Source organism: Globicephala melas, chromosome 2 (genome assembly GCF_963455315.2).
Source record: "Globicephala melas chromosome 2, mGloMel1.2, whole genome shotgun sequence".
NCBI classification, from domain to species: Eukaryota; Metazoa; Chordata; class Mammalia; order Artiodactyla; family Delphinidae; genus Globicephala; species Globicephala melas.
Genome location: NC_083315.2, coordinates 71,550,528 through 71,622,616, shown reverse-complemented (window position 1 = coordinate 71,622,616; position 72,089 = coordinate 71,550,528). Strand labels below are relative to the sequence as shown.

The 72,089-nt window shown below is 43.2% G+C and overlaps 2 non-coding genes across 2 annotated transcripts; both read right to left on the bottom strand.

Annotated features, from left to right (window-relative positions):
* Positions 1-14,013: 14,013 nt before the first annotated feature.
* Positions 14,014-14,120, bottom strand: LOC132596900 (U6 spliceosomal RNA). Its single transcript, XR_009563221.1, has one exon. It is a non-coding gene; the product is annotated as a U6 spliceosomal RNA (small nuclear RNA).
* A 33,326-nt stretch (positions 14,121-47,446) lies between these two features.
* On the bottom strand, positions 47,447-47,553 carry LOC115864877 (U6 spliceosomal RNA). Its single transcript, XR_004044173.1, has one exon. It is a non-coding gene; the product is annotated as a U6 spliceosomal RNA (small nuclear RNA).
* Between the last annotated feature and the right edge of the window lie 24,536 nt (positions 47,554-72,089).

The window sequence follows — 72,089 nt, the reverse complement described above, 5'->3', positions numbered from 1 at the left end:
CCATGTGGATGAAAGGCTCTTGGTGCTGCAGCCAGGAGTCAGTGCTGTGCCTCTGAGGTGGGAGAGCCAACTTCAGGACACTGGTCCACAAGAGGCCTCCCAGCTCCACATAATATCAAACGGCGAAAATCTCCCAGAGATCTCCATCTCAACGCCAGCACCCAGCTTCCCTCAACGACCAGCAAGCTACAGTGCTGGACATCCTATGCCAAACAACTAGCAAGACAGGAACACAACCCCACCCATTAGCAGAGAGGCTGCCCCAAATCATAATAAGTCTACAGACACCCCAAAACACACCACCAGACGTGGACCTGCCCACCAGAAAGACAAGATCCAGCCTCATCCACCAGAACACAGGCACTAGTCCCCTCCACCAGGAAGCCTACACAACCCACTGAACCAACCTTAGCCACTGGGGACAGACACAAAAAACAACAGGAACTACGAACCTTCAGCCTGCAAAAAGGAGACCCCAAACACAGTAAGATAAGCAAAATGAAAAGACAGAAAAACACACAGCAGATGAAGGAGCAAGATAAAAACCCACCAGACCTAACAAATGAAGAGGAAATAGGCAGTCTACCTGAAAAGGAATTCAGAATAATGATAGTAAAGATGATCCAAAATCTTGGAAATAGAATAGACAAAATGCAAGAATCAGTTAATAAGGACCTAGAAGAACTAAAGATGAAACAAACAATGATGAACAACACAATAAATGAAATGAAAAATACTCTAGATGGATCAATAGCAGAATAACTGAGGCAGAAGAACGGATAAGTGACCTGGAAGATAAAATAGTGGAAATAACTACTGCAGAGCAGAATAAAGAAAAAAGAATGAAAAGAACTGAGGACAGTCTCAGAGACCTCTGGGACAACATCAAACGCACCAACATTCGAATTATAGGGGTTCCAGAAGAAGAAGAGAAAAAGAAAGGGACTGAGAAAATATTTGAAGAGATTATAGTTGAAAACTTCCCTAATATGGGAAAGGAAATAGTTAATCAAGTCCAGGAAGCACAGAGAGTCCCATACAGGATAAATCCAAGGAGAAATACGCCAAGACACATATTAATCAAACTGTCAAAAATTAAATACAAAGAAAACATATTAAAAGCAGCAAGGGAAAAACAACAAATAACACACAAGGGAATCCCCATAAGGTTAACAGCTGATCTTTCAGCAGAAACTCTGCAAGCCAGAAGGGACTGGCAGGACATATTGAAACTGTTGAAGGAGAAAAACCTGCAACCAAGATTACTCTACCCAGCAAGGATCTCATTCAGATTTGATGGAGAAATTAAAACCTTTACAGACAAGGAAAAGCTGAGAGAGTTCAGCACCACCAAACCAGCTCTACAACAACTGCTAAAGGAACTTCTCTAGGCAAGAAACACAAAAGAAGGAAAAGACCTACAATAACGATCCCAAAACAATTAAGAAAACGGGAATGGGAACACACATCGATAATTACCTTAAATGTAAGTGGACTAAATGCTCCCACCAAAAGACACAGATTGGCGGAATGGATACAAAAACAAGACCCATATATTTGCTGTCTACAAGAGACCCACTTCAGACCTAGAGACACATACAGACTGAAAGTAAGGGGATGGAAAAAGGTATTTCATGCAAATGGAAACCAAAAGAAAGCTGGAGTAGCAATTCTCATATCAGAAAAAATAGACTTTAAAATAAAGACTATTAGAAGAGACAAAGAAGGACACTACATAATGATCAAGGGATCGATCCAAGAAGAAGATATAACAATTGTAAATATTTATGCACCCAACATAGGAGCACCTCAATACATAAGGCAAATACTAACAGCCGTAAAAGGGGAAATTGACAGTAACACATTCATAGTAGGGGACTTTAACACCCCACTTTCACCAATGGACAGATCATCCAAAATGAAAATAAATAAGGAAACACAAGCTTTAAATGATACATTAAATGAGATGGACTTAATTGATATTTATAGGACATTCCATCCAAAAAAAACAGCATACACATTTTTCTCAAGTGCTCATGGAACATTCTCCAGGATAGATCATATCTTGGGTCACAAATCAAGCCTTGGTAAATTTAAGAAAATTGAAATTGTATCAAGTATCTTTTCCGACCACAATGCTATGAGACTAGATATAAATTACACGAAAAGATCTGTAAAAAATACAAACACATGGAGGCTAAACAATACACTACTTAATAACTAAGTGATCACTGAAGAAATCAAAGAGGAAATCAAAAAATACCTACAAACAAATGACAATGGAGACACGACGACTCAAAATCTATGGGATGCAGCAAAAGCAGTTCTAAGAGGGAAGTTTATAGCAATACAATCCTACCTTAAGGAACAGGAAACATCTCGAATAAACAACCTAAAGCAATTAGAGAAAGAACAAAAAAACCCCAAAGTTAGCAGAAGGAAAGAAATCATAAAAATCAGATCAGAAATAAATGAAAAAGAAATGAAGGAAACGATAGCAAAGATCAATAAAACTAAAAGCTGGTTCTTTGAAAGGATAAACAAAATTGATAAACCATTAGCCAGACTCATCAAGAAAAAAAGGGAGAAGACTCAAATCAATAGAATTAGAAATGAAAAAGGAGAAGTAACAACTGACACTGCAGAAATACAAAAGATCATGAGAGATTACTACAAGCAACTCTATGCCAATAAAATGGACAACCTGGAAGAAATGGACAAATTCTTAGAAAGGCACAATCTGCCAAGACTGAATCAGGAAGAAATAGAAAATGTGAACAGACCAATCACAAGCACTGAAATTGAAACTGTGATTAAAAATTTTCCAACAAGCAAAAGCCCAGGACCAGATGGCTTCACAGGCAAATTCTATCAAACATTTAGAGAAGAGCTATCACCTATCCTTCTCAAACTCTTCCAAAATATAGCAGAGGGAGGAACACTCCCCAACTCATTCTATGAGGCCACCATCACCCTGATACCAAAACCAGACAAGGATGTCACAAAGAAAGAAAACTACAGGCCAATATCACTGATGAACATAGATGCAAAAATCTTCAACAAAATACTAGCAAACAGAATCCAACAGCACATTAAACGGATCATACACCATGATCAAGTGGGGTTTATTCCAGGAATGCAAGGATTCTTCAATATACACAAATCAATCAACGTGATACACCATATTAACAAATTGAAGGAGAAAAACCATATGATCATCTCAATAGATGCAGAGAAAGCTTTTGACAAAATTCAACACCCATTTATGATAAAAACCCTGCAGAAAGTAGGCATAGAGGGAACTTTCCTCAACATAATAAAGGCCATATATGACAAACCCACAGCCAACATCGTCCTCAATGGTGAAAAACTGAAAGCATTTCCACTAAGATCAGGAACAAGACAAGCTTGCCCACTCTCACCACTCTTATTCAACATAGTTTTGGAAGTTTTAGCCACAGCAATCAGAGAAGAAAAGGAAATAAAAGGAATCCAAATCGGAAAAGAAGAAGTAAAGCTGTCACTCTTTGCAGATGACATGATACTATACATAGAGAATCCTAAAGATGCTACCAGAAAACTACTAGAGCTAATCAATGAATTTGGTAAAGTAGCAGGATACAAAATTAATGCACAGAAACCTCTGGCATTCCTATACACTAAGGATGAAAAATCTGAAAGTGAAATCAAGAAAACACTCCCATTTACCATTGCAACAAAAAGAATAAAATATCTAGGAATAAACCTACCTAAGGAGACAAAAGACCTGTATGCAGAAAATTATAAGACACTGATGAAAGAAATTAAAGATGATACAAATAGATGGAGAGATATACCATGTTCTTGGATTGGAAGAATCAACACTGTGAAAATGACTCTACTACCCAAAGCAATCTACAGATTCAATGCAATCTCTATCAAACTACCACTGGCATTTTTCACAGAACTAGAACAAAAAATTTCACAATTTGTATGGAAACACAAAAGACCCCGAATAGCCAAAGCAATCTTGAGAACGAAAAATGGAGCTGGAGGAATCAGGCTTCCTGACTTCAGATTATACTACAAAGCTACAGTAATCAAGACAGTGTGGTACTGGCACAGAAACAGAAATATAGATCAATGGAACAGGATAGAAAGCCCAGAGATAAACCCATGCACATATGGTCACCTTATCTTTGACAAAGGAGGCAGGAATGTACAGTGGAGAAAGGACAGCCTCTTCAATAAGTGGTGCTGGGAAAACTGGACAGGTACATGTAAAAGTATGAGATTAGATCACTCCCTAACACCATACACAAAAATAAGCTCAAAATGGACCAAAGACCTAAATGTAAGGCCAGAAACTATCAAACTCTTAGAGGAAAACATAGGCAGAACACTCTATGACATAAATCACAGCAAGATCCTTTTTGACCCACCTCCTAGAGAAAAGGAAATAAAAACAAAAGTAAACAAATGGGACCTAATGAAACTTAAAAGCTTTTGCGCAGCAAAGGAAACCATAAACAAGACCAAAAGACAACCCTCAGAATGGGAGAAAATATTTGCAAATGAAGCAACTGACAAAGGATTAATCTCCAAAATTTATAAGCAGCTCATGCAGCTTAATAACAAAAAAACAAACAACCCAATCCAAAAATGGGCAGAAGACCTAAATAGACATTTCTCCAAAGAAGATATACAGGGTGCCAACAAACACATGAAAGAATGCTCAACATCACTAATCATTAGAGAAATGCAAATCAAAACTACAATGAGATATCATCTCACACCAGTCAGAATGGCCATCATCAAAAAATCTAGAAACAATAAATGCTGGAGAGGGTGTGGAGAAAAGGGAACCCTCTTACACTGTTGGTGGGAATGTAAATTGATACAGCCACTGTAGAGAACAGTATGGAGGTTCCTTAAAAAACTACAAATAGAACTACCATATGACCCAGCAATCCCACTACTGGGCATATACCCTGAGAAAACCATAATTCAAAAAGAGTTATGTACCAAAATGTTCATTGCAGCTCTATTTACAATAGCCCAGAGATGGAAACAACCTAAGTGTCCATCATCGGATGAATGGTTAAAGAAGATGTGGCACATATATACAATGGAATATTACTCAGCCATAAAAAGAAACGAAATTGAGCTATTTGTAATGAGGTGGATAGACCTAGAGTCTGTCATACAGAGTGAAGTAAGTCAGAAAGAGAGAGACAAATACCGTATGCTAACACATATATATGGAATTTAAGAAAAAAAATGTCATAAAAACCTAGGGGTGAAACAGGAATAAAGACACAGACTTACTAGAGAATGGACTTGAGGCTATGGGGAGGGGGAAGGGTAAACGGTGACAAAGCGAGAGAGAGGCATGGACATATATACACTAGCAAACGTAAGGTAGATAGCTAGTGGGAAGCAGCCGCATAGCACAGGGAGATCAGCTCGGTGCTTTGTGACCGCCTGGAGGGGTGGGATAGGGAGGGCGGGAGGGAGGGAGACGCAAGCGGGAAGAGATATGGGAACATATGTACATATATAACTGATTCATTTTGTTGTGAAGCTGAAACTAACATACCATTGTAAAGCAATTATACTCCAATAAAGATGTTAAAATAAAAAAAAAAGAAATATATCTCTTACACCTTTTGTCGAATTTGTATTGCTTGATTCAATACATTTTTCTTGAAGTTATACTATGTTGTTTTCACCAATTTAAATGACATCATTTGGAGTCTGGAATGCGAACAAGTCAGTTCTGTTCTAACCCTTGAACTCTTATGACTTTCTGAGTGGTCCTTTGACTTTATTAGTGCACTTTAATCATGAGAACAGTATTGACATGCTTCTAAAGGAAAATATGATTGTTGTATTTATGTCAAAGAACTAATTAAAGCCATAGTTTTTTTTCTTAGTTTCTGAGAAGGTCACATCCTATGTGCATTGTCAGCTGAAAAATAAAAGCAGCTCACCAGGAAATCACTAGAAAAAAAAATGTTCAGTCATCACTCTAAAAAGTGATATATCTTTCAACTGGCCGCAAGATAAAATCGAGTCTCTTTCAAGGCAAGAGGTTACACTTTCCAGCAAGATTCTAATTCCAAAGCAGTCATGTTTACGTAGGAGAAAAATCATGTAAGCCCCAATTTTTCAAGTGTCTAAGGTGCGTGCATCTTTCTCCAAAGCCTCATATCGCACATGATTACTATGATATTGGTAGGAGACCAGTTGAATCCCTATTGGAAAACCATATGCAATAAAGTTAAGTAAATTATCTACAACAAGTTGCTAATCCAAAAGCAGCAGACAGGGAAATATACAGCACACTTTCTTTTCACAAACTTAAACTATGAGTGTCTCAAGGGGACATGTCCTAATCCCTTTTATATTTCCCTCCTTACACATAGTAGGTGATTAATAGTTGTTTGCTGATTTATTTATTTATTTATCTGGCTGCACCAGGTCTTCATTGCAGCACTCAGGATCTACTTCCCCGACCAGGGATCAAACCTGGGCCCCCTGCATTGGGAGCGTGTAGTCTTAACCACTGGACCACCAGGGAAGTCCTGGCGTTTGCTGATTTAATTCAGAGTCAGAATGATTACAATCAGCAGTGACCAGGAGGTAGCTATGGCCTGAATCATCCAGACCAAAAAGTCCAGGACTGCCTCTAGGTTTGAGCCTATTGTGTACTGGGGGTGGGGGAGGGGAACATTCACATTGTAGACAGTACAGATCTGTGGATTTATTATGACAAAAGCAGCATGTTACGGCATTTTCCTACAGAAGTGTCTAGCAGGTGCCTATTAGTAATTTACAGGAAGGCACCATCATCTCCATCGTATGGGTTAGCAAGGCCCTGGACAGAGGAATTGATGGATGGGCATTCAACCTTGAAGAGATCTTGAATCTTTAAATCACTGCAAGTGGGAGGAACAGCAAGAGGAATCCTGCTGAATAAGCAGTTGTTACACTTGCTGTGATAAGTTTAGGAGTCAATCAATATGCATCCTCTCGTGGGGTACATAATAGAAACCTGTGCTCCTCCCTCTCCCTGGCTCACATCCCAGTCAGTGGACTCTGCCACTTGCCTCTAGAAGGAGGGGGTAGGTGAGAGAGTGGGATGTTAATGACGCTCAGAACCACAGCAGCTGGGTCACGGCCCAGGAAAGCCACATCAGCCGGGCAGGCGCTGGTTAACAGCCTTCAGCTCAGGCCCTGAGGTCGCACCCGCATCAGAGTGGGGAGGGAAGAAGGGCTCTTGACAGAACAGCTGGGGAACAGTCAGATTAGATCATTTCATGGCTTAAAGCAGTGGTTCTTAATGGGGTGATATATCTCAGGGGGCATTCTGGTAATTTGAAGAAGGGCTTTTGGTCAGCACGATGATTATAGGAACACTGTCCACATGTGGTGGATAAACTGGGGATACTAAATGACCTGCAATTTGACAGTCCCAGACAACGAAGAATTTTCCCAAGTCTGGCATGACGTTTGAATGTTCCACTAGGTATTCACATACTGGAAAAACCTCTTTATCATTATCCAAGCCTAGAACCTACCTCTGTTTTTACATATAACATGAAGTAGGTTTTTTGTTTGTTTGTTTTTTATCCTTTTTCTTTTCCCATTTAGGTTTTTACATAATACTGAGCAGAGTTCCCTGTGCTACACACAGTAGTTCCTTGTTGGTTATCCATTTTAAATACAGCAGTGTGTACATGTCAATCCCCAATTCCCTAACTAACCCTCCCTCCACCCTTCCCTCTGGTAGCCATAAGTTCCTCCTCTAAGCCTGTGAGTCTGTTTCTGTTTTGTAAATAAGTTCATTTGTATCATTTCTTTTTAGATTCCGCATATAAGTGATATCAGACAGTATTTCTCTTTCTCTGTCTGACTTACTTCACTCAGTATGACAAACTCTAGGTCCATCCAACATGAAGTAGGTTTTGCTTTGTTTTAATAGAAACACTGATTTTTCCAAGAGTACAACTACCATGCAAATCAGTACTTTGTTTTGCTTGGAAATATATCAAAAGTTGTTCATCACTGTGGAGAATCACTCCACTTGCTGGCTTTGTACTGCACACACCTGTGTTAGTTTGTACTTAAAACTGTCTCATGTAAAAATGTAACAGAAGACATTTGAGACTCCCTTTTGCAGAATTTAGTAGATTCTTAAGCAGATTTAGATCCAAATATTATTGAAATATGGATATATATTAAATGCATAAACATCATGGAATTTCCTTAATAAAAGTTTTTCTTAATATTTACAATTTTACTATCAATTATTTATAATTTTTTAGAACAATGATAAGAAACCTAGTATTGCAATTATACATTTAGGGTTGCCTGGATTCTTTTCCATCTTACTCTACAAGGACCTTCAATGTCTGCCCTTGAATGACTGTTCTTCTTCCAGTCTATCTTTTACCCTCCAACACTATTGAAGTATATCGTCCCCAAAGTTGTTCTCACGTACCAGAGATGGAATTTATAAAAAAAAAAAAAAAAAACTCACCATGTGGCAGGATTTCAAAATAGGAAGGTTTCCATAAAACTCTGTCCCTCCTCAGTTCATCTCATAACAAAAGCAACAATTGATGCTACGTTTATGAATAAGTCCCAGCGTATTAGGGAGATGGTGTCACACTTCCTCATTTTCTCCACTATATTAGTATGTAGTTTATCTTGGCATGTTATCCCTACTTCAGTTAAGGTTACCTCCTGCTTTCTCTTATCACAGACAAATGACTCTGGTCTGCTACTGTGTATCCTCACACTAGTTCCTCCTTCAGCGTCCTGCCCAGCTACTATTGCTCTTTCATTCTCCCTTATATCTTGTATATTGGGTGTTATCTTATCTGTTTCCTTCTCTTAAAGCCTGACTCATTTATCAAGCATAGGTGCAACCATCTGACCAATTCACTATGTCTTTTAGTGAAATTGTTCCTTACCATTTCAATGTTGAAATAAATTTTATATTATTACATTTATTTCTCCATTATAGTTGTGGTAGTATATTACTTTTTTAAAGTTATAACTATAGGTAGGTCTTATTATTTATGAATTTTATTTCGGGACCTATTTAAAAGAATTTTTAATTTTTTTTAATTTTTGGCGGTGTTGGGTCTTCGTTGCTGCGCGTGGGCTTTCTCTAGTTGCAGTGAGCGGGGGCTACTCTTCGTTGCGGTGCGCGGGCTTCTCATTGCGGTGGCTTCTCTTGTTGTGGAGCGTGGGCTCTAGGCGCGCGGGCTCAGTAGTTGTGGCTCGTGGGCTCTAGAGCGCAGGCTCATTAGTTGTGCCACAGGGGCTTAGTTGCTCCGCGGCATGTGGGATCCTCCCAGACCAGGGATCGAACCTGTGTCAAGGTATCTCTTTGCATGTGTTGATAAGCATTGGAAGAAGAAGATCTGGTAGGGAGAGGAAGAGAGGTTAGAACTAGAGATGACAGTTTATCAACCCTCTAAATTTAAGGATGTCTGAGCCAGGGACCAGGGATACTACTAGGATTTTCCATGACTTAGTACTACTTTCTCAGTAAACAGAGCTGTGACTCGGCCCTGGATGATTACATGTGACAGAAATTCCTCCAAGCTGACAATACAGAGGACACTTTCTGTGGTTTCAGAGTTGATACAGAGTGTCTTCTATTTTTATCTTCCTTAGATCATCTGAGTCAGTTTCTAGGAAGGTAGGCAGCTGGACACGCATTCTTTTTTTTTTTTTTTTCTGCAGTATGCAGGCCTCTCACTGTTGTGGCCTCTCCCGTTGCGGAGCACAGGCTCCGGACACGCAGGCTTAGCGGCCATGGCTCACGGCCCCAGCCACTCTGTGGCATGTGGGATCTTCCCGGACCGGGGCACAAACCCGTGTCCCCTGCATCAGCAGGTGGACTCTCAACCACTGCGCCAGTAGGGAAGCCCCTGGACATCCATTCTTTTGCCTCTCTCTTTCCCAGTATTCTCCCAACAGATCCAGATTTTGTGTGTGCAGGGCAAATTCCCAAACAACTGCATCCAAAGAGTTTCAGATCTCTTCCAAACCCAAATTAACAGATTTTTAGAGCACTTTAACTATTCTTCTATTATTTTTTCATTAAAATGCTATGCATAAGCAAAAGGAGGTGAGTCCTAAAGTGAGATATTTGCAAGTGGTGTGATGGTGGGCACACCAATGAATAGCTTTAAACCTTAGATTCCTCAGTGCTAAAATAGGAATATTAAAGCTTACCTTGCAAATAAGTTATGGGAAGCAACTTCTACAATGTCAGGGATGTAGTGGGTATCCAACAAATAGTAGATGTCATTACCAAAATGTTCTGTGACAGTACTTAATTTTCACTGAAAGATTTGTGGCACTAGATGAAAACAAATATTTGGTAAAACCATCTTAAAAACAGAAGAGTCCTGGGACTTCCCTGGCGGTCCAGTGGTTAAGCCGCCACACTTCCACTGCAGCTGAGACGGGTTCAATCCCTGGTCGGGGACCTAAGATCCCACATTGTCAAACCCAGTGGCTTTCAATTTTTTTTTTCTTATCATGACTCACAATAAATAATACACTTATATCATAATATATTTCATGCATGAAAACTAAAATAAATACTACATGGAACATTCCTACTCTTACTACATGTGAAGGATGCTGATGTTTTCTATTCTATGCATTCTTTTTAAAAAAATGTGTTTAGAAGGAAGTCTGCCTAATTCATTGACGTCAGAGGAAGTCAAGCAGCCACGGACAACTCAAAAGGAAGTTATTGCTCGCCAGAGGCTTAACATGAATGTAAACCCCAACCTTAGCTACATTCACTGGGTTTTACTACCAGAATAAAAGTTCTAAATCATACTTTACAACTGCTTGTCATATAACATTTGAGCAAGCTTGGAGGAGTCCCATTGACAGGGACTTGTCTCTGGCTGAGTCATTAAACATGGCATATGCCCCAACATCTCTATTTGCATCCACCAGGAGAGTGTTAGTGATTTTTCTGTTTTAAGCAGTGAAGGATTTGCCTTTGCATTCAAGGTGATTTCTGAGCCCTCTAATTGCCAATAGGTTTGGTGCGATAAGTACGCACTTAGTGAAGTCACATTATAAAATGAGTTGCTCAAATATTTAATCAGCTGTGCATAAAGCCCAGCCACATGGTTCCTTCTGTATAGCATTCTATCCACTATGGCGAGGAGTTGCTATGGGTTACAGCTCTCCTGTCAAACATGAAAAAGCTGGATTTGGGAGGTGAGTTCCAGCAATGGCTTCCTCTTATCTGAAGAAAGATTCGCAGGTAAGACTCTTAGGCCAAGAGTACAAAAGTCATGGATTCTTGTCACACATATCCTTAATAGTTTTCTGGGAATCATCAGTTTCTTCCTCAGCTTCATTCATTCAGAGGGAAGAGCATATATTCTGCACCAAGCATGTGCTGAGAGCTTGCATAAAGGTTAAAATAATTTCTCCAAGGATATCTAGTTAGCCAGTGAAAGAACTGAGATTCTAAGTCTGTCTTGCTTATTTTGAGTCCCCATTATGTGGCCAGGCATTGTTGGGGAACATGCAATATAAAAAGAACTTTTGAAGGACCTTGAAAGTCTAGTGGAGGAGGAGGTAGGTCCATAAACACACTGACATAGACTAAAAAAAGAGCTCTCATGAATGGAATGAGCAAAGTAGTGTGGGAGATCAAAAGGCTGAATGACTAATTCTGTCGTGAGTTTTTGTGCTCTCTCTCTTTCTCTTTCTCTCTTTCTCTCTCTATTTATATATAGGGATTCTGGGTGTCGTGGGAGGTTTGAGAAGCAAGATTAATAAAAATTACCAGCCAGGGCTTCCCTGGTGGTGCAGTGGTTAAGAGTCCGCCTGCCGATGCAGGGGACACGGGTTCGTGCCCCGGTCTGGGAAGATCCCACGTGCCGCGGAGCGGCTTGGGCCCATGAGCCATGGCCGCTGAGCCTGCGCGTCTGGAGCCTGTGCTCCTCAACGGGAGAGGCCCGCGTACCGCAAAAAAAAAAAAAAAAAAAGTGAAAAATTACAAGCCAGACTCCTATTGAATATGAACTTTATTTTTTAGTAATGAAATCCTAGTATTTCCGAGCCTTGCCTCATAAGAAGGGCCCTCCCAACTCAAACATTCTACGTATTAAATGTGACTCGAATAGATGGGTCACTGGGTTAAGGTTTATGAAACTTTTTTGCTATAAAGAGACTGGCTTGTCTTGCCCTTGGCTGGGCTCATTCTTTACCCTTAAAGGTTAAGAAGCTGGATGTCTTCCCCTTTTTAAGAGAATCAAATTCAGTTTTTTATTCACCCAGTGTTGCAATCCCTTGGACACTTTTAATACTTCATCAGACCTCACACCTACATCTCTTTCCCAAAAGTTTCAACAAAAGACTAATTGAATATCATGAATTCTGACTGAGTCTCATGCCCATCCCAGAGCCAAAGGTGGTGGCCAGGAGGTCTTGGATATGGGACAGGTGCTCCAACCCTGAATTTTGGAGGTAGGTCCCATTCCACTATACAGACTAATAAAGGGAGAAGAGAGGAAAGACCAAAAATACTGTCACTAGACATAGGGTGAATAGATGTTGGGCTACCCTAAAATAACTGCCATGAGTATAGAAGAACCTACCCAGGAATTGTAGAAATCTTGGGGAGGGCATTATATTTTTTAACAAAGCCTGGAATAGGAATTTGAGCTAAGTCTTACAGAGATCTTAAGAGGCAGGGGAGTATCATCTAATACGTAGTTTGCATCGGGGAAAAGAATGAGATAAGAGTAGATCTACCGTGAAGCTAATGAAGCTTAAACTTTCATATTTGACAGCAATCCTAAAAATGTTATATGACACTACCATTAATGAACCATGACGCTGAAACAAACTTTTCTAAGCCATCAGTAATAAAATATTTAAATCACCCATACTAAAGGAAAGATTATCTTTCTTTCCTCACTATAAAAAAATTACACTATTAAATTATTGTAATATAAAGAGGTGATCAAATAGTATGTAGGCTAAAACATGGGGAAAGTACTTTCAAGTGTGTCAGATGTTGATTAAATAAAATGTGCTGTTTACCTGGATTTTGTGATGTTTGTGGTATTTGTCAGGTCTTTCCAGTTTGTAATTTGTGATGACTTCTTTTCTCATTCTAATTAAATGTTCACATTAGTACTTATGTATTTGTAATTATTGTTCATTTTCCTAAAGAGAGCACCAAAATCGTGTAAGCTACAGATCCCACAGGACCTGAATCTATTCCTGGATTCTTCCTTCGGCAGGGCCCAGAGGGTGGCTCAGAGCTGCAAGCTCACTTCCAGGTGTCTCAGCAATTTCTGGCCAGACATCCTCACACCACAAACCCAAGGAGGAGAAAGTGTCTGTGGCCCTGCATTCCCAGCTTAATTCCCAAGGTCACTCTTCTTGGACAAGTGTAATTGCCCTCCCTCCCCTTGAACCAACCATCATATGGGGAAGGGATACGTTGACTGGTTTAAGCCAATCACAGCCCATTCCTGGGTTGGGGGTGAAGTCAATCCCACCCAAACCACACAAATAAGAATAGAGACAGAGGGGTAATTTTCCAAAGGAACTAGGTGTCCTGGTACCAGGGAGGAAGGGACTAAATGCTGGACAGAAAGCAATAAGTATCCCAGAGCTGGGACTTTCCGTGGGAGTGAAATTTAAGAGGGCACCAAAAATTCAGCAAGTTAAATAATATTTTAATGCACTATTTTTTTTTTTTTTTGCGGTAGGCGGGCCTCTCACTGTTGTGGCCTCTCCCGTTGCGGAGCACAGGCTCCGGACGTGCAGGCTCAGCGGCCATGGCTCACGGGCCCAGCCGCTCCGCAGCATGAGGGATCTTCCTGGACTGGGGCACGAACCCGTGTCCCTTACATTGGCAGGCGGACTCTCAACCACTGCACCACCAGGGAAGCCCTAATGCACTGTTTTTAAAAACTGAACTAGCAAACTGCAGCCTGAAAGCTGGTTGCCTTTTTCTAAAAAAATATGGAAGTCTTCACAAATTTGTGTGTCATCCTTGCACAGGGGCCAGGCTAACCTTCTCTGTATTGTTTCAATCTGAGTATACGTGCTGCCAAAGTGAGCACCTGGCTGCCTGTTTTTATTACAGTGGCTGGGCTACCTCCTTTGGGAGTTAGGCTCTGCCTCACGACTGCCTGCAAAATCGTTGATGTTCAAGAAGAAACTATCTGGTCCCTGAGGCTTCTTGGAACCCAGGAATTGTGAGATGCTCTTTTCCTATGACAACTCTAAATTGGCCTCCTGATTCAGAGAGGTGTGGGAAAGCAGAGGATGCCCTATTTCCCTAACAATTAAGATCAAACTCCATATTAACAGCACAAGCCATTCACTAGATTTTGAAGAAAGAATGCTGGGGGGCCTTGGATTCAAGCTAAGCCTCTGCCTAATATCTCTAGCCCCTCACTCAGGCTCCTCCACCCCAAGCTGACGAGGGCAGGCTCAGCCAGCTTGCTGGCAATACGACATGAAATCTGCTGGGAACAAATGGAGGAAGAGGCAGACCCTATCCACTTTGCTGCCAGACCAAGGCAGGCCTTCCTATTCTGTGTGGGCATGTTATGGCTTCAGTTACTGAGCCAGGCTTTATCCTCTGTGACAACTCATAAAAAATCAACACAGTCTTCAATGCTGTCAGAAGCCTGTGCCTAGAAACAGCTAGTGTTGATGAAAGGGAGAAAGGCATCTTTCCTTCTAATCGCATGTGTGACTAGAAAGCCAGTATTTCATTAACAGGACCACAGGTAACCAGTAGAAGTGACTAGTAACCACAGGGAAGCCAAACATGTCACTTTAAATAACAATCTCTATTTACTTCTAAGAAACATTCCTGGAAACGTCAATAAGAGCCATTTGTCAGCTCTGTGACCCTGGTGAGTCAACTGGACACTTAACATTTGGGTGCTCGGTCTCTCCAGGTGTGAGGTGAGGGACAGGACTTGAGTGATCATCTCTGAGGTCCTTTCCAGCTCTGGCATGCTACAGTCCTACCAGATGGGGGGTCATTTCCCTTCCCTCCCTTCCCAAGCAGTGGTAGGCAGCCCCATAACAGCTGTGGCGCCAGAGGACTAGGGCAGGAAACATGGTCAGGGCATAAAACCTGTATATACTGGCAAGTAGGACTGATGTGCAAAATAAATTTGCACTGTCACCTACTATTAGAACTTAGTTTAAAATAATCTCAGGGGGACTTCTCTGGTGGCGCAGTGGATAATACTCCACGTTCCCAATGCAGGGGGCCCAGGTTCGATCCCTGGTCAGGGAACTAGATTCCACATGCATATGCCGCAACTAAGAATTCACATGCCACAACTAAGGAACCCATGTGCTGCAACTAAGGAGCTGGTGAGTTGCAACTAAGACCCGGTGCAACCAAATAAATAAATAATAAAAAGTATAAAATAAAATAATCTCAGGAATGTATTACATTCCCAAATAATTTTTTCTCTACACACTTGTGATAGTTTGGGTCCTCTGAGAAGCAGATGCCAAGAGGGGAGGGAAACACCTGTGAGGGAAAAGGAGCAGGGGGAACTGGGGGAGGTGGAGAGAACCTCCAGGACCCAATGCAGGTCTGTCAGCTGGGAAGGGAGAGGGGGACACAGAAAGGCTGGGGAGGAAGGGTCTCAAACCTACAGCACCATTCTAAGAATGTTTCAGATAGACTGAAATCATTTTCTTAGGGCTGCCAGAACAAAACACCGTGGACTGGGTGGCTTAAAGAATGGAAATTTTCCCACAGTTCTGGAGGCTACAAGTCTGAGATCGAGGTGTTGGCAGGATTGGTTTTATTCCGAGGGCTTTCTTCTTGGCTTGTAGATGGCTGTCCTCTCCCTGTGTCTGCACTTCATCTTCCGTCTGTATAGTCCTGTACCCTAATCTCCTCTTCTGATAAGAACACCAGTCATATTGGGTTAGGGCCCACCATCATGATCTCATTTTAATTTAATTACCTCTTAACAAGTCACATTCTGAGGTACTGGGGTTAGGACTTCAACACATGAATTTGGGGGGACACAATTCACTCTGCAACAGACAGGTAGGGTGTCCTCAAGCCAAAGTTGCCCATTAGAGGAGCCATGCGTCTCACAGCCACGGGACTCCATGAATATCCCCGCCATGTTCTGTCCTTGGCTGGAAGCAGCCCACAGGAAGCTTGGCCTTGTGCAAACACCATGGTGGATTCAAAGAGGCTGCAGCTGGGGCCATCAGTTAAATATCTCCCTGCTGGCAGGAGATCTGTGGCGCATTTCCATGGTCACCACGACCTTCAATCTTCATTTACTAAATGGCTCAAGAAAAATAAATTGACCACCTATTAGGTACTAGGTGAGTGAGTCTCAACCCTGATTACATGCCAACAAAATTAGCAGTGGAGATTTTGTTTTCCAGTACATTTTTCTGGGCCCCATCTCTGCAGGGGGTCACTGAGCTTGAGAGCTGGTGTGCCAGGGGCTTGGGTGGGGAGGGTGGTGAATAGGACAGCCTTTGCCCACTAGGAGCTCCGGGCCAGTGGATGAAAGTGACATCTTTAAAAACTTCGCGCACAGAATAGCAGCCACATTACCATGCCCTGGTTAAATCAGTAACTAGAATCAGATAGATGCAAGAAAGACTTGTTATGACTTATCAATCAGTAACAAATATAAAGTCCCACGAGGATAAGTTCAGCCACTCACGCTCATCCTGCTTTCTCCCTCAGTTCTCCTTTGCCGGGAGCTTAATCTATACTTCTTCCAGCTGAAACCAGGAGAAATGACTCAACTCAGATTGCCGTGTGATTCCCTGCAAAGGCGAAACCCCAGTACCAACATGTTCATTCCTACAGTGCGTCCCCAGCTGCCCTCCAGCTTCATCTGGTAGCTACCACCTTGGCCGTGTTCACAAATCTCCAATGTCATGGAAGCACATTCCCCTCGTAGTTACAGCAAAGGGAAGAAAGGCTACAGGCTCTAGCCTCTGCCCTGACGTGGAACGTGAAGGAAACACCAGGCTTTTCAGTCCCGTTTTGCTTTTTACCAGGCAGACCCCTTGGAGCAAATTATTTGCTCTCTCAACATCTCAATTTCCTCACCTGTAATTTGGAAGTAATAGTAACTACCTTGCAAAGTTGTTGTTGTGAGGATTAAAGAGATCACACAGGTAGGAATGTCTCCTACCACAGTGAGTTCATAGTTGGTACTTTATGAATAATACTGAGCCCCCCACCTAAATCATCAGAAAATTATTTTCTCTAGAGTTAGAACAAAAATTCTCTTGTCAAAACCACTGGGGAAATCAGAAAACTCCAGTTTCCACTGTCCTTGAAATTCTCCCCTTTTTACCCCATTTATATAGCTGGGAGATTCCACAGCAGCCAAAACCTACTCTCCGGGAAGGTCCTAATGTTGATATTTTCAACCTCATGTGAATTTCTACTTCTCTGGACATTCCTTCCAGAAGCATGGCAATGATAACTATTCAGCCTCATCAGAGAAAAGAAAGGCTTTACCTCTTGGTAAAGAAAACCACATCAATAGCAAGGACCTTTCTGGTGGCCTCAGATCACACCAGATAGGTGTCCCCCTCATACAAGGGTGGCCGCAGCTGGAATGGCAGTAGAAATAGGAAGGGTCATCACCCCAGGGGACTGCAAACATTTCCAGCAGGAAACATCTCTCTTCTTTCAAACTAAATCTTACCCTAGATACTGATACTTGTGAAACAGAAATGTATCCTATTTCATTAATATAAAAAATTTCAGTGAAAATGTATAACCTTTGCTCATTATAACCCAAAAATGTATGAACAGGAGACTGTGTTGAAATTAGGACATTAGATGACAGTTACATTTTCTATCATCTTCAGTAACTTGTTGTTTGGGTTGCTCAGTATCAAGGAAACCCTGCTGCACACTGTTAATGGTCCCAGGCTCTTAACAGCTCTTCTGGCAATCTTGGGAGACCCTTTGAGAAAACTGTCCCTAAAGCTTGAAGACATAAATACCTATATAGCAAAAAGCACCCAGAAAGCACAATCATTGCTTAAATTATCTATAACATAATATTTTCCCATTGCCACATGTTTGCAATTCACTAGTTATCCCACAAGTGAGAATTACTCTGTAATGATGCATCTGAGCTCGGCCCAGCCTTGAATCCAGCACGGTCCATGGGGCTGTGCTAAGACACATACATAGCCTTGACTTTCACACAAGACCAGTGAGGAGTGGCTGGTCAATACACAATTCCAGGTCAGTACACATCGACAAGAGATTTAAATATATGCACAGCCGAGGGGACTTCCCTGGTGGAGCAGTGGTTAAGGATCCACCTGCCAATGCAGGAGACACGGGTTCAATCCCTGGTCTGGGAAGATCCCACATGCTGCAGAGCAACTAAGCCCATGCACCACAACTACTGAGCCTGCGCTCTAGAGTGCATGAGTTACAACTACTGAGCCTGCACACCACAGCTACTGAACCCCACGCGTCTAGAGCCCATGCTCTGCAACAAGAGAAGCCACCGCAATGGGAAGCCCGTGCACCACAGGGAAGAGTAGCCCCCCTGCTAGCAGCAACTAGAGAAAGTCCGTGCACAGCAACAAAGACCCAACACAGCCAAAATATATATATATATATACGCACAGCGGAGATGTTCCAACAAGATTTTTCCAAGGCCACAGAAGAAGTTCACATGGAACTATAAATTAATGCGCTCATAACTCCTATGGTTAAAATTACAATAAATCTGTTTGATTATCTTTTATTACTGTTTAAAGGCACTTTCATTTTTTAATGAAATTTGACTCAAGAGTTTGCAGAAGCATCTCTGCAGGACCCCAATCCCGGCCCAAGCTGAGCCCAATACAGTTGGAGGAACCAGGCCCAGAGAAGCGCAGGGTGTTGCCCGGCTCATACAGCCCATTAGTGGCACAACTACGATGAGAACCTGAAATTTCAGCCTCCTTGGCGGTCAGTGCTCTTAGCACGACACCAGAGTCCTGGGAGGCTCCCTGTGTCCCACAGTAAGGCCAGCGGTAGACAACAGCATATAGCCAAGCGTGAAATCCTTTCCCACAGGGGAGAGAAAATTCTCGAAATGACCAGTGGCTTTTATGACTCAGCCTGTGCTGTGGAGTATTGGAAAAAGCATCGTTTGTTTGGTTTGGTTTTTTTTTTTTTTTTTGCGGTACGCGGGCCTCTCACTGCTGTGGCCTCTCCCGTTGCGGAGCGCAGGCTCAGTGGCCGTGGCTGACGGGTACAGCCGCTCCGCGGCATGTGGGATCTTCCCGGACCGGGGCACGAACCCGTGTCCCCTGCATCGGCAGGCGGACTCTCAACCACTGCGCCACCAGAGAAGCCCTGGTTTAGTTTTTGAGAAAGAGAGGGAGCCAAGCTACATCACGCCAAGGTGTGGTCATGCTGGGTCTGCGCGGGGCCCCTCAGTAAATGTGGGGAGGGGATGCAACCACTGTGGACTGGAGCGGAAGGTGGGGGGTGGGGGCGGGCTTTGAGTTTGGGCCAACAGAAGGGCAAGCCCAGGAGGCCTGGGGCAGCAATCTCTCCATCTGCCAGACAGTTGCAACAGCTATTCTAAGCACTGGCCTGAGGCCAGCCTTGATTGATTTCAGCAATAAAATAACATGTTCCAAAGCTCATCTGTTTTGGACCATAAATGACAAAGAGAGCTATTACAGAATGTCACATTTGTCCCTCTGTTTGGGACACATCTCTGTATTAATACTTGTTTGGCCTCTACAAGTGATTCATGTGGGGCAGCAGAATGACTAAGTCACTGTCAGAATAATTTACTCACATCTCTCTCATCATTATTGTACGTTCTCTCCTGGAGCCAAACATTATTCATGTGTCTCTTTGACCACGTGAATATGAATGTCACCGATGGGCTCTGGTTTCTCTCGGCTGAGCTGAGACATGATAAACATGAGAATAAAATGCAAAGTGTTTCCAACAATGGTTATGAAGCCCTGTGGTTAAAGGGTCAACCTACATTTTCTAATCATGGAACAAAGGAACGATGACCAAACTTGGAATTAATAAAGAAATTCCACCTCTGTCCACACCTCAACTATTTCAAAGGCCTTTCTAGTGCTGCCTCAGCAAAGCCAATTTTCCCTCCTAGGCACAGGCATCTTCTCACTGCCCCAGGCTCAGGAAGCAACTGGGCATCTTCCACTTTGTTCAGACTCCCCTTCCTTCAGGCAAAAAGAACAGAAACCCTCTCCAACTAGCTCAACAAAAACCAGGGACTGTGTTGGAAGGAAACTGGAGTTCTCTCGGGAAGCTGAGCTCATGAGAAGACAGGGCATACCTGGGGGAGCAAGAGTTCCTTCTCTAAAGAGGTACATTTTCAACAATTTAAGGAGACATGTTGGTAGGAGGGTCACTGAGCTTGTGTTGGAAGGTTAGAGGAAAAAGTGTGATATCAAGAAAGAGTTTGACAAGAAGTACAACCCCACCTGGCACTGCATCATGGGGAGGTAGTTATGTGACACGTGAAATCAACACTTCATCTACTTCTACCTGTGCCATGTGGCCATTCTTCTGTTCAAATCTGGTTAAAAGCATGGACTGTGCCACACACCCAGTGATCCATCCAAACACAAGGACTGCAGCCTAAATTCCAAATACCAGAGACTGAAATCTTCAGCTTTGCCTAAGAGAACAGCTCGATCCTCGAACCTTTATTGTGGTTTGGTTTGGTTTTTTTTTTAATTTATTTGGCTGCATCGGGTCTTAGTTGCGGCACACGGGATCTTCGTTGAGGCATGTGGGATGTTTCGTTGTGGTGCACAGGCTTCTCTCTAGTTGTGGCGTGTGGGTTTTCTCTCTCTAGTTGTGGCGCGCAGCCTCCAGGGCATGTGGGCTCTGTAGTTTGCGGCATGTGGGCTCTCTAGTTGAGGTGCGTGGGCTCAGGAGTTATGGCGTGTGAACTTAGTTGCCCCATGGCATGTGGGACCTTAGTTCCCTGACCAACGATCGAACCTGTGTCCGCTGCATTGGAAGGCAGATTCTTTACCACTGGACCACCATGGAAGTCCCTATTGTGTTGCTTTGTACAGGGCATTCTCTGTACTAATTTGCTGTGGTTACAAAGCAATTAACAAAACAGCTTACATTTGTATTTATTTTCTATTCTATACTTTTCTGACACACGTTTTTTTTCTCTTCAAAACCCATTACTTAAAAGGAAAAGAAAATCTGTTGGAGAAGTTTGTGTTAAAAAAGACCAAAAAACAACACCAACAACAAAATACTGTCTAACAACTGACATGCCAATGGTCAAACCTGTGGCTTGTAGAGAAGGTGGTCAAACAGTGATATACAATGTACCTACGTCCACCCACCAGCACTTCAGGGCCTACCCTCAGTCAGGCCCCAAGCTCACCATCAGACACTCAGGGCCAGGCTTATTGATGTTTCAGTGCTCCCCAGGGTTAGAGTGTGGCTACACTCTGGTCCCCAGAAACCCCCAAACTGCCTAGAATCCAGTTAGCTTCTCTCTTTACTTTTCTCAATTGTTTCTTAATAGCTTGCCATGTCCTGCTCATTTTGAGGGGCAATTTTATGACTTCATGTACAAGTAGTCTTGCTCTATGACTGCCCCCAAAATGGAAGACCTAAGGCTGCTATAGGATGAAAAGGAAGCTTTCCATCATTAATGCAGCACACACCAGTGCTGTTGTGGTGTGTTCCCTCATGCTTGGAGGGATACCCCATGTGTACATTTGGATTTCAGGTTTTGTTTCTTCAAAAGATGGGTGCATTTTTCCAAGATACTACTAACAATATAAATGGAGAATGTTCATGAGTGGAGGAGAGTGGAGTAGTTGCCTAGATGTCTGATGGGCGAGGGATACGGGGGTAGTTTGAAAAGAAAGGGGACCTGGGAAGAGCAAGAAATTTGGCTTAAATGGTTGCCGCCACAAAGAAGATGGCTAGTGTCTAAGCACGACTTGCCATGTGAATAGGAAAGACGGACACATCTCACTTGAACTAACACCCCTGGAGCTCCAGGTGGTTTCCTTGAGGGGTAGGGGGCTTGTTAGGTACAACCACCATGTTGCTGGAGATGGTATTTCATCTCTTGCACAAGGGAATATTCTATTGAAGTAATGGCCCTGGAAGGACAACTGGTGGCCTTGACCCGCCAGCCATGGAGCTGTCAACCTTGGACCCACCCTCTTTGTCAGGTTTTCACAGGAGTGTTTGCCCCAACCCTGCTTAGAAATGGGGCACTGCGTCTGGCTTTGGCCAGCCTATCGTTTTTAAGAAAAGTAAACGAAAAAGAAAAGAAAAGGAGAACAAAGAAGCCAGGGAAAGAAGAGCATAGATGAACTTCCTTTCAAGACTCCCTTTGTGACAGGCACATGCTTCCCATCGGGCACCTGAGAATCCACTACTATCCAGACAACATGGGAGTTGGTATTACTCTGCCCTTCAGACCAGAGAGGAAAGAGAGGCTCAAGGAGTCAAATGACTTGCCCAGGGACACACAGTTGACTAGTGGCAGTGCCAGGATTCCACCCTGAGGCTCTCTGACTTTAAAGCTCGTGAACACTCATCACTGTCCCCACCCCTGGGGATTATCTCATTTTTCTTGTCTGGCTGTCCAGGAGACCTTGCAATTCCCTCACGTCTCATTCTTTCCATTACCATCACCCTCACACGGCAACACAGATCAGACTCTGCCAGCCCATGGTCAGCAGTCACCCCCTGCCGATGGCTGCCCCACTATTGGTCCTTTAGGCCAGCACACCACCTGCGCAGCCCATCCATTCCACCCATAAGATGACCCAGGCCATCCCCATGACCTCCTGCTCCCATTCAATTTTGCTCTGGTCCCACCTCCACTGGACTCCCGATAGCCAAAGAAGACAGCTAAAGGGACAAGAAATACACAGTGAACAAAATTGTCAGCACCCCAGAAATCCGTGGGAACTAAGAGGCACGCCCATGGTGGGACAGCACCTACAGTGAGGAGAGGGCCTGGAGCCCAAGAAGTCTGTCTTCCCAGCTTCCTCTGCTGACTTCCTCCCACATGGCTGGGGCCCGCTCAGCCTGCGTGGGAGAGGACCCCCTGTCTATAGAGCCTGGCCCTGGCGCCCCTTAGAGGCCACAGAGCACAACTCCTATTCAGTCCAGGAAATCACTTTGCCATATCATCTGTAAGGGGTTCTTCAGCCTTGTTGATCTGATAGCTCCAGTGACAGGGAGCTTACTACCTCTTTCCACTGCCAGACAACTCTCACCATCAGAAAGACCACACCAACGTTCTCACTCATCTGTAGTCCTGAACTTCTTACCTAGATTTATGAAAATGACTCTTCATTTTCCCATAGGTCTTCTCCTTTAGAAGCTAAGCATTCCAGGGACCTTCAGTATCCCCTCGTAGGGTGTTTTCAGGGCCCCAGGACATCCCAGTGTCTGTTCTGGGATATCCTGCAGTGTATCGAAGTCCCTTTTAACTTTCAGCACCCAAAACTGAACCCTGTGTCCAGACGTTGTTTGCCCTGCAAACGAAGGATGGAATATTTTTCATCCAAACACCATACTCCTATTTTTTAAAAAAATATATTATCGATTATTTTCTGGTTATTGGATACAAATACTTCCAACAAGATTCCAAGGCTTGTATTCAGTCTTCTGGTATCCGGAACATACTGCTGGCTCTCACAGAGCCACTCATCAATCAGTGCAAAACTTTACATTTCCATCCATGACATTCCACCTTGTTGACGTCAGGCTGCTGTTCCACCTTGCCGAGATTATTTTGGGTCCTAATTCGACCGTTAAACTCACTATCATTGATCTTTATATAAACCTCAAATTTGGTAAGACACACTGTGTGTACCCGAGTCATTGATATGAACATTGAACATGACTGTTCAAGATCAAAGCTCTACAGAGTGTATTTAGAAACCTTCTTCCAGTCTGTCACTCATTCTTCAATCAATAATGCCTTAGGTTCCATCTTTCAAAAAAGTCACAGATTAACTGTCTCATAACTCAGTCAGCATTTCTTCATCTTGTCCATTTAATGCCTCCTTACAATCCAGATATACCATACCTGTTGCACACCCCCAATCTGACTGGCCAGTAGTTCTTTTGAAAGGAGAAATGATCACTGGGCATGATTTACAGCGAGCCACTGCTGTCTCTTGGTGAATTTCTACCAAGAATTCACAGAACATTCATTTAACAATTACCTAGAGACTTTCTAGATTCCACCTTCTTTCCTTTTTTGACAATTAGGGCACTGTTTTCTTACCTTCAGTCTTTTAGTACTTTCCTGTTTTCCATAATTCCTCAGAGATGACTGACAGGCATTCTAGTCCATTTACCCACAATTTGCCTGAAGGAGGATATGAACTTATTCAAAACAGTTAGGTTTTTTTTTTTTCCCCCATTCCTTCCCCTATCTTGGGCTTCCATTTCCTGGTCTCCATGTTTTTCACTGTGTTGATCATTAACCTTGATACAATGGCAAAGTTAAAAAACAGTTGCATTTTCTCTTTGTCATCTGTAAACATGACATCATCTACCCCAAACAATAGGCTCATGCCTTCGTAGTTCTTCCTGCTCTGAACCAAATAAAAACAGTCATTGTTCTAGTTCTTCAAGCCAAAGTTCACCCTGCACTTTATTCATCCTGTCTCTATCTTTACAAATTTATTCATTCATTCATCCATTGGATGAACTTTTATTAGGAAATCTATATCTTGCCCCCAAGTAAGATAGTTAAAGTAATTACATCCTAGTGACACATTCTCCTTTTGCCAAATTTTGGTATTTGCATTATTTGCTTCTACACACTTTCTCAGCACCCAGAATATCACATGTCACTCCTATGGATATAAATAGGGGGAAGAAAGGTTGCTGGAGAAAAAAAGAAGTATAGTCCATATGGCAGGGCAGGAGCAAAGGTATTTACAATGCCTCCTGGGGAGAGATTAAGAATGACAAGGAAAGTAAACCCTAGCATTTAAACCACATTCCCCCATTCGTGAGAAGGAAGAGAGTTAAAGCAGGCATTGAAGTGGATTTCTTCTGGTGGATGGCAAGAATCACCAGTTTCAAGTCATAAAATCAGACAAGAAAAACATGCATGTAAAGTAAATGCATACACAAGCTTCTCACTGAAACTGCAATAGAGGTAGATTCTGAAACATTTCTAAGGAATTATTACTTAATATGTACAAAAATATTACCGATGGTTTAGTAATAATATTAGTTCTTGTTATTTTGGTTAGTTAACCATAAAAATTAAGATAAGGGTGTCATATAGATCTGTGACCTCAGTGTCTCCAATTCTACGTTTCACTTAAGGCCTTAAGTTATTTAACAGCAAAACTGTCCCATCCTATCCCATCCCAGGGGTTTCAGGCCCTAGTCCTTGGGTGTAAGGAGTCACTGATGCATCGAAGCCATGTGGGCACGGGAGTTGGAGGAAACGATGAGAGCCCAGTGAATGAAGAAGCTTCTCGTGGCAGCAGCATTCAAAATGGACCTTCACGGGTGAGCGGGAGATGAAGGGCTGATCTGGGCAGAGGCCCTGGCCGGTGCTAAGGCACGTAGGGTAACCCACATGGCACGGAAACGCCAAGAGCTGACCCAAGGAAGGAGCAGCCTGAGGGAAGGCCAGGCAGTGGAACTGGGTCCGTCTCTGAAGCCCCTCAAATGTCCCAGAAGGGAGCCTAGAATTTCTCCTGAAAGGAGAAGGGAACTAACTTGATTTGTGAACCTTCTGGGTAGTACGTCTTGAGCTGACTTGTGATTTCAAAAGACAAGGTAGGAGACAGTTTGCAACATGAGTTTTCTGGCGAGTGGCTCTGGAAGGCTCCATGTTCTGCTTTGCTTCTGCTATACCTTTTTTGTATGTTATCTTTAAGATAACATCAGCAGTCTTGTTAGGCTAGGCCATAAAACGGGAATTTATTCAGTTCTATCTCTGAAAAGCTGTGAATCACTCTTTCTGGCTGCAGTTTCTCTGTCTGTTAAATCAGGCCACAATACCTCCCCAGCTACCTCCTGGCCGAGAAGAGCTACCTTATTTTTGACATCTTACTGTGTGCAGGCAGGGGGCACAGACAGTATCTCATTTAACCCTCATATCAACCTTACCAGGGACGAACAATTAATATCCCCACTCTACAGATAAGAAAACTGAGGCTCAGGAAGGGCATGTGACATCCCTTAGGTCTTACAGGTGTAAGTGGCACAAGCGGGATATTCCTTTGCTGAATTTCCCAGTAAGTCGAGGGGTGATGGTTGTGAGGCTCCCCACCCCCACTGGATTCTAGGTGTTACTATGGTTGTAGGAAGCAGTGGGAAGACCCTTTCATTCTCCCCCAGAAGCTTTCACCTTCTGCACAGTGTGCTACCTTTCTGTCTCCTGTCAAGCCGGTGCTGTCAGTTCGTGTTTAGAATACGGGGTTACTGATTTTAATCGTAGCCCCACCCCAGGCCTCTCCAGAATTCAACAGTTTGGGAAACGTAATTCAGCCCTCACCTCCAGCAATACTGTGACCCCATTTGCCTTTTTGCCACTTACTCATCACACCAGTGATTCAGAAACGTGCTGTTCTTATGGTAATTCATGCTTGTGCTGTCCTGTACAGGCGTTGGCTGTGACTTCCTGTTAGTGCACGGCTTTTATTTTTGCCTGAACTGGGATCAAATGACTTTGCTTATAGCAAAAGTGGAACCGAAAGTCCCTGGAAACCCTGGGGCAGAATTGGTCAGATGGTTTTGGATTTATGATGTTTTCCTTTGATGGAAAATAAGGTAACGTAATAATATAATTAAGAGGTGGCTGCGGCGTGATGGGAAGAATATAAAAGCTGAAGTCAGGAGACCAAGTCTCCTCCTCTCTTTCTACTGAATGTGAAGTTGTTTTTGTTAATTAAGAAACAGTCACACTATACGTATAACTGAATCTCTTTGCTGTACACCTGAAACTAACACAAAATCGTAAATCAACTATACTCCAATCAAATTTTTAAAAATAAATAAATAAAATAAAATGTAAAAAAAATTAGATATAGTTCACACACCATGAAATTCACCCTTTATGGATGGTTTTTAATACATCCAACCAACAGCCCTCTCTAATTCCAGACCATTTTCTCATCCCCAAAAGTAACTGCACACCCATTAGTAGTCACTCCCCATGCCCTTTACTGTGTCCTGACAACACCTAGACTTGCTCGCACCTCTCACCTTCTCTCTCTGGCCCTCTGCCCCCGAATCCCGCCCCGTCATCACCAGCCAGGTCACCAGGGATGAAGTCCCTCTGGCTGAGCACAGGGCCAGGATCACTGTCATTTCACTAACCGTAAGGATGGCTCTGCTGTCCAGCACAATGTCATCCCTGACGGGAGAGAACCTCCACCTCCTTGCTACAACTGGTATCCAGGTGAACACACAGAGAAGCAGTCAGAGTGGGATGGGAAGCCCAGAGCATGAGCTGGCCCTGAGTACTGGCATGGTTCTCTGCCACCCAACCACACTCAAGAGATGGACTCTCCAGCATCCGTCAAGTCAGCCTCAGGGAATATAAACACGGCGGTGCCCCTTGCCTAGGGCAGAAGTATCACTCGTGGGACTCACCCACATTTCCTGCCTCCTGTGTTGCTCCTATTGAAGGGAACACTTATTCCCCAGCCCAAGTTTTCATCCATAGGAGGAAATTCATGCTCTAGGCCAGAGAAGGTGCAATGTGCAAGAAACACCTCTCTCTGACCCCTCCTTCTCTCCTCCCCAGGGGGAGGAGAGACTCAGCACCACCTTTTTTAAAAATGTGTATATGATATGATATGATGTGATGTGGTGTGATATGATACGATAGGGTGTGATGTGATATGGTGTAATATAATCTATGTAGTATATACTTATGTCTTTGTTTTTGTCTGTTCCTCCACTAGAACATAGTATCCAAGAGAGCGGAGAGATGGTCTCACCTCCAGTGCCTAGAACTGTGCCTAAACAAATTAGATGCTGTATGAATGTGTTGAATAAACAGAGGAGAGAGAGTCAGGAAAACAGAAAAGTGGCATGAGGTCAAAGGCCAAAATGGAACACAGAAGAGTTTGTCACTAATATGAGAAGCTCTGAATACTGAGACTCATATTTCTTTAAAAATTATATTTTTATCACGTTTTAAGATGTTCTACTTCAGGACACTTAGCACAATAGGACCATCGTTTGGTGAGCCCAGCCCTGCAGCCAGAGTTGGCTGCTTCAGCCTCCTGGCTGCTCTTCTGTTCTCAGGACTCTGCTCTCAGCCCTGCCCACCCATGCTCAGCTGGATGAAAGGGGCCTCAGAGACCCCTCCTCTCTGGCAGCTGGGCCAGCGTGCGGGCTCAGAGCAGGCATCCTGGCTTTTCTTCCCGGGCACTACTGGTTCTCTCTAATAGGAATTGCCAGCCAGTCATTCCCCCCAGGGCAGCCCTCTATACAAGGTACTGAAGGCCCACCAGAAACACAGTGATGCGGAGAACATTATAGTTACTGCAGCATTGTACTGTATGTCGTTATAAACTGCTTGATGTAGGATGTGGAGCCCCAACAGGTGTGCTCTGGTAACAACAGGCAGTAAATACCTCGGCTGCCTTAGAGTTTTGCTTTGCTGAGAGGGGTCTACAAATTTGGATGCACATCCGAGTTGCCCAGACCAGAGAGGAGAGGCTCTTGGTGGTGACCGACCTGCCTCATTGCTCTTGCCCGAGGCAGGCTGTTCCTCCAAATAAGTGTTCAACAACATTTGAAGGTATCTAGACTGTTATCCTGCCCACGGTATCCATGGTATTCATGCACCTCTGTCCACTCCTGCCCCCTCCCTCATACTGTACCCTGAAATGCACCATTCCTCCTAATCTATCTTAACTTCCAATCTTACCCCCAACCCCATAGTGGTCTCAAGCACTAAGAGCTACCACTGGGTAAGACTGACACTTGTCTTAGCTAAATTTCCTCTGAAAGAGTCCAATCTACATCTAATACTATCCAAGGGCATCCCAGGCTCAGCCTCAAATTTCATGTCAATGGCTCCTAATGGAGTGATTGCACATTTCACACCAAGTCTTTGACCCAGAGGAACCTTTGTCTCTTGGCATCTGCAGCAACCTATCTCCAAATGTAGAAGGAGAAAGCAAAGGCCACGTGGAAGCTAGGTCAGCATCCCTCAGTGGTGTTGATTCAGCATAGGATTTGGGTCAATGATATTTTGCCATGGTCCACATTGGGGTAGAGCCTTTCATTAGCCATGAAGCTCTAGGCAAGCTTGATTTTCTTGACCTCTCTAAATGAATGCATTTCCCCTTATCCCTGGTAAAGAGAATGGAAAAACACTTTTAGAAGTCAGTCCAACAATTTTAGCCTTAACAGGTTGGGTAACCTACTTGGCCCTAGGTTTCACTGTCCACCAGTTGACCAAGGGCATCTGGATGGCTGGTCTGCAGCCACCATGAGTTTGTTTATAGACCAGGATTTTCAGGATAGAGGCTCTTTACCTTCTTCCCTTACCTAAACAGCAGAACAATAACCAGAGAATGTTTAACAATCAAAGAATGAGGGTAAGCAAATTTGATTTTAAGACCATGACGTCCAACAGGGTAAAGCATCAGTTTGGTCTTGCAGGTTTGAGCTACAGGCTTCACATAGGTTTGAGCCTACAGAGTTCAAACCTATGTGAACCCTTACACCATGATGTGTCAGATTGTAAACTCCTTGACATCAGCCCTACAGACATGCAAGGAGAGTCAGTTAGACTAGGAAGTGTATTTGCCCCTCAGGCAAATATGCAAAAAAATCTGCTCCTGAAGATGTGAGTGTGGCAAACATTGCTTTGTGATATTAGTCTTACGGCAGGCAGCAGCATTCACTATGGCCTCTCCTTAACAAAACCACACGGACTATTATGAGTAACTTTTAACAAAGTAAATTCAAGTCCACAAATATTTCATCACCTAAAAATGTAACTTCCGTCTTGCCGGTAACAACGTTGCTAACATTTTCCAGGATCTCTTGGTTATGAGGTTATTTTTTCCTTGAAGTTTCAGGTCAAACAGTCTTCCTGATTCCCATTCCCCTGAGTAGAACTGACCACTTTGTTCTGCATGGTACCCTGTACATGCCTTTACTGAAATGAACATTACTGATGTACCCAGTTTTGCCCATATCTCTCTTGTAGGAATTCTTTCTCTTTCTCTCTGTCTAGGATAGAGAGGAACCTCTTTCTCCATGCAATCTCATTTCTACCAAATATATGTTTGCTGAATTAGTAAACAAAGTTTCTTGGAATGGTGCAGAATGTATGGTTTCTGCAGTCACCTTAATTTTTTGCATTATCCAAACTGCAACCAATAATGAAGTTTGAAAAGAGTTCAAGTATAGAAAATAATAACTTCCCATTTCCTACAGCCCCCAAATTTTCTTCCAACTGCCCTTTTCCTTCAAAGAGGTTTTTTAGATCCTTTTAAGATTTTGTATTATATAAAGCTGCAAATTATACAGTGACGGCTATAGTGAACAATGCAAGAAGAGGCTCTATTTTTGTCCAGGCTCTGACACTAAACACCTGGGTCACACTAGGAAGGTCACTTCCTCGCCTGTTGAGTACAACTAGGGGTGGCAAATGGGTTTCATTTTAAGGGTCAACTCTAATCAGTTGGTAGCGATCACGTAAAATATCATGTTGGAGGATTCTGAACTCCTAATTGAGTTCCGCAGGAAAGAATTTCAGGATTGATTAGTGATATCTGCCGTGTGTTGCTGGTGGAAAATAGGCTAGATATTTACCATCCTCATATAAATGATCTCAAGCATCTCTTCTCTCAAGCTCTAAACTTCTGATTTATTTTTTAGTAATTCATAGACTACCCAGCATCTTTTAACATTAATAATACACATGTTACATACAGCCTGGATGCATTCAGTGTTTACTAGATCCTGGTACTGTGCAAGGCACTTTGTCTAGATTATGTCATTTTATTCCCACAACAATGTGATGGGGCCCATGCTATTATTATTCACATTATGCAGGATGAGGAAACTGAGACCCAAAGAAGTTGAGTGGCTTGCAAGATCCCAGGGCTATAATAGTGAAATCAAGATTCACACTCCGAGAGTCTCTCTCCAGAAACTGGGTTCTTAATCACTAAGTCAAGGGGGCCTTTCCAATTTAGCTTCTTTCTCAACAAAAGACTAAGATAAAGACTGCAATAAGAAAAAAATAAGCCCGTTCAGAGATTAGGAAACTGCTTGTATTCTACTGAGAGGCAATGATTTGCAACCTTAAGTAACACAAGGCTGTACAAATATTGACTGTTCCTGAATCCCTGATATTACAGGCCAGCTGTTTGAAATGCATGAGTCCCTGGGAAAATTCAGACACATAATCATTTTGCAGTAGTACTAGTGAGTGAAAGAAGTGGTGATATTTTAGGTAAAATGAAACAGGAAATCATTCCTTATCTCCCTTTCACATGTGGAGAGAAGGGTTAAGAACTTCACTTGGCCCCTTGATGCTATTAGGCAATTCTTTTAGCAACTTCCTTGACACACCATCCTCAGCCCCTCTCTGTTCCACACTCCCTGACTCTCAGCAGATGATCCCCGCTGTAATTTGCTCACTTTGTTCCTAGTCCTTTAGGCCAAGTAGATTCGCCCATGCATTACGACCCTGTCAGTCAGTCCATCAAGGCAAGCCTCACCTGCTAGCATCTTCTCTCAGCTCAGCTCAGAAGAGGCTTCACACCATTTAGCACAATGAATTACCAGAGATGGCTATAAAGGACCAGTTTCCCCAAATTCAACTGACCAATAGGTGGGACAGGGGACCCGGTCACATTTCCTTTCATGGAAACCTGAGAAGCACACTCTCTCAACCTGCCAAGGTTAGAAAAAGGCATTCCCACTGGTGCCCAGCATGTGGAAGGAGGTGCATATTGCTTCCCACAGAAAGATGCTATCTTTTGTTGTATTTTGTATGTCAGTTTTCTTCTATCTTTATGCATCAATACCGCATTCACTCCTCTCTATCCAAGACTAAACTTTGTGTCCCCTATGCTCTGGATCTCATCCTTTAAAAGAACTTACCTCTCTCCTGAATTGGGGGGTTTTAATTAATTTCCAATTATTCATTAACTACACTAATGGATTCTCCATTTAAGAAATTAAGAGGAGGCTTCCGGGAAGATGGCAGAAGAGTAAGACGCAGAGATCACCTTCCTCCCCACAGATACCCCAGAAATACATCTACACGTGGAACAACTCCTACAGAACACCTACTGAACGCTGGCAGAAGACCTCAGACCTCTCAAAAGGCAAGAAACCCCCCACGTACCTGGGTAGGGCAAAAGAAAAAAGAAACAACAGAGACAAAAGAATAGGGCCTGGACCCGCACCAGTGGGAGGGAGCTGTGCAGGAGGAAAGGTTTCCACACAATAGAAAGCCCCTTCGCGGGCGTAGACTGCGGGTGGCGGAGGGGGTAAGCTTCAGAGCTGCAGAGGAGAGCACAGAAACAGGGGTGCGGAGAGCAAAGCGGAGAGATTCCCGCACAGAGGATCAGGGCCAACCGTCACTCACCAGTCCGAGAGGCTTGTCGGCTCACCCGCCGGCGCGGGCGGGGCCTGGAGTTGAGCCTCGGGCTTCGGTCGGAGCGCAGGGAGAGGACTGGGGTTGGCGGCGTGAACACAGCCTGCAGGGGGTTAGTGTGCCACGGCTAGCCGGGAGGGAGTCCGGGGAAAAGTCTGGACCTGCCGAAGAGGCAAGAGACTTTTTCTTCCCTCTTTGTCTCCTGGTGCATGAGGAGAGGGGATTAAGAACGCTGCTTAAAGGAGCTCCAGAGACCGGTGCGAGCCGCGGCTAAAAGCGCGGACCACAGAGACGGGCATGAGACGCTAAGGCTGCTGCTGCCGCCACCAATAAGCCTGTGTGCCAGCACAGGTCACTCTCCATACCTCCCTTCTGGGGAGCCTGTGCAGCCCGGCACTGCCAGGGTCCCAGGATCCAGGGACAACTCCCCGGGAGAACGCAAGGCACGCCTCAGGCTGGTGCAACGTTATGGCAGCCTCTGCCGCCGCAGGCTCGCCACGCACTATGTGCCCCTCCCTCTCCCCGGCCTGAGTGAGCCAGAGCCCCCGAATGAGCGGCTCCTTTAACCCCGTCCTGTCTGAGCAAAGAACAGACGCCCTCCGGCAACCTACACGCACAGGCGGGGCCAAATCCAAAGCTGAGCCCCTGGGAGCTGTGAGAACAAAGAAGAGAAAGGGAAATCTCTCCCAGCAGCCTCAGGAGCAGTGGATTAAAGCTCCACAATCAACTTGATGTACCCTGAATCTGTGGAATACATGAATAGACAACGAATCATCCTAAATTAAGGAGCCATGTGGATGAAAGGCTCTTGGTGCTGCAGCCAGGAGTCAGTGCTGTGCCTCTGAGGTGGGAGAGCCAACTTCAGGACACTGGTCCACAAGAGACCTCCCAGCTCCACATAATATCAAACGGCGAAAATCTCCCAAAGATCTCGTCTCAACACCAGCACCCAGCTTCCCTCAACGACCAGCAAGCTACAGTGCTGGACACCCTATGCCAAAAAACTAGCAAGACAGGAACACAGCCCAACCCTTTAGCAGAGAGGCTACCCAAAATCATAACAAGTCCACAGACACCCCAAAACACACCACCAGACGTGGACCTGCCCACCAGAAAGACAAGATCCAGCCTCAACCACCAGAACACAGGCACTAGTCCCCTCCACCAGGAAGCCTACACAACCCACTGAACCAACCTTAGCCACTGGGGACAGACACAAAAAACAACAGGAACTACAGACCTTCAGCCTGCAAAAAGGAGACCCCAAACACAGTAAGATAAGCAAAATGAGAAGACAGAAAAACACACAGCAGATGAAGGAGCAAGATAAAAACCCACCAGACCTAACAAATGAAGAGGAAATAGGCAGTCTACCCAAAAAGGAATTCAGAATAATGATAGTAAAGATGATCCAAAATCTTGGAAATAGAATAGACAAAATGCAAGAAACATTTAACAAGGACCTAGAAGAACTAAAGATGAAACAAACAATGATGAACAACACAATAAATGAAATGAAAAATACTCTAGATGGGATCAATAGCAGAATAACTGAGGCAGAAGAACGGATAAGTGACCTGGAAGATAAAATAGTGGAAATAACTACTGCAGAGCAGAATAAAGAAAAAAGAATGAAAAGAACTGAGGACAGTCTCAGAGACCTCTGGGACAACATCAAACGCACCAACATTCGAATTATAGGGGTTCCAGAAGAAGAAGAGAAAAAGAAAGGGACTGAGAAAATATTTGAAGAGATTATAGTTGAAAACTTCCCTAATATGGGAAAGGAAATAGTTAATCAAGTCCAGGAAGCACAGAGAGTCCCATACAGGATAAATCCAAGGAGAAATACGCCAAGACACATATTAATCAAACTGTCAAAAATTAAATACAAAGAAAACATATTAAAAGCAGCAAGGGAAAAACAACAAATAACACACAAGGGAATCCCCATAAGGTTAACAGCTGATCTTTCAGCAGAAACTCTGCAAGCCAGAAGGGACTGGCAGGACATATTGAAACTGTTGAAGGAGAAAAACCTGCAACCAAGATTACTCTACCCAGCAAGGATCTCATTCAGATTTGATGGAGAAATTAAAACCTTTACAGACAAGGAAAAGCTGAGAGAGTTCAGCACCACCAAACCAGCTCTACAACAACTGCTAAAGGAACTTCTCTAGGCAAGAAACACAAAAGAAGGAAAAGACCTACAATAACGATCCCAAAACAATTAAGAAAACGGGAATAGGAACATACAATAATTACCTTAAATGTAAATGGACTAAATGCTCCCACCAAAAGACACAGATTGGCTGAATGAATACAAAAACAAGACCCATATATTTGCTGTCTACAACAGACCCACTTCAGACCTAGAGACACATACAGACTGAAAGTAAAGGGATGGAAAAAGGTATTTCGTGCAAATGGAAACCAAAAGAAAGCTGGAGTAGCAATTCTCATATCAGACAAAATAGACTTTAAAATAAAGACTATTAGAAGAGACAAAGAAGGACACTACATAATGATCAAGGGATCGATCCAAGAAGAAGATATAACAATTGTAAATATTTATGCACCCAACATAGGAGCACCTCAATACATAAGGCAAATACTAACAGCCGTAAAAGGGGAAATTGACAGTAACACATTCATAGTAGGGGACTTTAACACCCCACTTTCACCAATGGACAGATCATCCAAAATGAAAATAAATAAGGAAACACAAGCTTTAAATGATACATTAAATGAGATGGACTTAATTGATATTTATAGGACATTCCATCCAAAAAAAACAGCATACACATTTTTCTCAAGTGCTCATGGAACATTCTCCAGGATAGATCATATCTTGGGTCACAAATCAAGCCTTGGTAAATTTAAGAAAATTGAAATTGTATCAAGTATCTTTTCCGACCACAATGCTATGAGACTAGATATAAATTACACGAAAAGATCTGTAAAAAATACAAACACATGGAGGCTAAACAATACACTACTTAATAACTAAGTGATCACTGAAGAAATCAAAGAGGAAATCAAAAAATACCTACAAACAAATGACAATGGAGACACGACGACTCAAAATCTATGGGATGCAGCAAAAGCAGTTCTAAGAGGGAAGTTTATAGCAATACAATCCTACCTTAAGGAACAGGAAACATCTCGAATAAACAACCTAAAGCAATTAGAGAAAGAACAAAAAAACCCCAAAGTTAGCAGAAGGAAAGAAATCATAAAAATCAGATCAGAAATAAATGAAAAAGAAATGAAGGAAACGATAGCAAAGATCAATAAAACTAAAAGCTGGTTCTTTGAAAGGATAAACAAAATTGATAAACCATTAGCCAGACTCATCAAGAAAAAAAGGGAGAAGACTCAAATCAATAGAATTAGAAATGAAAAAGGAGAAGTAACAACTGACACTGCAGAAATACAAAAGATCATGAGAGATTACTACAAGCAACTCTATGCCAATAAAATGGACAACCTGGAAGAAATGGACAAATTCTTAGAAAGGCACAATCTGCCAAGACTGAATCAGGAAGAAATAGAAAATGTGAACAGACCAATCACAAGCACTGAAATTGAAACTGTGATTAAAAATTTTCCAACAAGCAAAAGCCCAGGACCAGATGGCTTCACAGGCAAATTCTATCAAACATTTAGAGAAGAGCTATCACCTATCCTTCTCAAACTCTTCCAAAATATAGCAGAGGGAGGAACACTCCCCAACTCATTCTATGAGGCCACCATCACCCTGATACCAAAACCAGACAAGGATGTCACAAAGAAAGAAAACTACAGGCCAATATCACTGATGAACATAGATGCAAAAATCTTCAACAAAATACTAGCAAACAGAATCCAACAGCACATTAAACGGATCATACACCATGATCAAGTGGGGTTTATTCCAGGAATGCAAGGATTCTTCAATATACACAAATCAATCAACGTGATACACCATATTAACAAATTGAAGGAGAAAAACCATATGATCATCTCAATAGATGCAGAGAAAGCTTTTGACAAAATTCAACACCCATTTATGATAAAAACCCTGCAGAAAGTAGGCATAGAGGGAACTTTCCTCAACATAATAAAGGCCATATATGACAAACCCACAGCCAACATCGTCCTCAATGGTGAAAAACTGAAAGCATTTCCACTAAGATCAGGAACAAGACAAGCTTGCCCACTCTCACCACTCTTATTCAACATAGTTTTGGAAGTTTTAGCCACAGCAATCAGAGAAGAAAAGGAAATAAAAGGAATCCAAATCGGAAAAGAAGAAGTAAAGCTGTCACTCTTTGCAGATGACATGATACTATACATAGAGAATCCTAAAGATGCTACCAGAAAACTACTAGAGCTACTCAATGAATTTGGTAAAGTAGCAGGATACAAAATTAATGCACAGAAACCTCTGGCATTCCTATACACTAAGGATGAAAAATCTGAAAGTGAAATCAAGAAAACACTCCCATTTACCATTGCAACAAAAAGAATAAAATATCTAGGAATAAACCTACCTAAGGAGACAAAAGACCTGTATGCAGAAAATTATAAGACACTGATGAAAGAAATTAAAGATGATACAAATAGATGGAGAGATATACCATGTTCTTGGATTGGAAGAATCAACACTGTGAAAATGACTCTACTACCCAAAGCAATCTACAGATTCAATGCAATCTCTATCAAACTACCACTGGCATTTTTCACAGAACTAGAACAAAAAATTTCACAATTTGTATGGAAACACAAAAGACCCCGAATAGCCAAAGCAATCTTGAGAACGAAAAATGGAGCTGGAGGAATCAGGCTTCCTGACTTCAGACTATACTACAAAGCTACAGTAATCAAGACAGTGTGGTACTGGCACAGAAACAGAAATATAGATCAATGGAACAGGATAGAAAGCCCAGAGATAAGCCCATGCACATATGGTCACCTTATCTTTGACAAAGGAGGCAGGAATGTACAGTGGAGAAAGGACAGCCTCTTCAATAAGTGGTGCTGGGAAAACTGGACAGGTACATGTAAAAGTATGAGATTAGATCACTCCCTAACACCATACACAAAAATAAGCTCAAAATGGACCAAAGACCTAAATGTAAGGCCAGAAACTATCAAACTCTTAGAGGAAAACATAGGCAGAACACTCTATGACATAAATCACAGCAAGATCCTTTTTGACCCACCTCCTAGAGAAAAGGAAATAAAAACAAAAGTAAACAAATGGGACCTAATGAAACTTAAAAGCTTTTGCGCAGCAAAGGAAACCATAAACAAGACCAAAAGACAACCCTCAGAATGGGAGAAAATATTTGCAAATGAAGCAACTGACAAAGGATTAATCTCCAAAATTTATAAGCAGCTCATGCAGCTTAATAACAAAAAAACAAACAACCCAATCCAAAAATGGGCAGAAGACCTAAATAGACATTTCTCCAAAGAAGATATACAGGGTGCCAACAAACACATGAAAGAATGCTCAACATCACTAATCATTAGAGAAATGCAAATCAAAACTACAATGAGATATCATCTCACACCAGTCAGAATGGCCATCATCAAAAAATCTAGAAACAATAAATGCTGGAGAGGGTGTGGAGAAAAGGGAACCCTCTTACACTGTTGGTGGGAATGTAAATTGATACAGCCACTGTAGAGAACAGTATGGAGGTTCCTTAAAAAACTACAAATAGAACTACCATATGACCCAGCAATCCCACTACTGGGCATATACCCTGAGAAAACCATAATTCAAAAAGAGTTATGTACCAAAATGTTCATTGCAGCTCTATTTACAATAGCCCAGAGATGGAAACAACCTAAGTGTCCATCATCGGATGAATGGTTAAAGAAGATGTGGCACATATATACAATGGAATATTACTCAGCCATAAAAAGAAACGAAATTGAGCTATTTGTAATGAGGTGGATAGACCTAGAGTCTGTCATACAGAGTGAAGTAAGTCAGAAAGAGAGAGACAAATACCGTATGCTAACACATATATATGGAATTTAAGAAAAAAAATGTCATAAAAACCTAGGGGTGAAACAGGAATAAAGACACAGACTTACTAGAGAATGGACTTGAGGCTATGGGGAGGGGGAAGGGTAAACGGTGACAAAGCGAGAGAGAGGCATGGACATATATACACTAGCAAACGTAAGGTAGATAGCTAGTGGGAAGCAGCCGCATAGCACAGGGAGATCAGCTCGGTGCTTTGTGACCGCCTGGAGGGGTGGGATAGGGAGGGTGGGAGGGAGGGAGACGCAAGCGGGAAGAGATATGGGAACATATGTACATATATAACTGATTCATTTTGTTGTGAAGCTGAAACTAACATACCATTGTAAAGCAATTATACTCCAATAAAGATGTTAAAATAAAAAAAAAAGAAATATATCTCTTACACCTTTTGTCGAATTTGTATTGCTTGATTCAATACATTTTTCTTGAAGTTATACTATGTTGTTTTCACCAATTTAAATGACATCATTTGGAGTCTGGAATGCGAACAAGTCAGTTCTGTTCTAACCCTTGAACTCTTATGACTTTCTGAGTGGTCCTTTGACTTTATTAGTGCACTTTAATCATGAGAACAGTATTGACATGCTTCTAAAGGAAAATATGATTGTTGTATTTATGTCAAAGAACTAATTAAAGCCATAGTTTTTTTTCTTAGTTTCTGAGAAGGTCACATCCTATGTGCATTGTCAGCTGAAAAATAAAAGCAGCTCACCAGGAAATCACTAGAAAAAAAAATGTTCAGTCATCACTCTAAAAAGTGATATATCTTTCAACTGGCCGCAAGATAAAATCGAGTCTCTTTCAAGGCAAGAGGTTACACTTTCCAGCAAGATTCTAATTCCAAAGCAGTCATGTTTACGTAGGAGAAAAATCATGTAAGCCCCAATTTTTCAAGTGTCTAAGGTGCGTGCATCTTTCTCCAAAGCCTCATATCGCACATGATTACTATGATATTGGTAGGAGACCAGTTGAATCCCTATTGGAAAACCATATGCAATAAAGTTAAGTAAATTATCTACAACAAGTTGCTAATCCAAAAGCAGCAGACAGGGAAATATACAGCACACTTTCTTTTCACAAACTTAAACTATGAGTGTCTCAAGGGGACATGTCCTAATCCCTTTTATATTTCCCTCCTTACACATAGTAGGTGATTAATAGTTGTTTGCTGATTTATTTATTTATCTGGCTGCACCGGGTCTTCATTGCAGCACTCAGGATCTACTTCCCCGACCAGGGATCAAACCTGGGCCCCCTGCATTGGGAGCGTGTAGTCTTAACCACTGGACCACCAGGGAAGTCCTGGCGTTTGCTGATTTAATTCAGAGTCAGAATGATTACAATCAGCAGTGACCAGGAGGTAGCTATGGCCTGAATCATCCAGACCAAAAAGTCCAGGACTGCCTCTAGGTTTGAGCCTATTGTGTACTGGGGGTGGGGGAGGGGAACATTCACATTGTAGACAGTACAGATCTGTGGATTTATTATGACAAAAGCAGCATGTTACGGCATTTTCCTACAGAAGTGTCTAGCAGGTGCCTATTAGTAATTTACAGGAAGGCACCATCATCTCCATCGTATGGGTTAGCAAGGCCCTGGACAGAGGAATTGATGGATGGGCATTCAACCTTGAAGAGATCTTGAATCTTTAAATCACTGCAAGTGGGAGGAACAGCAAGAGGAATCCTGCTGAATAAGCAGTTGTTACACTTGCTGTGATAAGTTTAGGAGTCAATCAATATGCATCCTCTCGTGGGGTACATAATAGAAACCTGTGCTCCTCCCTCTCCCTGGCTCACATCCCAGTCAGTGGACTCTGCCACTTGCCTCTAGAAGGAGGGGGTAGGTGAGAGAGTGGGATGTTAATGACGCTCAGAACCACAGCAGCTGGGTCACGGCCCAGGAAAGCCACATCAGCCGGGCAGGCGCTGGTTAACAGCCTTCAGCTCAGGCCCTGAGGTCGCACCCGCATCAGAGTGGGGAGGGAAGAAGGGCTCTTGACAGAACAGCTGGGGAACAGTCAGATTAGATCATTTCATGGCTTAAAGCAGTGGTTCTTAATGGGGTGATATATCTCAGGGGGCATTCTGGTAATTTGAAGAAGGGCTTTTGGTCAGCACGATGATTATAGGAACACTGTCCACATGTGGTGGATAAACTGGGGATACTAAATGACCTGCAATTTGACAGTCCCAGACAACGAAGAATTTTCCCAAGTCTGGCATGACGTTTGAATGTTCCACTAGGTATTCACATACTGGAAAAACCTCTTTATCATTATCCAAGCCTAGAACCTACCTCTGTTTTTACATATAACATGAAGTAGGTTTTTTGTTTGTTTGTTTTTTATCCTTTTTCTTTTCCCATTTAGGTTTTTACATAATACTGAGCAGAGTTCCCTGTGCTACACACAGTAGTTCCTTGTTGGTTATCCATTTTAAATACAGCAGTGTGTACATGTCAATCCCCAATTCCCTAACTAACCCTCCCTCCACCCTTCCCTCTGGTAGCCATAAGTTCCTCCTCTAAGCCTGTGAGTCTGTTTCTGTTTTGTAAATAAGTTCATTTGTATCATTTCTTTTTAGATTCCGCATATAAGTGATATCAGACAGTATTTCTCTTTCTCTGTCTGACTTACTTCACTCAGTATGACAAACTCTAGGTCCATCCAACATGAAGTAGGTTTTGCTTTGTTTTAATAGAAACACTGATTTTTCCAAGAGTACAACTACCATGCAAATCAGTACTTTGTTTTGCTTGGAAATATATCAAAAGTTGTTCATCACTGTGGAGAATCACTCCACTTGCTGGCTTTGTACTGCACACACCTGTGTTAGTTTGTACTTAAAACTGTCTCATGTAAAAATGTAACAGAAGACATTTGAGACTCCCTTTTGCAGAATTTAGTAGATTCTTAAGCAGATTTAGATCCAAATATTATTGAAATATGGATATATATTAAATGCATAAACATCATGGAATTTCCTTAATAAAAGTTTTTCTTAATATTTACAATTTTACTATCAATTATTTATAATTTTTTAGAACAATGATAAGAAACCTAGTATTGCAATTATACATTTAGGGTTGCCTGGATTCTTTTCCATCTTACTCTACAAGGACCTTCAATGTCTGCCCTTGAATGACTGTTCTTCTTCCAGTCTATCTTTTACCCTCCAACACTATTGAAGTATATCGTCCCCAAAGTTGTTCTCACGTACCAGAGATGGAATTTATAAAAAAAAAAAAAAAAAACTCACCATGTGGCAGGATTTCAAAATAGGAAGGTTTCCATAAAACTCTGTCCCTCCTCAGTTCATCTCATAACAAAAGCAACAATTGATGCTACGTTTATGAATAAGTCCCAGCGTATTAGGGAGATGGTGTCACACTTCCTCATTTTCTCCACTATATTAGTATGTAGTTTATCTTGGCATGTTATCCCTACTTCAGTTAAGGTTACCTCCTGCTTTCTCTTATCACAGACAAATGACTCTGGTCTGCTACTGTGTATCCTCACACTAGTTCCTCCTTCAGCGTCCTGCCCAGCTACTATTGCTCTTTCATTCTCCCTTATATCTTGTATATTGGGTGTTATCTTATCTGTTTCCTTCTCTTAAAGCCTGACTCATTTATCAAGCATAGGTGCAACCATCTGACCAATTCACTATGTCTTTTAGTGAAATTGTTCCTTACCATTTCAATGTTGAAATAAATTTTATATTATTACATTTATTTCTCCATTATAGTTGTGGTAGTATATTACTTTTTTAAAGTTATAACTATAGGTAGGTCTTATTATTTATGAATTTTATTTCGGGACCTATTTAAAAGAATTTTTAATTTTTTTTAATTTTTGGCGGTGTTGGGTCTTCGTTGCTGCGCGTGGGCTTTCTCTAGTTGCAGTGAGCGGGGGCTACTCTTCGTTGCGGTGCGCGGGCTTCTCATTGCGGTGGCTTCTCTTGTTGTGGAGCGTGGGCTCTAGGCGCGCGGGCTCAGTAGTTGTGGCTCGTGGGCTCTAGAGCGCAGGCTCATTAGTTGTGCCACAGGGGCTTAGTTGCTCCGCGGCATGTGGGATCCTCCCAGACCAGGGATCGAACCTGTGTCAAGGTATCTCTTTGCATGTGTTGATAAGCATTGGAAGAAGAAGATCTGGTAGGGAGAGGAAGAGAGGTTAGAACTAGAGATGACAGTTTATCAACCCTCTAAATTTAAGGATGTCTGAGCCAGGGACCAGGGATACTACTAGGATTTTCCATGACTTAGTACTACTTTCTCAGTAAACAGAGCTGTGACTCGGCCCTGGATGATTACATGTGACAGAAATTCCTCCAAGCTGACAATACAGAGGACACTTTCTGTGGTTTCAGAGTTGATACAGAGTGTCTTCTATTTTTATCTTCCTTAGATCATCTGAGTCAGTTTCTAGGAAGGTAGGCAGCTGGACACGCATTCTTTTTTTTTTTTTTTTCTGCAGTATGCAGGCCTCTCACTGTTGTGGCCTCTCCCGTTGCGGAGCACAGGCTCCGGACACGCAGGCTTAGCGGCCATGGCTCACGGCCCCAGCCACTCTGTGGCATGTGGGATCTTCCCGGACCGGGGCACAAACCCGTGTCCCCTGCATCAGCAGGTGGACTCTCAACCACTGCGCCAGTAGGGAAGCCCCTGGACATCCATTCTTTTGCCTCTCTCTTTCCCAGTATTCTCCCAACAGATCCAGATTTTGTGTGTGCAGGGCAAATTCCCAAACAACTGCATCCAAAGAGTTTCAGATCTCTTCCAAACCCAAATTAACAGATTTTTAGAGCACTTTAACTATTCTTCTATTATTTTTTCATTAAAATGCTATGCATAAGCAAAAGGAGGTGAGTCCTAAAGTGAGATATTTGCAAGTGGTGTGATGGTGGGCACACCAATGAATAGCTTTAAACCTTAGATTCCTCAGTGCTAAAATAGGAATATTAAAGCTTACCTTGCAAATAAGTTATGGGAAGCAACTTCTACAATGTCAGGGATGTAGTGGGTATCCAACAAATAGTAGATGTCATTACCAAAATGTTCTGTGACAGTACTTAATTTTCACTGAAAGATTTGTGGCACTAGATGAAAACAAATATTTGGTAAAACCATCTTAAAAACAGAAGAGTCCTGGGACTTCCCTGGCGGTCCAGTGGTTAAGCCGCCACACTTCCACTGCAGCTGAGACGGGTTCAATCCCTGGTCGGGGACCTAAGATCCCACATTGTCAAACCCAGTGGCTTTCAATTTTTTTTTTCTTATCATGACTCACAATAAATAATACACTTATATCATAATATATTTCATGCATGAAAACTAAAATAAATACTACATGGAACATTCCTACTCTTACTACATGTGAAGGATGCTGATGTTTTCTATTCTATGCATTCTTTTTAAAAAAATGTGTTTAGAAGGAAGTCTGCCTAATTCATTGACGTCAGAGGAAGTCAAGCAGCCACGGACAACTCAAAAGGAAGTTATTGCTCGCCAGAGGCTTAACATGAATGTAAACCCCAACCTTAGCTACATTCACTGGGTTTTACTACCAGAATAAAAGTTCTAAATCATACTTTACAACTGCTTGTCATATAACATTTGAGCAAGCTTGGAGGAGTCCCATTGACAGGGACTTGTCTCTGGCTGAGTCATTAAACATGGCATATGCCCCAACATCTCTATTTGCATCCACCAGGAGAGTGTTAGTGATTTTTCTGTTTTAAGCAGTGAAGGATTTGCCTTTGCATTCAAGGTGATTTCTGAGCCCTCTAATTGCCAATAGGTTTGGTGCGATAAGTACGCACTTAGTGAAGTCACATTATAAAATGAGTTGCTCAAATATTTAATCAGCTGTGCATAAAGCCCAGCCACATGGTTCCTTCTGTATAGCATTCTATCCACTATGGCGAGGAGTTGCTATGGGTTACAGCTCTCCTGTCAAACATGAAAAAGCTGGATTTGGGAGGTGAGTTCCAGCAATGGCTTCCTCTTATCTGAAGAAAGATTCGCAGGTAAGACTCTTAGGCCAAGAGTACAAAAGTCATGGATTCTTGTCACACATATCCTTAATAGTTTTCTGGGAATCATCAGTTTCTTCCTCAGCTTCATTCATTCAGAGGGAAGAGCATATATTCTGCACCAAGCATGTGCTGAGAGCTTGCATAAAGGTTAAAATAATTTCTCCAAGGATATCTAGTTAGCCAGTGAAAGAACTGAGATTCTAAGTCTGTCTTGCTTATTTTGAGTCCCCATTATGTGGCCAGGCATTGTTGGGGAACATGCAATATAAAAAGAACTTTTGAAGGACCTTGAAAGTCTAGTGGAGGAGGAGGTAGGTCCATAAACACACTGACATAGACTAAAAAAAGAGCTCTCATGAATGGAATGAGCAAAGTAGTGTGGGAGATCAAAAGGCTGAATGACTAATTCTGTCGTGAGTTTTTGTGCTCTCTCTCTTTCTCTTTCTCTCTTTCTCTCTCTATTTATATATAGGGATTCTGGGTGTCGTGGGAGGTTTGAGAAGCAAGATTAATAAAAATTACCAGCCAGGGCTTCCCTGGTGGTGCAGTGGTTAAGAGTCCGCCTGCCGATGCAGGGGACACGGGTTCGTGCCCCGGTCTGGGAAGATCCCACGTGCCGCGGAGCGGCTTGGGCCCATGAGCCATGGCCGCTGAGCCTGCGCGTCTGGAGCCTGTGCTCCTCAACGGGAGAGGCCCGCGTACCGCAAAAAAAAAAAAAAAAAAAGTGAAAAATTACAAGCCAGACTCCTATTGAATATGAACTTTATTTTTTAGTAATGAAATCCTAGTATTTCCGAGCCTTGCCTCATAAGAAGGGCCCTCCCAACTCAAACATTCTACGTATTAAATGTGACTCGAATAGATGGGTCACTGGGTTAAGGTTTATGAAACTTTTTTGCTATAAAGAGACTGGCTTGTCTTGCCCTTGGCTGGGCTCATTCTTTACCCTTAAAGGTTAAGAAGCTGGATGTCTTCCCCTTTTTAAGAGAATCAAATTCAGTTTTTTATTCACCCAGTGTTGCAATCCCTTGGACACTTTTAATACTTCATCAGACCTCACACCTACATCTCTTTCCCAAAAGTTTCAACAAAAGACTAATTGAATATCATGAATTCTGACTGAGTCTCATGCCCATCCCAGAGCCAAAGGTGGTGGCCAGGAGGTCTTGGATATGGGACAGGTGCTCCAACCCTGAATTTTGGAGGTAGGTCCCATTCCACTATACAGACTAATAAAGGGAGAAGAGAGGAAAGACCAAAAATACTGTCACTAGACATAGGGTGAATAGATGTTGGGCTACCCTAAAATAACTGCCATGAGTATAGAAGAACCTACCCAGGAATTGTAGAAATCTTGGGGAGGGCATTATATTTTTTAACAAAGCCTGGAATAGGAATTTGAGCTAAGTCTTACAGAGATCTTAAGAGGCAGGGGAGTATCATCTAATACGTAGTTTGCATCGGGGAAAAGAATGAGATAAGAGTAGATCTACCGTGAAGCTAATGAAGCTTAAACTTTCATATTTGACAGCAATCCTAAAAATGTTATATGACACTACCATTAATGAACCATGACGCTGAAACAAACTTTTCTAAGCCATCAGTAATAAAATATTTAAATCACCCATACTAAAGGAAAGATTATCTTTCTTTCCTCACTATAAAAAAATTACACTATTAAATTATTGTAATATAAAGAGGTGATCAAATAGTATGTAGGCTAAAACATGGGGAAAGTACTTTCAAGTGTGTCAGATGTTGATTAAATAAAATGTGCTGTTTACCTGGATTTTGTGATGTTTGTGGTATTTGTCAGGTCTTTCCAGTTTGTAATTTGTGATGACTTCTTTTCTCATTCTAATTAAATGTTCACATTAGTACTTATGTATTTGTAATTATTGTTCATTTTCCTAAAGAGAGCACCAAAATCGTGTAAGCTACAGATCCCACAGGACCTGAATCTATTCCTGGATTCTTCCTTCGGCAGGGCCCAGAGGGTGGCTCAGAGCTGCAAGCTCACTTCCAGGTGTCTCAGCAATTTCTGGCCAGACATCCTCACACCACAAACCCAAGGAGGAGAAAGTGTCTGTGGCCCTGCATTCCCAGCTTAATTCCCAAGGTCACTCTTCTTGGACAAGTGTAATTGCCCTCCCTCCCCTTGAACCAACCATCATATGGGGAAGGGATACGTTGACTGGTTTAAGCCAATCACAGCCCATTCCTGGGTTGGGGGTGAAGTCAATCCCACCCAAACCACACAAATAAGAATAGAGACAGAGGGGTAATTTTCCAAAGGAACTAGGTGTCCTGGTACCAGGGAGGAAGGGACTAAATGCTGGACAGAAAGCAATAAGTATCCCAGAGCTGGGACTTTCCGTGGGAGTGAAATTTAAGAGGGCATCAAAAATTCAGCAAGTTAAATAATATTTTAATGCACTATTTTTTTTTTTTTTTGCGGTAGGCGGGCCTCTCACTGTTGTGGCCTCTCCCGTTGCGGAGCACAGGCTCCGGACGTGCAGGCTCAGCGGCCATGGCTCACGGGCCCAGCCGCTCCGCAGCATGAGGGATCTTCCTGGACTGGGGCACGAACCCGTGTCCCTTACATTGGCAGGCGGACTCTCAACCACTGCACCACCAGGGAAGCCCTAATGCACTGTTTTTAAAAACTGAACTAGCAAACTGCAGCCTGAAAGCTGGTTGCCTTTTTCTAAAAAAATATGGAAGTCTTCACAAATTTGTGTGTCATCCTTGCACAGGGGCCAGGCTAACCTTCTCTGTATTGTTTCAATCTGAGTATACGTGCTGCCAAAGTGAGCACCTGGCTGCCTGTTTTTATTACAGTGGCTGGGCTACCTCCTTTGGGAGTTAGGCTCTGCCTCACGACTGCCTGCAAAATCGTTGATGTTCAAGAAGAAACTGTCTGGTCCCTGAGGCTTCTTGGAACCCAGGAATTGTGAGATGCTCTTTTCCTATGACAACTCTAAATTGGCCTCCTGATTCAGAGAGGTGTGGGAAAGCAGAGGATGCCCTATTTCCCTAACAATTAAGATCAAACTCCATATTAACAGCACAAGCCATTCACTAGATTTTGAAGAAAGAATGCTGGGGGGCCTTGGATTCAAGCTAAGCCTCTGCCTAATATCTCTAGCCCCTCACTCAGGCTCCTCCACCCCAAGCTGACGAGGGCAGGCTCAGCCAGCTTGCTGGCAATACGACATGAAATCTGCTGGGAACAAATGGAGGAAGAGGCAGACCCTATCCACTTTGCTGCCAGACCAAGGCAGGCCTTCCTATTCTGTGTGGGCATGTTATGGCTTCAGTTACTGAGCCAGGCTTTATCCTCTGTGACAACTCATAAAAAATCAACACAGTCTTCAATGCTGTCAGAAGCCTGTGCCTAGAAACAGCTAGTGTTGATGAAAGGGAGAAAGGCATCTTTCCTTCTAATCGCATGTGTGACTAGAAAGCCAGTATTTCATTAACAGGACCACAGGTAACCAGTAGAAGTGACTAGTAACCACAGGGAAGCCAAACATGTCACTTTAAATAACAATCTCTATTTACTTCTAAGAAACATTCCTGGAAACGTCAATAAGAGCCATTTGTCAGCTCTGTGACCCTGGTGAGTCAACTGGACACTTAACATTTGGGTGCTCGGTCTCTCCAGGTGTGAGGTGAGGGACAGGACTTGAGTGATCATCTCTGAGGTCCTTTCCAGCTCTGGCATGCTACAGTCCTACCAGATGGGGGGTCATTTCCCTTCCCTCCCTTCCCAAGCAGTGGTAGGCAGCCCCATAACAGCTGTGGCGCCAGAGGACTAGGGCAGGAAACATGGTCAGGGCATAAAACCTGTATATACTGGCAAGTAGGACTGATGTGCAAAATAAATTTGCACTGTCACCTACTATTAGAACTTAGTTTAAAATAATCTCAGGGGGACTTCTCTGGTGGCGCAGTGGATAATACTCCACGTTCCCAATGCAGGGGGCCCAGGTTCGATCCCTGGTCAGGGAACTAGATTCCACATGCATATGCCACAACTAAGAATTCACATGCCACAACTAAGGAACCCATGTGCTGCAACTAAGGAGCTGGTGAGTTGCAACTAAGACCCGGTGCAACCAAATAAATAAATAATAAAAAGTATAAAATAAAATAATCTCAGGAATGTATTACATTCCCAAATAATTTTTTCTCTACACACTTGTGATAGTTTGGGTCCTCTGAGAAGCAGATGCCAAGAGGGGAGGGAAACACCTGTGAGGGAAAAGGAGCAGGGGGAACTGGGGGAGGTGGAGAGAACCTCCAGGACCCAATGCAGGTCTGTCAGCTGGGAAGGGAGAGGGGGACACAGAAAGGCTGGGGAGGAAGGGTCTCAAACCTACAGCACCATTCTAAGAATGTTTCAGATAGACTGAAATCATTTTCTTAGGGCTGCCAGAACAAAACACCGTGGACTGGGTGGCTTAAAGAATGGAAATTTTCCCACAGTTCTGGAGGCTACAAGTCTGAGATCGAGGTGTTGGCAGGATTGGTTTTATTCCGAGGGCTTTCTTCTTGGCTTGTAGATGGCTGTCCTCTCCCTGTGTCTGCACTTCATCTTCCGTCTGTATAGTCCTGTACCCTAATCTCCTCTTCTGATAAGAACACCAGTCATATTGGGTTAGGGCCCACCATCATGATCTCATTTTAATTTAATTACCTCTTAACAAGTCACATTCTGAGGTACTGGGGTTAGGACTTCAACACATGAATTTGGGGGGACACAATTCACTCTGCAACAGACAGGTAGGGTGTCCTCAAGCCAAAGTTGCCCATTAGAGGAGCCATGCGTCTCACAGCCACGGGACTCCATGAATATCCCCGCCATGTTCTGTCCTTGGCTGGAAGCAGCCCACAGGAAGCTTGGCCTTGTGCAAACACCATGGTGGATTCAAAGAGGCTGCAGCTGGGGCCATCAGTTAAATATCTCCCTGCTGGCAGGAGATCTGTGGCGCATTTCCATGGTCACCACGACCTTCAATCTTCATTTACTAAATGGCTCAAGAAAAATAAATTGACCACCTATTAGGTACTAGGTGAGTGAGTCTCAACCCTGATTACATGCCAACAAAATTAGCAGTGGAGATTTTGTTTTCCAGTACATTTTTCTGGGCCCCATCTCTGCAGGGGGTCACTGAGCTTGAGAGCTGGTGTGCCAGGGGCTTGGGTGGGGAGGGTGGTGAATAGGACAGCCTTTGCCCACTAGGAGCTCCGGGCCAGTGGATGAAAGTGACATCTTTAAAAACTTCGTGCACAGAATAGCAGCCACATTACCATGCCCTGGTTAAATCAGTAACTAGAATCAGATAGATGCAAGAAAGACTTGTTATGACTTATCAATCAGTAACAAATATAAAGTCCCACGAGGATAAGTTCAGCCACTCACGCTCATCCTGCTTTCTCCCTCAGTTCTCCTTTGCCGGGAGCTTAATCTATACTTCTTCCAGCTGAAACCAGGAGAAATGACTCAACTCAGATTGCCGTGTGATTCCCTGCAAAGGCGAAACCCCAGTACCAACATGTTCATTCCTACAGTGCGTCCCCAGCTGCCCTCCAGCTTCATCTGGTAGCTACCACCTTGGCCGTGTTCACAAATCTCCAATGTCATGGAAGCACATTCCCCTCCTAGTTACAGCAAAGGGAAGAAAGGCTACAGGCTCTAGCCTCTGCCCTGACGTGGAACGTGAAGGAAACACCAGGCTTTTCAGTCCCGTTTTGCTTTTTACCAGGCAGACCCCTTGGAGCAAATTATTTGCTCTCTCAACATCTCAATTTCCTCACCTGTAATTTGGAAGTAATAGTAACTACCTTGCAAAGTTGTTGTTGTGAGGATTAAAGAGATCACACAGGTAGGAATGTCTCCTACCACAGTGAGTTCATAGTTGGTACTTTATGAATAATACTGAGCCCCCCACCTAAATCATCAGAAAATTATTTTCTCTAGAGTTAGAACAAAAATTCTCTTGTCAAAACCACTGGGGAAATCAGAAAACTCCAGTTTCCACTGTCCTTGAAATTCTCCCCTTTTTACCCCATTTATATAGCTGGGAGATTCCACAGCAGCCAAAACCTACTCTCCGGGAAGGTCCTAATGTTGATATTTTCAACCTCATGTGAATTTCTACTTCTCTGGACATTCCTTCCAGAAGCATGGCAATGATAACTATTCAGCCTCATCAGAGAAAAGAAAGGCTTTACCTCTTGGTAAAGAAAACCACATCAATAGCAAGGACCTTTCTGGTGGCCTCAGATCACACCAGATAGGTGTCCCCCTCATACAAGGGTGGCCGCAGCTGGAATGGCAGTAGAAATAGGAAGGGTCATCACCCCAGGGGACTGCAAACATTTCCAGTAGGAAACATCTCTCTTCTTTCAAACTAAATCTTACCCTAGATACTGATACTTGTGAAACAGAAATGTATCCTATTTCATTAATATAAAAAATTTCAGTGAAAATGTATAACCTTTGCTCATTATAACCCAAAAATGTATGAACAGGAGACTGTGTTGAAATTAGGACATTAGATGACAGTTACATTTTCTATCATCTTCAGTAACTTGTTGTTTGGGTTGCTCAGTATCAAGGAAACCCTGCTGCACACTGTTAATGGTCCCAGGCTCTTAACAGCTCTTCTGGCAATCTTGGGAGACCCTTTGAGAAAACTGTCCCTAAAGCTTGAAGACATAAATACCTATATAGCAAAAAGCACCCAGAAAGCACAATCATTGCTTAAATTATCTATAACATAATATTTTCCCATTGCCACATGTTTGCAATTCACTAGTTATCCCACAAGTGAGAATTACTCTGTAATGATGCATCTGAGCTCGGCCCAGCCTTGAATCCAGCACGGTCCATGGGGCTGTGCTAAGACACATACATAGCCTTGACTTTCACACAAGACCAGTGAGGAGTGGCTGGTCAATACACAATTCCAGGTCAGTACACATCGACAAGAGATTTAAATATATGCACAGCCGAGGGGACTTCCCTGGTGGAGCAGTGGTTAAGGATCCACCTGCCAATGCAGGAGACACGGGTTCAATCCCTGGTCTGGGAAGATCCCACATGCCGCAGAGCAACTAAGCCCATGCACCACAACTACTGAGCCTGCGCTCTAGAGTGCATGAGTTACAACTACTGAGCCTGCACACCACAGCTACTGAACCCCACGCGTCTAGAGCCCATGCTCTGCAACAAGAAAAGCCACCGCAATGGGAAGCCCGTGCACCACAGGGAAGAGTAGCCCCCCTGCTAGCAGCAACTAGAGAAAGTCCGTGCGCAGCAACAAAGACCCAACACAGCCAAAATATATATATATATATATACGCACAGCGGAGATGTTCCAACAAGATTTTTCCAAGGCCACAGAAGAAGTTAACATGGAACTATAAATTAATGCGCTCATAACTCCTATGGTTAAAATTACAATAAATCTGTTTGATTATCTTTTATTACTGTTTAAAGGCACTTTCATTTTTTAATGAAATTTGACTCAAGAGTTTGCAGAAGCATCTCTGCAGGACCCCAATCCCGGCCCAAGCTGAGCCCAATACAGTTGGAGGAACCAGGCCCAGAGAAGCGCAGGGTGTTGCCCGGCTCATACAGCCCATTAGTGGCACAACTACGATGAGAACCTGAAATTTCAGCCTCCTTGGCGGTCAGTGCTCTTAGCACGACACCAGAGTCCTGGGAGGCTCCCTGTGTCCCACAGTAAGGCCAGCGGTAGACAACAGCATATAGCCAAGCGTGAAATCCTTTCCCACAGGGGAGAGAAAATTCTCGAAATGACCAGTGGCTTTTATGACTCAGCCTGTGCTGTGGAGTATTGGAAAAAGCATCGTTTGTTTGGTTTGGTTTTTTTTTTTTTTTTTGCGGTACGCGGGCCTCTCACTGCTGTGGCCTCTCCCGTTGCGGAGCGCAGGCTCAGTGGCCGTGGCTGACGGGTACAGCCGCTCCGCGGCATGTGGGATCTTCCCGGACCGGGGCACGAACCCGTGTCCCCTGCATCGGCAGGCGGACTCTCAACCACTGCGCCACCAGAGAAGCCCTGGTTTAGTTTTTGAGAAAGAGAGGGAGCCAAGCTACATCACGCCAAGGTGTGGTCATGCTGGGTCTGCGCGGGGCCCCTCAGTAAATGTGGGGAGGGGATGCAACCACTGTGGACTGGAGCGGAAGGTGGGGGGTGGGGGCGGGCTTTGAGTTTGGGCCAACAGAAGGGCAAGCCCAGGAGGCCTGGGGCAGCAATCTCTCCATCTGCCAGACAGTTGCAACAGCTATTCTAAGCACTGGCCTGAGGCCAGCCTTGATTGATTTCAGCAATAAAATAACATGTTCCAAAGCTCATCTGTTTTGGACCATAAATGACAAAGAGAGCTATTACAGAATGTCACATTTGTCCCTCTGTTTGGGACACATCTCTGTATTAATACTTGTTTGGCCTCTACAAGTGATTCATGTGGGGCAGCAGAATGACTAAGTCACTGTCAGAATAATTTACTCACATCTCTCTCATCATTATTGTACGTTCTCTCCTGGAGCCAAACATTATTCATGTGTCTCTTTGACCACGTGAATATGAATGTCACCGATGGGCTCTGGTTTCTCTCGGCTGAGCTGAGACATGATAAACATGAGAATAAAATGCAAAGTGTTTCCAACAATGGTTATGAAGCCCTGTGGTTAAAGGGTCAACCTACATTTTCTAATCATGGAACAAAGGAACGATGACCAAACTTGGAATTAATAAAGAAATTCCACCTCTGTCCACACCTCAACTATTTCAAAGGCCTTTCTAGTGCTGCCTCAGCAAAGCCAATTTTCCCTCCTAGGCACAGGCATCTTCTCACTGCCCCAGGCTCAGGAAGCAACTGGGCATCTTCCACTTTGTTCAGACTCCCCTTCCTTCAGGCAAAAAGAACAGAAACCCTCTCCAACTAGCTCAACAAAAACCAGGGACTGTGTTGGAAGGAAACTGGAGTTCTCTCGGGAAGCTGAGCTCATGAGAAGACAGGGCATACCTGGGGGAGCAAGAGTTCCTTCTCTAAAGAGGTACATTTTCAACAATTTAAGGAGACATGTTGGTAGGAGGGTCACTGAGCTTGTGTTGGAAGGTTAGAGGAAAAAGTGTGATATCAAGAAAGAGTTTGACAAGAAGTACAACCCCACCTGGCACTGCATCATGGGGAGGTAGTTATGTGACACGTGAAATCAACACTTCATCTACTTCTACCTGTGCCATGTGGCCATTCTTCTGTTCAAATCTGGTTAAAAGCATGGACTGTGCCACACACCCAGTGATCCATCCAAACACAAGGACTGCAGCCTAAATTCCAAATACCAGAGACTGAAATCTTCAGCTTTGCCTAAGAGAACAGCTCGATCCTCGAACCTTTATTGTGGTTTGGTTTGGTTTTTTTTTTAATTTATTTGGCTGCATCGGGTCTTAGTTGCGGCACACGGGATCTTCGTTGAGGCATGTGGGATGTTTCGTTGTGGTGCACAGGCTTCTCTCTAGTTGTGGCGTGTGGGTTTTCTCTCTCTAGTTGTGGCGCGCAGCCTCCAGGGCATGTGGGCTCTGTAGTTTGCGGCACGTGGGCTCTCTAGTTGAGGTGCGTGGGCTCAGGAGTTATGGCGTGTGAACTTAGTTGCCCCATGGCATGTGGGACCTTAGTTCCCTGACCAACGATCGAACCTGTGTCCGCTGCATTGGAAGGCAGATTCTTTACCACTGGACCACCATGGAAGTCCCTATTGTGTTGCTTTGTACAGGGCATTCTCTGTACTAATTTGCTGTGGTTACAAAGCAATTAACAAAACAGCTTACATTTGTATTTATTTTCTATTCTATACTTTTCTGACACACGTTTTTTTTCTCTTCAAAACCCATTACTTAAAAGGAAAAGAAAATCTGTTGGAGAAGTTTGTGTTAAAAAAGACCAAAAAACAACACCAACAACAAAATACTGTCTAACAACTGACATGCCAATGGTCAAACCTGTGGCTTGTAGAGAAGGTGGTCAAACAGTGATATACAATGTACCTACGTCCACCCACCAGCACTTCAGGGCCTACCCTCAGTCAGGCCCCAAGCTCACCATCAGACACTCAGGGCCAGGCTTATTGATGTTTCAGTGCTCCCCAGGGTTAGAGTGTGGCTACACTCTGGTCCCCAGAAACCCCCAAACTGCCTAGAATCCAGTTAGCTTCTCTCTTTACTTTTCTCAATTGTTTCTTAATAGCTTGCCATGTCCTGCTCATTTTGAGGGGCAATTTTATGACTTCATGTACAAGTAGTCTTGCTCTATGACTGCCCCCAAAATGGAAGACCTAAGGCTGCTATAGGATGAAAAGGAAGCTTTCCATCATTAATGCAGCACACACCAGTGCTGTTGTGGTGTGTTCCCTCATGCTTGGAGGGATACCCCATGTGTACATTTGGATTTCAGGTTTTGTTTCTTCAAAAGATGGGTGCATTTTTCCAAGATACTACTAACAATATAAATGGAGAATGTTCATGAGTGGAGGAGAGTGGAGTAGTTGCCTAGATGTCTGATGGGCGAGGGATACGGGGGTAGTTTGAAAAGAAAGGGGACCTGGGAAGAGCAAGAAATTTGGCTTAAATGGTTGCCGCCACAAAGAAGATGGCTAGTGTCTAAGCACGACTTGCCATGTGAATAGGAAAGACGGACACATCTCACTTGAACTAACACCCCTGGAGCTCCAGGTGGTTTCCTTGAGGGGTAGGGGGCTTGTTAGGTACAACCACCATGTTGCTGGAGATGGTATTTCATCTCTTGCACAAGGGAATATTCTATTGAAGTAATGGCCCTGGAAGGACAACTGGTGGCCTTGACCCGCCAGCCATGGAGCTGTCAACCTTGGACCCACCCTCTTTGTCAGGTTTTCACAGGAGTGTTTGCCCCAACCCTGCTTAGAAATGGGGCACTGCGTCTGGCTTTGGCCAGCCTATCGTTTTTAAGAAAAGTAAACGAAAAAGAAAAGAAAAGGAGAACAAAGAAGCCAGGGAAAGAAGAGCGTAGATGAACTTCCTTTCAAGACTCCCTTTGTGACAGGCACATGCTTCCCATCGGGCACCTGAGAATCCACTACTATCCGGACAACATGGGAGTTGGTATTACTCTGCCCTTCAGACCAGAGAGGAAAGAGAGGCTCAAGGAGTCAAATGACTTGCCCAGGGACACACAGTTGACTAGTGGCAGTGCCAGGATTCCACCCTGAGGCTCTCTGACTTTAAAGCTCGTGAACACTCATCACTGTCCCCACCCCTGGGGATTATCTCATTTTTCTTGTCTGGCTGTCCAGGAGACCTTGCAATTCCCTCACGTCTCATTCTTTCCATTACCATCACCCTCACACGGCAACACAGATCAGACTCTGCCAGCCCATGGTCAGCAGTCACCCCCTGCCGATGGCTGCCCCACTATTGGTCCTTTAGGCCAGCACACCACCTGCGCAGCCCATCCATTCCACCCATAAGATGACCCAGGCCATCCCCATGACCTCCTGCTCCCATTCAATTTTGCTCTGGTCCCACCTCCACTGGACTCCCGATAGCCAAAGAAGACAGCTAAAGGGACAAGAAATACACAGTGAACAAAATTGTCAGCACCCCAGAAATCCGTGGGAACTAAGAGGCACGCCCATGGTGGGACAGCACCTACAGTGAGGAGAGGGCCTGGAGCCCAAGAAGTCTGTCTTCCCAGCTTCCTCTGCTGACTTCCTCCCACATGGCTGGGGCCCGCTCAGCCTGCGTGGGAGAGGACCCCCTGTCTATAGAGCCTGGCCCTGGCGCCCCTTAGAGGCCACAGAGCACAACTCCTATTCAGTCCAGGAAATCACTTTGCCATATCATCTGTAAGGGGTTCTTCAGCCTTGTTGATCTGATAGCTCCAGTGACAGGGAGCTTACTACCTCTTTCCACTGCCAGACAACTCTCACCATCAGAAAGACCACACCAACGTTCTCACTCATCTGTAGTCCTGAACTTCTTACCTAGATTTATGAAAATGACTCTTCATTTTCCCATAGGTCTTCTCCTTTAGAAGCTAAGCATTCCAGGGACCTTCAGTATCCCCTCGTAGGGTGTTTTCAGGGCCCCAGGACATCCCAGTGTCTGTTCTGGGATATCCTGCAGTGTATCGAAGTCCCTTTTAACTTTCAGCACCCAAAACTGAACCCTGTGTCCAGACGTTGTTTGCCCTGCAAACGAAGGATGGAATATTTTTCATCCAAACACCATACTCCTATTTTTTAAAAAAATATATTATCGATTATTTTCTGGTTATTGGATACAAATACTTCCAACAAGATTCCAAGGCTTGTATTCAGTCTTCTGGTATCCGGAACATACTGCTGGCTCTCACAGAGCCACTCATCAATCAGTGCAAAACTTTACATTTCCATCCATGACATTCCACCTTGTTGACGTCAGGCTGCTGTTCCACCTTGCCGAGATTATTTTGGGTCCTAATTCGACCGTTAAACTCACTATCATTGATCTTTATATAAACCTCAAATTTGGTAAGACACACTGTGTGTACCCGAGTCATTGATATGAACATTGAACATGACTGTTCAAGATCAAAGCTCTACAGAGTGTATTTAGAAACCTTCTTCCAGTCTGTCACTCATTCTTCAATCAATAATGCCTTAGGTTCCATCTTTCAAAAAAGTCACAGATTAACTGTCTCATAACTCAGTCAGCATTTCTTCATCTTGTCCATTTAATGCCTCCTTACAATCCAGATATACCATACCTGTTGCACACCCCCAATCTGACTGGCCAGTAGTTCTTTTGAAAGGAGAAATGATCACTGGGCATGATTTACAGCGAGCCACTGCTGTCTCTTGGTGAATTTCTACCAAGAATTCACAGAACATTCATTTAACAATTACCTAGAGACTTTCTAGATTCCACCTTCTTTCCTTTTTTGACAATTAGGGCACTGTTTTCTTACCTTCAGTCTTTTAGTACTTTCCTGTTTTCCATAATTCCTCAGAGATGACTGACAGGCATTCTAGTCCATTTACCCACAATTTGCCTGAAGGAGGATATGAACTTATTCAAAACAGTTAGGTTTTTTTTTTTTTCCCCATTCCTTCCCCTATCTTGGGCTTCCATTTCCTGGTCTCCATGTTTTTCACTGTGTTGATCATTAACCTTGATACAATGGCAAAGTTAAAAAACAGTTGCATTTTCTCTTTGTCATCTGTAAACATGACATCATCTACCCCAAACAATAGGCTCATGCCTTCGTAGTTCTTCCTGCTCTGAACCAAATAAAAACAGTCATTGTTCTAGTTCTTCAAGCCAAAGTTCACCCTGCACTTTATTCATCCTGTCTCTATCTTTACAAATTTATTCATTCATTCATCCATCGGATGAACTTTTATTAGGAAATCTATATCTTGCCCCCAAGTAAGATAGTTAAAGTAATTACATCCTAGTGACACATTCTCCTTTTGCCAAATTTTGGTATTTGCATTATTTGCTTCTACACACTTTCTCAGCACCCAGAATATCACATGTCACTCCTATGGATATAAATAGGGGGAAGAAAGGTTGCTGGAGAAAAAAAGAAGTATAGTCCATATGGCAGGGCAGGAGCAAAGGTATTTACAATGCCTCCTGGGGAGAGATTAAGAATGACAAGGAAAGTAAACCCTAGCATTTAAACCACATTCCCCCATTCGTGAGAAGGAAGAGAGTTAAAGCAGGCATTGAAGTGGATTTCTTCTGGTGGATGGCAAGAATCTCCAGTTTCAAGTCATAAAATCAGACAAGAAAAACATGCATGTAAAGTAAATGCATACACAAGCTTCTCACTGAAACTGCAATAGAGGTAGATTCTGAAACATTTCTAAGGAATTATTACTTAATATGTACAAAAATATTACCGATGGTTTAGTAATAATATTAGTTCTTGTTATTTTGGTTAGTTAACCATAAAAATTAAGATAAGGGTGTCATATAGATCTGTGACCTCAGTGTCTCCAATTCTACGTTTCACTTAAGGCCTTAAGTTATTTAACAGCAAAACTGTCCCATCCTATCCCATCCCAGGGGTTTCAGGCCCTAGTCCTTGGGTGTAAGGAGTCACTGATGCATCGAAGCCATGTGGGCACGGGAGTTGGAGGAAACGATGAGAGCCCAGTGAATGAAGAAGCTTCTCGTGGCAGCAGCATTCAAAATGGACCTTCACGGGTGAGCGGGAGATGAAGGGCTGATCTGGGCAGAGGCCCTGGCCGGTGCTAAGGCACGTAGGGTAACCCACATGGCACGGAAACGCCAAGAGCTGACCCAAGGAAGGAGCAGCCCGAGGGAAGGCCAGGCAGTGGAACTGGGTCCGTCTCTGAAGCCCCTCAAATGTCCCAGAAGGGAGCCTAGAATTTCTCCTGAAAGGAGAAGGGAACTAACTTGATTTGTGAACCTTCTGGGTAGTACGTCTTGAGCTGACTTGTGATTTCAAAAGACAAGGTAGGAGACAGTTTGCAACATGAGTTTTCTGGCGAGTGGCTCTGGAAGGCTCCATGTTCTGCTTTGCTTCTGCTATACCTTTTTTGTATGTTATCTTTAAGATAACATCAGCAGTCTTGTTAGGCTAGGCCATAAAACGGGAATTTATTCAGTTCTATCTCTGAAAAGCTGTGAATCACTCTTTCTGGCTGCAGTTTCTCTGTCTGTTAAATCAGGCCACAATACCTCCCCAGCTACCTCCTGGCCGAGAAGAGCTACCTTATTTTTGACATCTTACTGTGTGCAGGCAGGGGGCACAGACAGTATCTCATTTAACCCTCATATCAACCTTACCAGGGACGAACAATTAATATCCCCACTCTACAGATAAGGAAACTGAGGCTCAGGAAGGGCATGTGACATCCCTTAGGTCTTACAGGTGTAAGTGGCACAAGCGGGATATTCCTTTGCTGAATTTCCCAGTAAGTCGAGGGGTGATGGTTGTGAGGCTCCCCACCCCCACTGGATTCTAGGTGTTACTATGGTTGTAGGAAGCAGTGGGAAGACCCTTTCATTCTCCCCCAGAAGCTTTCACCTTCTGCACAGTGTGCTACCTTTCTGTCTCCTGTCAAGCCGGTGCTGTCAGTTCGTGTTTAGAATACGTACGGGGTTACTGATTTTAATCGTAGCCCCACCCCAGGCCTCTCCAGAATTCAACAGTTTGGGAAACGTAATTCAGCCCTCACCTCCAGCAATACTGTGACCCCATTTGCCTTTTTGCCACTTACTCATCACACCAGTGATTCAGAAACGTGCTGTTCTTATGGTAATTCATGCTTGTGCTGTCCTGTACAGGCGTTGGCTGTGACTTCCTGTTAGTGCACGGCTTTTATTTTTGCCTGAACTGGGATCAAATGACTTTGCTTATAGCAAAAGTGGAACCGAAAGTCCCTGGAAACCCTGGGGCAGAATTGGTCAGATGGTTTTGGATTTATGATGTTTTCCTTTGATGGAAAATAAGGTAACGTAATAATATAATTAAGAGGTGGCTGCGGCGTGATGGGAAGAATATAAAAGCTGAAGTCAGGAGACCAAGTCTCCTCCTCTCTTTCTACTGAATGTGAAGTTGTTTTTGTTAATTAAGAAACAGTCACACTATACGTATAACTGAATCTCTTTGCTGTACACCTGAAACTAACACAAAATCGTAAATCAACTATACTCCAATCAAATTTTTAAAAATAAATAAATAAAATAAAATGTAAAAAAAATTAGATATAGTTCACACACCATGAAATTCACCCTTTATGGATGGTTTTTAATACATCCAACCAACAGCCCTCTCTAATTCCAGACCATTTTCTCATCCCCAAAAGTAACTGCACACCCATTAGTAGTCACTCCCCATGCCCTTTACTGTGTCCTGACAACACCTAGACTTGCTCGCACCTCTCACCTTCTCTCTCTGGCCCTCTGCCCCCGAATCCCGCCCCGTCATCACCAGCCAGGTCACCAGGGATGAAGTCCCTCTGGCTGAGCACAGGGCCAGGATCACTGTCATTTCACTAACCGTAAGGATGGCTCTGCTGTCCAGCACAATGTCATCCCTGACGGGAGAGAACCTCCACCTCCTTGCTACAACTGGTATCCAGGTGAACACACAGAGAAGCAGTCAGAGTGGGATGGGAAGCCCAGAGCATGAGCTGGCCCTGAGTACTGGCATGGTTCTCTGCCACCCAACCACACTCAAGAGATGGACTCTCCAGCATCCGTCAAGTCAGCCTCAGGGAATATAAACACGGCGGTGCCCCTTGCCTAGGGCAGAAGTATCACTCGTGGGACTCACCCACATTTCCTGCCTCCTGTGTTGCTCCTATTGAAGGGAACACTTATTCCCCAGCCCAAGTTTTCATCCATAGGAGGAAATTCATGCTCTAGGCCAGAGAAGGTGCAATGTGCAAGAAACACCTCTCTCTGACCCCTCCTTCTCTCCTCCCCAGGGGGAGGAGAGACTCAGCACCACCTTTTTTAAAAATGTGTATATGATATGATATGATGTGATGTGGTGTGATATGATACGATAGGGTGTGATGTGATATGGTGTAATATAATCTATGTAGTATATACTTATGTCTTTGTTTTTGTCTGTTCCTCCACTAGAACATAGTATCCAAGAGAGCGGAGAGATGGTCTCACCTCCAGTGCCTAGAACTGTGCCTAAACAAATTAGATGCTGTATGAATGTGTTGAATAAACAGAGGAGAGAGAGTCAGGAAAACAGAAAAGTGGCATGAGGTCAAAGGCCAAAATGGAACACAGAAGAGTTTGTCACTAATATGAGAAGCTCTGAATACTGAGACTCATATTTCTTTAAAAATTATATTTTTATCACGTTTTAAGATGTTCTACTTCAGGACACTTAGCACAATAGGACCATCGTTTGGTGAGCCCAGCCCTGCAGCCAGAGTTGGCTGCTTCAGCCTCCTGGCTGCTCTTCTGTTCTCAGGACTCTGCTCTCAGCCCTGCCCACCCATGCTCAGCTGGATGAAAGGGGCCTCAGAGACCCCTCCTCTCTGGCAGCTGGGCCAGCGTGCGGGCTCAGAGCAGGCATCCTGGCTTTTCTTCCCGGGCACTACTGGTTCTCTCTAATAGGAATTGCCAGCCAGTCATTCCCCCCAGGGCAGCCCTCTATACAAGGTACTGAAGGCCCACCAGAAACACAGTGATGCGGAGAACATTATAGTTACTGCAGCATTGTACTGTATGTCGTTATAAACTGCTTGATGTAGGATGTGGAGCCCCAAGAGGTGTGCTCTGGTAACAACAGGCAGTAAATACCTCGGCTGCCTTAGAGTTTTGCTTTGCTGAGAGGGGTCTACAAATTTGGATGCACATCCGAGTTGCCCAGACCAGAGAGGAGAGGCTCTTGGTGGTGACCGACCTGCCTCATTGCTCTTGCCCGAGGCAGGCTGTTCCTCCAAATAAGTGTTCAACAACATTTGAAGGTATCTAGACTGTTATCCTGCCCACGGTATCCATGGTATTCATGCACCTCTGTCCACTCCTGCCCCCTCCCTCATACTGTACCCTGAAATGCACCATTCCTCCTAATCTATCTTAACTTCCAATCTTACCCCCAACCCCATAGTGGTCTCAAGCACTAAGAGCTACCACTGGGTAAGACTGACACTTGTCTTAGCTAAATTTCCTCTGAAAGAGTCCAATCTACATCTAATACTATCCAAGGGCATCCCAGGCTCAGCCTCAAATTTCATGTCAATGGCTCCTAATGGAGTGATTGCACATTTCACACCAAGTCTTTGACCCAGAGGAACCTTTGTCTCTTGGCATCTGCAGCAACCTATCTCCAAATGTAGAAGGAGAAAGCAAAGGCCACGTGGAAGCTAGGTCAGCATCCCTCAGTGGTGTTGATTCAGCATAGGATTTGGGTCAATGATATTTTGCCATGGTCCACATTGGGGTAGAGCCTTTCATTAGCCATGAAGCTCTAGGCAAGCTTGATTTTCTTGACCTCTCTAAATGAATGCATTTCCCCTTATCCCTGGTAAAGAGAATGGAAAAACACTTTTAGAAGTCAGTCCAACAATTTTAGCCTTAACAGGTTGGGTAACCTACTTGGCCCTAGGTTTCACTGTCCACCAGTTGACCAAGGGCATCTGGATGGCTGGTCTGCAGCCACCGTGAGTTTGTTTATAGACCAGGATTTTCAGGATAGAGGCTCTTTACCTTCTTCCCTTACCTAAACAGCAGAACAATAACCAGAGAATGTTTAACAATCAAAGAATGAGGGTAAGCAAATTTGATTTTAAGACCATGACGTCCAACAGGGTAAAGCATCAGTTTGGTCTTGCAGGTTTGAGCTACAGGCTTCACATAGGTTTGAGCCTACAGAGTTCAAACCTATGTGAACCCTTACACCATGATGTGTCAGATTGTAAACTCCTTGACATCAGCCCTACAGACATGCAAGGAGAGTCAGTTAGACTAGGAAGTGTATTTGCCCCTCAGGCAAATATGCAAAAAAATCTGCTCCTGAAGATGTGAGTGTGGCAAACATTGCTTTGTGATATTAGTCTTACGGCAGGCAGCAGCATTCACTATGGCCTCTCCTTAACAAAACCACACGGACTATTATGAGTAACTTTTAACAAAGTAAATTCAAGTCCACAAATATTTCATCACCTAAAAATGTAACTTCCGTCTTGCCGGTAACAACGTTGCTAACATTTTCCAGGATCTCTTGGTTATGAGGTTATTTTTTCCTTGAAGTTTCAGGTCAAACAGTCTTCCTGATTCCCATTCCCCTGAGTAGAACTGACCACTTTGTTCTGCATGGTACCCTGTACATGCCTTTACTGAAATGAACATTACTGATGTACCCAGTTTTGCCCATATCTCTCTTGTAGGAATTCTTTCTCTTTCTCTCTGTCTAGGATAGAGAGGAACCTCTTTCTCCATGCAATCTCATTTCTACCAAATATATGTTTGCTGAATTAGTAAACAAAGTTTCTTGGAATGGTGCAGAATGTATGGTTTCTGCAGTCACCTTAATTTTTTGCATTATCCAAACTGCAACCAATAATGAAGTTTGAAAAGAGTTCAAGTATAGAAAATAATAACTTCCCATTTCCTACAGCCCCCAAATTTTCTTCCAACTGCCCTTTTCCTTCAAAGAGGTTTTTTAGATCCTTTTAAGATTTTGTATTATATAAAGCTGCAAATTATACAGTGACGGCTATAGTGAACAATGCAAGAAGAGGCTCTATTTTTGTCCAGGCTCTGACACTAAACACCTGGGTCACACTAGGAAGGTCACTTCCTCGCCTGTTGAGTACAACTAGGGGTGGCAAATGGGTTTCATTTTAAGGGTCAACTCTAATCAGTTGGTAGCGATCACGTAAAATATCATGTTGGAGGATTCTGAACTCCTAATTGAGTTCCGCAGGAAAGAATTTCAGGATTGATTAGTGATATCTGCCGTGTGTTGCTGGTGGAAAATAGGCTAGATATTTACCATCCTCATATAAATGATCTCAAGCATCTCTTCTCTCAAGCTCTAAACTTCTGATTTATTTTTTAGTAATTCATAGACTACCCAGCATCTTTTAACATTAATAATACACATGTTACATACAGCCTGGATGCATTCAGTGTTTACTAGATCCTGGTACTGTGCAAGGCACTTTGTCTAGATTATGTCATTTTATTCCCACAACAATGTGATGGGGCCCATGCTATTATTATTCACATTATGCAGGATGAGGAAACTGAGACCCAAAGAAGTTGAGTGGCTTGCAAGATCCCAGGGCTATAATAGTGAAATCAAGATTCACACTCCGAGAGTCTCTCTCCAGAAACTGGGTTCTTAATCACTAAGTCAAGGGGGCCTTTCCAATTTAGCTTCTTTCTCAACAAAAGACTAAGATAAAGACTGCAATAAGAAAAAAATAAGCCCGTTCAGAGATTAGGAAACTGCTTGTATTCTACTGAGAGGCAATGATTTGCAACCTTAAGTAACACAAGGCTGTACAAATATTGACTGTTCCTGAATCCCTGATATTACAGGCCAGCTGTTTGAAATGCATGAGTCCCTGGGAAAATTCAGACACATAATCATTTTGCAGTAGTACTAGTGAGTGACAGAAGTGGTGATATTTTAGGTAAAATGAAACAGGAAATCATTCCTTATCTCCCTTTCACATGTGGAGAGAAGGGTTAAGAACTTCACTTGGCCCCTTGATGCTATTAGGCAATTCTTTTAGCAACTTCCTTGACACACCATCCTCAGCCCCTCTCTGTTCCACACTCCCTGACTCTCAGCAGATGATCCCCGCTGTAATTTGCTCACTTTGTTCCTAGTCCTTTAGGCCAAGTAGATTCGCCCATGCATTACGACCCTGTCAGTCAGTCCATCAAGGCAAGCCTCACCTGCTAGCATCTTCTCTCAGCTCAGCTCAGAAGAGGCTTCACACCATTTAGCACAATGAATTACCAGAGATGGCTATAAAGGACCAGTTTCCCCAAATTCAACTGACCAATAGGTGGGACAGGGGACCCGGTCACATTTCCTTTCATGGAAACCTGAGAAGCACACTCTCTCAACCTGCCAAGGTTAGAAAAAGGCATTCCCACTGGTGCCCAGCATGTGGAAGGAGGTGCATATTGCTTCCCACAGAAAGATGCTATCTTTTGTTGTATTTTGTATGTCAGTTTTCTTCTATCTTTATGCATCAATACCGCATTCACTCCTCTCTATCCAAGACTAAACTTTGTGTCCCCTATGCTCTGGATCTCATCCTTTAAAAGAACTTACCTCTCTCCTGAATTGGGGGGTTTTAATTAATTTCCAATTATTCATTAACTACACTAATGGATTCTCCATTTAAGAAATTAAGAGGAGGCTTCCGGGAAGATGGCAGAAGAGTAAGACGCAGAGATCACCTTCCTCCCCACAGATACCCCAGAAATACATCTACACGTGGAACAACTCCTACAGAACACCTACTGAACGCTGGCAGAAGACCTCAGACCTCTCAAAAGGCAAGAAACCCCCCACGTACCTGGGTAGGGCAAAAGAAAAAAGAAACAACAGAGACAAAAGAATAGGGCTTGGACCCGCACCAGTGGGAGGGAGCTGTGCAGGAGGAAAGGTTTCCACACAATAGAAAGCCCCTTCGCGGGCGTAGACTGCGGGTGGCGGAGGGGGGAAGCTTCAGAGCTGCAGAGGAGAGCACAGCAACAGGGGTGCGGAGAGCAAAGCGGAGAGATTCCCGCACAGAGGATCAGGGCCAACCGGCACTCACCAGTCCGAGAGGCTTGTCGGCTCACCCGCCGGGGCGGGCGGGGCCTGGAGTTGAGCCTCGGGCTTCGGTCGGAGCGCAGGGAGAGGACTGGGGTTGGCGGCGTGAACACAGGCTGCAGGGGGTTAGTGTGCCACGGCTAGCCGGGAGGGAGTCCGGGGAAAAGTCTGGACCTGCCGAAGAGGCAAGAGACTTTTTCTTCCTTCTTTGTCTCCTGGTGCATGAGGAGAGGGGATTAAGAACGCTGCTTAAAGGAGCTCCAGAGACCGGTGCGAGCCGCGGCTAAAAGCGCGGACCACAGAGACGGGCATGAGACGCTAAGGCTGCTGCTGCCGCCACCAATAAGCCTGTGTGCCAGCACAGGTCACTCTCCATACCTCCCTTCTGGGGAGCCTGTGCAGCCCGGCACTGCCAGGGTCCCAGGATCCAGGGACAACTCCCCGGGAGAACGCAAGGCACGCCTCAGGCTGGTGCAACGTTATGCCAGCCTCTGCCGCCGCAGGCTCGCCACGCACTATGTGCCCCTCCCTCTCCCCGGCCTGAGTGAGCCAGAGCCCCCGAATGAGCGGCTCCTTTAACCCCGTCCTGTCTGAGCAAAGAACAGACGCCCTCCGGCAACCTACACGCACAGGCGGGGCCAAATCCAAAGCTGAGCCCCTGGGAGCTGTGAGAACAAAGAAGAGAAAGGGAAATCTCTCCCAGCAGCCTCAGGAGCAGTGGATTAAAGCTCCACAATCAACTTGATGTACCCTGAATCTGTGGAATACATGAATAGACAACGAATCATCCTAAATTAAGGAGCCATGTGGATGAAAGGCTCTTGGTGCTGCAGCCAGGAGTCAGTGCTGTGCCTCTGAGGTGGGAGAGCCAACTTCAGGACACTGGTCCACAAGAGACCTCCCAGCTCCACATAATATCAAACGGCGAAAATCTCCCAAAGATCTCAACACCAGCACCCAGCTTCCCTCAACGACCAGCAAGCTACAGTGCTGGACACCCTATGCCAAAAAACTAGCAAGACAGGAACACAGCCCAACCCTTTAGCAGAGAGGCTACCCAAAATCATAACAAGTCCACAGACACCCCAAAACACACCACCAGACGTGGACCTGCCCACCAGAAAGACAAGATCCAGCCTCATCCACCAGAACACAGGCACTAGTCCCCTCCACCAGGAAGCCTACACAACCCACTGAACCAACCTTAGCCACTGGGGACAGACACAAAAAACAACAGGAACTACAGACCTTCAGCCTGCAAAAAGGAGACCCCAAACACAGTAAGATAAGCAAAATGAGAAGACAGAAAAACACACAGCAGATGAAGGAGCAAGATAAAAACCCACCAGACCTAACAAATGAAGAGGAAATAGGCAGTCTACCCAAAAAGGAATTCAGAATAATGATAGTAAAGATGATCCAAAATCTTGGAAATAGAATAGACAAAATGCAAGAAACATTTAACAAGGACCTAGAAGAACTAAAGATGAAACAAACAATGATGAACAACACAATAAATGAAATGAAAAATACTCTAGATGGGATCAATAGCAGAATAACTGAGGCAGAAGAACGGATAAGTGACCTGGAAGATAAAATAGTGGAAATAACTACTGCAGAGCAGAATAAAGAAAAAAGAATGAAAAGAACTGAGGACAGTCTCAGAGATCTCTGGGACAACATCAAACACACCAACATACGAATTATAGGGTTTCCAGAAGAAGAAGAGAAAAAGAAAGGGACTGAGAAAATATTTGAAGAGATTATAGTTGAAAACTTCCCTAATATGGGAAAGGAAATAGTTAATCAAGTCCAGGAAGCACAGAGAGTCCCATACAGGATAAATTCAAGGAGAAATACGCCAAGACACATATTAATCAAACTGTCAAAAATTAAATACAAAGAAAACATATTAAAAGCAGCAAGGGAAAAACAACAAATAACACACAAGGGAATCCCCATAAGGTTAACAGCTGATCTTTCAGCAGAAACTCTGCAAGTCAGAAGGGACTGGCAGGACATATTTAAAGTGATGGAGGAGAAGAACCTGCAACCAAGATTACTCTACCCAGCAAGGATCTCATTAAGATTTGATGGAGAAATTAAAACCTTTACAGACAAGGAAAAGCTGAGAGAGTTCAGCACCACCAAACCAGCTCTACAACAACTGCTAAAGGAACTTCTCTAGGCAAGAAACACAAAAGAAGGAAAAGACCTACAATAACGATCCCAAAACAATTAAGAAAACGGGAATAGGAACATACAATAATTACCTTAAATGTAAATGGACTAAATGCTCCCACCAAAAGACACAGATTGGCTGAATGAATACAAAAACAAGACCCATATATTTGCTGTCTACAAGAGACCCACTTCAGACCTAGAGACACATACAGACTGAAAGTAAGGGGATGGAAAAAGGTATTTCATGCAAATGGAAACCAAAAGAAAGCTGGAATAGCAATTCTCATATCAGAAAAAATAGACTTTAAAATAAAGACTATTAGAAGAGACAAAGAAGGACACTACATAATGATCAAGGGATTGATCCAAGAAGAAGATATAACAATTGTAAATATTTATGTACCCAACATAGGAGCACCTCAATACATAAGGCAAATACTAACAGCCATAAAAGGGGAAATCGACAGTAACAGATTCATAGTAGGGGACTTTAACACCCCACTTTCACCAATGGACAGATCATCCAAAATGAAATAAATAAGGAAACACAAGCTTTAAATGATACATTAAACAAGATGGACTTAATTGATATTTATAGGACATTCCATCCAAAAACAACAGAATACACATTTTTCTCAAGTGCTCATGGAACATTCCCCAGGATAGATCATATCTTGGGTCACAAATCAAGCCTTGGTAAATTTAAGAAAATTGAAATTGCATCAAGTATCTTCTCCGACCACAACGCTATGAGACTAGATATCAATTACAGGAAAACATCTGTTAAAAAATACAAACACATGAAGGCTAAACAATACACTACTTAATAACGAAGTGATCACTGAAGAAATCAAAGAGGAAATAAAAAAATACCTAGAAAAAAATGACAATGGAAACACGACAACCCAAACCCTACGGGATGCAGCAAAAGCAATTCTAAGAGGGAAGTTTATAGCAATACAATCCTACCTTAAGAAACAGGAAACATCTCGAATAAACAACCTAACCTTGCACCTAAAGCAACTAGAGAAAGAAGAACAAAAAAAACCCCCCAAAGTTAGCAGAAGGAAAGAAACCATAAAAATCAGATCAGAAATAAATGAAAAAGAAATGAAGGAAACGATAGCAAAGATCAATAAAACTAAAAGCTGGTTCTTTGAGAAGATAAACAAAATTGATAAACCATTAGCCAGACTCATCAAGAAAAAAAGGGAGAAGACTCAAATCAATAGAATTAGAAATGAAAAAGGAGAAGTAACAACTGACACTGCAGAAATACAAAAGATCATGAGAGATTACTACAAGCAACTCTATGCCAATAAGATGGACAACATGGAAGAAATGGACAAATTCTTAGAAATGCACAACCTGCCAAGACTGAATCAGGACAAAATAGAAAATATGAACAGGCCAATCACAAGCACTGAAATTGAAACTGTGATTTAAAAATCTTCCAACAGGGCATCCCTGGTGGTGCAGTGGTTGAGAGTCCGCCTGCCGATGCAGGGGACACGGGTTCGTGCCCCGGTCCGGGAAGATCCCATGTGTCGCAGAGGGGCTGGGCCTGTGAGCCATGGGTGCTAAGCCTGCACTTCCGGAGTCTGTGCTCCACAATGGGAGAGGCCACAGCAGTGAGAGGCCCGCATACCGCAAAAAAAAAAAAAAAAAAAAAAAAATCTTCCAACAAACAAAAGCCCAGGACCAGATGGCTTCACAGGCGAATTCTATCAAACATTTAGAGAAGAGCTAACACCTATCCTTCTCAAACTCTTCCAAAATATAGCAGAGGGAGGAACACTCCCAAACTCATTCTACGAGGCCGCCACCACGCTGATACCAAAACCAGACAAGGATATCACAAAGAAAGAAAACTATAGGCCAATATCACCGATGAACACAGATGCAAAAATCCTCAACAAAATACTAGCAAACAGAATCCAACAGCACATTAAACGGATCATACACCATGGTCAAGTGGGGTTTATTCCAGGAATGCAAGGATTCTTCAATATACGCAAATCAATCAATGTGATACACCATATTAACAAATTGAAGGAGAAAAACCATATGATCATCTCAATAGATGCAGAGAAAGCTTTTGACAAAATTCAACACCCATTTATGATAAAAACCCTGCAGAACGTAGACATAGAGGGAACTTTCCTGAACATAATAAAGGCCATATATGACAAACCCACAGCCAACATCGTCCTCAATGGTGAAAAACTGAAAGCATTTCCACTAAGATCAGGAACAAGACAAGCTTGCCCACTCTCACCACTCTTATTCAACATAGTTTTGGAAGTTTTAGCCACAGCAATCAGAGAAGCAAAGGAAATAAAAGGAATCCAAATCAGAAAAGAAGAAGTAAAGCTGTCACTGTTTGCAGATGACATGATTGAGAATCCTAAAGATGCTACCAGAAAACTACTAGAGCTAATCAATGAATTTGGTAAAGTAGCAGGATACAAAATTAATGCACAGAAATCTCTGGCATTTCTATACACTAATGATGAAAAATCTGAAAGTGAAATCAAGAAAACACTCCCATTTACCATTGCAACAAAAAGAATAAAATATCTAGGAATAAACCTACCTAAGGAGACAAAAGACCTGTATGCAGAAAATTATGACACTGATAAAAGAAATTAAAGATGATACAAATAGATGGAGAGATATACCATGTTCTCGGATTGGAAGAATCAACATTGTGAAAATGACTCTACTACCCAAAGCAATCTACAGATTCAGTGCAATTCCTATCAAACTACCACTGGCATTTTTCACAGAACTACAACAAAAAATTTCACAATTTGTATGGAAACACAAAAGACCCCAAATAGCCAAAGCAATCTTGAGAACAAAAAACGGAGCTGGAGGAATCAGGCTCCCTGACTTCAGACTATACTACAAAGCTACAGTAATCAAGACAGTATGGTACTGGCACAAAAACAGAAAGATAGATCAATGGAACAGGATAGAAAGCCCAGAGATAAACCCACACACATATGGTCACCTTACCTTTGATAAAGGAGGCAGGAATGTACAGTGGAGAAAGGACAGCCTCTTCAATAAGTGGTGCTGGGAAAACTGGACAGGTACATGTAAAAGTATGAGATTAGATCACTCCCTAACACCATACACAAAAATAAGCTCAAAATGGACCAAAGACCTAAATGTAAGGCCAGAAACTATCAAACTCTTAGAGGAAAACATAGGCAGAACACTCTATGACATAAATCACAGCAAGATCCTTTTTGACCCACCTCCTAGAGAAATGGAAATAAAAACAAAAGTAAACAAATGGGACCTAATGAAACTTCAGAGCTTTTGCACAGCAAAGGAAACCATAAACAAGACCAAAAGACAACCCTCAGAATGGGAGAAAATATTTGCAAATGAAGCAACTGACAAAGGATTAATTTCCAAAAGTTACAAGCAGCTCATGCAGCTCAATAACAAAAAAACAAACAACCCAATCCAAAAATGGGCAGAAGACCTAAACAGACATTTCTCCAAAGAAGATATACAGAGTGCCAACAAACACATGAAAGAATGCTCAACATCATTAATCATTAGAGAAATGCAAATCAAAACTACAATGAGATATCATCTCACACCAGTCAGAATGGCCATCATCAAAAAATCTAGAAACAATAAATGCTGGAGAGGGTGTGGAGAAAAGGGAACCCTCTTACACTGTTGGTGGGAATGTAAATTGATACAGCCACTGTGGAGAACAGTATGGAGGTTCCTTAAAAAATTACAAATAGAACTACCATATGACCCAGCAATCCCACTACTGGGCATATACCCTGAGAAAACCAT